Genomic DNA, 72,089 nt, shown 5'->3' with positions numbered 1-72,089 from the left:
TGCCGTGTGACAATGTGATGTCTGTTATTGTGAAATGCATCAACCAAATCAGATCCAGGGGCTTAAAGCACAGGAGGTTCCATGCTTCTTTAGAGGAAATGGAGTCAGAATATGGAGATGTGCTCTATTTCACCGAGGTACGTTAGCTCAGCAGGGGAAATGTCCTGAAAAGATTTTTTGAGTTGAGAGAAGTGAAAGCCATCATGGAGAAGGATAGGAATGCTGTTTCTGAGTTGAGTGATCACAAATGGCTCATGGACTTAGCTTTTCTTGTTGAATCACACATAAACTGAATGTACTAAACAAGATGTTACAAGGCCTGGGGCAGCTTATCAGTGCTGCCTATGACAACATGAGAGCATTCTCCACAAAACTTGTGTGATGGAAATCCCAGCTCTCTCAGACAAACCTTTGCCATTTCCCAGCATGCAAGGAACTTGTGGATGCAGGCATACCATTCAGTGGTGAGAAATATGTTGATGCTATTTTTAAGCTAGAGAAGGAATTTGATCACAGATTTGCAGACTTCAAAAAGCACAGAGCCGGGCCCGGAGAGACAGCAAAGAGGCATTTGCCTTGCAAGCAGCCAATCCAAAACCAAAGGTGGTTGGTTCGAATCCCGGTGTCCCATATGTTCCCCCGTGCCTGCCAGGAGCTATTTCTGAGCAGACAGCAGGAGCCAGGAGACAGCCAGTAACCCCTGAGCATCTGGCCCAAAAACCAAAAAAAAAAAAAAGCACAGAGCCACTTTCCAAATTTTTGTGGACTTCTTTTCCTTTGATGTGCAAGATGCCCCTCCTTGCTTCAAATGGAGCTCATTGACCTGCAATGCAGCTCTGATCTCAAAGCCAAGTTCAGGGAGATTAGTGGAAAAGCAGACATGCATGGGCAATTTTTGAGAGAATTGCCCCCAGCTTCCCTGAGCTTTCCCGAATGTTCAAGTGCACCATGTGACTTTTTGGGAGCACATATTTGTGTGAAAAGTTTTTCTCCGGAAAAATTTTGAGTGCTGCCTGTGTGTGTCTGTCTACTATCCTGTTGCGTGAACCTCTTGGGAGTGGGACAAAAAGAGGCTCCAGAAAACTAGATCTCCCAAAGGCCAATTCTAAGGCTGGAATGCCAAGGAACTGCTCCAAAACGAGAAAACCGGCTATACTTTGCAGAGGCCAGGGCCCCTGTTTGTGACGTCAGGCTAGGGAAATCCACGAAACTACGCCTGTCCAGTGGGGCCCGACTGTGAAAAATTGTGAGTGCTGCCTGTGTGTGTCTGTCTATTATCCTGTTGTGTGAACCTCTTGGGAGTGGGCTGAAAAGAGGTTCCAGCAGAGCACTTTGGCTCTGCTTCGCTATGCGGCCATGTGCTCTTTCTAAGAAAAGAATACCATTGCAACAAGAAGAAAAAAAATCACACTAAGAACTGTGCTGGATCACAGAAGCAAGCATTTCTCTCTGGACTGTCTTCTCTGCTGCGTGCTTGGGCCTAAGATTTGATCCTGTGTGAGGCTTCATCCACGGAGGACTCCCCTCCCTTAGAGGCAAGTCGGCCCATCCAGAAAGGGCGGAGTCAGAGGAGTGTGCTGCCTGCATAATTTAGCCAATGAATACCACCACAACACGTAGAAAAACCCACAATACAAGTGTGACAATGGGGAAAAAACGCAGGCCAGCATCAGACATAGAGAATGAAGATGACAATTCTGAGGACCAGATAATGACCAATCAACTAATCAACCTCTCAGATAAGGACTTTAGACTAGCAATATGGAAGATACTCAACGAACTCAAAGAAACCATGGATCGAGTTGAACAGAACACTAATAAGAACCAAGAAAATATGAAGACAGAAATCACAAAACTCCAAACTGAAATAACATGTCAACTAACAGGCCTGAAAAAGTCAGTAAACGAAGTGAATGACAAAATGGATAAGCTCTGGGACAGGGTATCAGAAGCTGAGAATCGAATTGGTGCTGTGGAAGATGAAATACATAAAAATTCCATACAGCAGGAGAGATTGGAAAAAAAAAACTTAAAGCAAATGAACAGACAATGGAAAAATTAGTCAAAGAATGGGAACAGATGAAAATAGAAGTCTATGATAAGATCAACAGAAACAACTTAAGAATCATTGGAGTCCCAGAGACCCAGGAAGAAAATTTCCAGGAAGAATCAATGGTCAAGAACATCATTAAAGAGAAACTTCCAGAGCTAAAGAATATATATGACCAAATCCTGCATGCTTGAAGAATACCAACCAAAAGAGACCCCAGAAAAACTACCCCAAGACACATCCTAGTCACAATGACGAATCCCACAGACAGAGACAGAATTCTGAAAACAGCAAGATCAAAAGGGGAAATTACATTCAAGGGAGCATCCTTGAAATTTACAGACCTGTCACCAGAAACACTCAAGGCCAGAAAGCAGTGGTGGGATATTGTGACAAGACTGAATGAAAGGAATGCTTCACCTAGAATACTGTACCCAGCAAAACTCACTTTCTGGTTTGATGGAAGAATACATGGTTTCACAGACAAAAAACAGCTCAGAAAGTTTACAGACACAAAACCAGTCTTAAGAGAAAAACTAAAAGACCTAATTTAAGACAAGACTAACCAAAAGACACACCAAATTTCAATATAAAGATGGCATTAACTCCGAGGACAATTCTTTCTCTCAACGTCAATGGACTAAATGCACCAGTTAAAAGACACAGAGTGGCTAAATGGATCAAAAAAACTCAATCCAACCTTCTGCTGCCTACAAGAAACACACCTGAATAGTTAGAACAAATATAGACTCAAAATAAAAGGCAGGAGGAAAATCATCCAAGCAAACAACACCCATAAAAAAGCTGGAGTGGCCATACTAATATCAGATAATGCAAACTTTATACTCAGGAAGGTTGTAAGGGACAAAGATGGACATTTTATATTAATCAAGGGGTACGTAGAGCAGGAAGAATTCACTCTCCTAAACATATATGCACCGAATGAGGGGCCAGCAAAATATTTAATACAACTGTTGACACATCTGAAAAATAATATCAATAACAACACAATAATTGTGGGGGACCTCAACACGGCTTTGTCAACACAGGATAGGTCAACCAGACTGAAACCCAATAAAATATATTAGACCTGAAAAGAGAAATGGAAGAAAGAGGCCTAGTGGATATATATAGGACACTCCATCCCCAGAAACATGGATACACATTTTTCTCCAATGTACATGGGACATTCTCCAGGATAGACTACATGCTGGCACACAAAACATACCTCCATAATATCAAGAGGATAGAAATTTTGCAGACTACCTTCACTCACCACAAGGCTCTGAAATTATTTGTGAATTCCAAAGGGACACAGAAGAAAAACTTTAACACCTGGAAATTAAACAGCCGCATACTCAATAATCAGTGGGTCTGAGATGAAATCAAGGAGGAAATCAAAAGGTTCTTGGAATCAAATGTCAATAAAGACACAAACTATCAGAACTTATGGGACACAGCAAAAGCAGTACTGATAGAAAAATTTATAGCTTTGCAAGCACACATCAGGAAAGAAGAAGGAGCTTACCTGAGTATCTTAATTACACAGCTAATAGAACTAGAAGGTGCTCAACAAAAGGACCCAAAAATAGGAAGACAGAAGGAAATAACAAAGCTGAGAGCAGAAATCAACGAAGTGAACACCCAAAAAACAATTCAAAAGATCAATGAAAGCAGAAGTTGGTTCTTTGAAAAAATAAACAAGATTGATAGACCACTGGCAAAACTAACAAATAAAGAGAAAGAGAAACTTGATAACTCATATTAGGAATGAAAAAGGAGAGATCACTACTGATATGACAGAGATTCAAAGGGTAATCAGAAACTACTTTGAGAAACTCTACGCCACTAAAAATGAGAACCTGGAAGTAATGGATAAATTCTTGGACTCTTATAATCTTCCACGGTTGAAGGAAGAGGATGTAGCATATGTAAACACCCCCATCACTATTGATGAAATTAAAACGGTAATCAAATGTCTGCCCAAAAACAAAAGCCCAGGCCCAGATGGATTCACTAATGAATTCTTTCAAACTTTCCAAGAGGATATACTACCAATCCTGGCAAGACTCTTTCATGAAATTGAACAAACGGGAACACTTTCAAATAGCTTTTATGAAGCCAACATCACCTCGATACCTAAACCAGACAGAGATGCTACGAAAAAAGAAAATTACAGACCAATATCGCTGATGAATACAGATGCAAAGATCCTCAACATAATCCTGGCAAATAGGATTCAATGCCTTATTAAGAAGATCATCCACTACTATCAAGTAGGTTTCATCCCAGGAATGCAAGGCTGGTTTAACATCTGTAAATCTATCAACATAATACACAACATCAAAAACAAGAAAAATAAAAACCACATGATCATATCAATAGATGCAGAGAAAGCATTTGATAAGGTCCAACACCCATTCTTGATCAAAACTCTCAGTAAGATGGGAATGGAAGGAACCTTTCTCAATATATTTAAGGCCATCTACCACAAACCAGTGGCAAATTTATCCTCAATGGAGAAAAACTAAAAGCCTTCCCTCTAAATTCTGGCACAAGGCAAGGGTGTCCTCTCTCACCACTCCTATCAACATAGCACAGGAAGTACTTGCTATAGTGATTAGGCAAGAAAAAGATATCAAGGGAATCCAGATAGGAAAGGAAGAAGTCAAGCTCTCACTGTTTTCAGATGACATGATACTCTGCTTAGAAAACCCTAAAGACTCTACCAAAAAGCTTCTAGAAACAATAAACTCATAAGCAAGGTGGCAGGCTACAAAATTAACCCACAAAAATCAATGGCCTTTCTATACACCAATAGTAATAAGGAAGAAATGGACATTAAGAAAACAACCCCATTCACAATAGTGCCACACAAACTCAAATATCTTGGAATCAACTTGACTAAAAATGTGAAGGACCTATACAAAGAAAACTATAAAACTCTGCTCCAAGAAATAAGAGAGGACACACGGAAATGGAAACACATACCCTGCTCATGGATTGGCAGGATTAACATCATCAAAATGGCCATACTCCCCAAGGCATTATACAGATTTAATGCGATCCCTCTAAAGATACCCATGACATTCTTCAAAGAAGTGGATCAGGCACTTTTGAAATTTGTTTGGAACAATAAACACCCTAGAATAGCTAAAGCAATCATTGGGAAAAAGAATAGGGGAGGAATTACTTTCCCCAACTTTAAACTTTACTACAAAGCAATAGTTATCAAAACAGCATGGTATTGGAATAAGGACAGGACCTCAGATCAGTGGAATAGGCTTGAATACTCAGAAAATGTTCCCCAGACATACAATCACCTAATTTTTGATAAAGGAGCAGGAAATCCTAAATGGAGCAGGGAAAGCCTCTTCAACAAATGGTGTTGGCACAACTGGCTAGCCCTGTGTAAAAATTGAACTTAGACCCCCAGCTAACATCATGTATGAAGGTAAAATCCAAATGGATTTAAGACCTTGATATCAGACCCAAAACCATAAGATATATAGAACAACACGTAGGCAAAGCACTCCAGGACATTGAGACTACAGGCATCTTCAAGGAGGAAACTGCACTCTCCAAGCAAGTGAAAACAGAGACTAACAGATGGGAATTTATTAAGCTGAGAAGCTTCTGCACCTCAAAGGAAATAGTGCCCAGGATACAAGAGCACCCCAGTGAGTGGGAGAAACTATTCACCCAATACCCATCAGATAATGGGCTAATCTCCAAAATATACAAGGCACTGACAGAACTTTACAAGAAAAAAAAATCTAATCCCATCAAAAAATGGGGAGAAGAAATGAACAGACACTTTGACTAAGAAGAAATACAAATGGCCAAAAGACACATGAAAAAGTGCTCCACATCACTAATCATCAGGGAGATGCAAATCAAAACAATGATGAGGTACCACCTCACACCACAGAGAATAGCACACACCACAAAGAATGAGAATAAACAGTGTTGGTGGGGATGTGGAGAGAAAGGAACTCTTATCCACTGCTGATGGGAATGCCTTCTAGTTCAGCCTTTATGGAAAGCGATATGGAGATTCCTCCAAAAACTGGAAACCGAGCTCCCATATGATCCAGCTATACCACTCCTAGGAATATACCCTAGGAACACAAAAATCCAATACAAAAACCCCTTCCTTACACCTATATTCATTGCAGCACTATTTACCATAGCAAGACTCTGGAAACAACCAAGATGCCCTTCAACAGACGAATGGCTAAAGAAACTGTGGTACATATACACAATGGAATATTATGCAGCTGTCAGGAGAGATGAAGTCATGAAATTTTCCTATACATGGATGTACACGGAATCTATTATGCTGAGTGAAATAAGTCAGAGAGAGAGAGAGAAAAACGCAGAATGGTCTCACTCATCTATGGGTTTTAAGAAAAATGAAAGACATTCTTGCAACAATAATTTTCAGACACAAAAGAGAAAAGAGCTGGAAGTTATAGCTCACCTCAGGAAGCTCACCACAAAGAGTGATGTGTTTAGTTAGGGAAATAACTACATTTTGAACTGTCCTAATAATGAGAATATATGAGGGAAATGGAGAGCCTGTTTAGAGTACAGGCGGGGGTCGGGTGGGGAGGAGGGAGACTTGGGACACTGATGATGGGAATGTTGCACTGGTGATGGGTGGTGTTCTTTACATGACTGAAACCCAAACACAATCATGTATGTAATCAATGTGTTTAAATAAAGAAAAAAAAAAAAAGAAGATCATCCACTACGATCAAGTAGGTTTTATCCCAGGAATGCAAGGCTGGTTTAACATCCGTAAATCTATCAACATAATACACAACATCAACAACAAGAGAAATAAAAACCACATGATCATATCAATAGATGCAGAGAGGGCCCGGAGAGATAGCACAGCGGCGTTTGCCTTGCAAGCAGCCGATCCAGGACCAAAGGTGGTTGGTTCGAATCCCGGTGTCCCATATGGTCCCCCGTGCCTGCCAGGAGCTATTTCTGAGCAGACAGCCAGGAGTAACCCCTGAGCACCGCCGGGTGTGGCCCAAAAACCAAAAAAAAAAAAAAATAGATGCAGAGAAAGCATTTGACAAGGTCCAACACCCATTCTTGATCAAAACTCTCAGTAAGATGGGAATGGAAGGAACCTTTCTCAATATAGTTAAGGCCATCTACCACAAGCCAGTGGCAAATATTATCCTCAATGGAGAAAAACTAAAAGCCTTCCCTCTAAATTCTGGCACAAGACAAGGCTGTCCTCTCTCACCACTCCTATTCAACATAGCACAGGAAGTACTTGCTATAGTGATTAGGCAAGAAAAAGATATCAAGGGAATCCAGATAGGAAAGGAAGAAGTCAAACTCTCACTCTTTGCAGATGACATGATACTCTGCTTGGAAAACCCTAAAGATTCTACCATAAAGATTCTAGAAACAATGAACTCATACAGCAAGGTGGCAGGCTACAAAATTAACACACAAAAATCAATGGCCTTTCTATACACCAATAGTAATAAGGAAGAAATGGACATTAAGAAAACAACCCCATTCACAATAGTGCCACACAAACTCAAATATCTTGGAATCAACTTGATTAAAAATGTGAAGGACCTATACAAAGAAAACTATAAAACTCTGCTCCAAGAAATAAGAGACGACACACAGAAATGGAAACACATAACCTGCACATGGATTGGCAGGATTAACATAATCAAAATGGCAATATTCCCCAAGGCGTTATACAGATTTAATGTGATCCCTCTAAAGATACCCATGACATTCTTCAAAGAAGTGGATCAGGCACTTTTGTAATTCGTTTGGAACAATAAACACCCTAGAATAGCTAAAGCAATCATTGGGAAAAAGAATAGGGGAGGAATTACTTTCCCCAACTTTAAACTTTACTACAAAGCAATAGTTATCAAAGCAGCATGGTATTGGAATATGGACAGGACCTCAGATCAGGGAATAGGCTTGAATACTCAGAAAATGTTCCCCAGACATACAATCACCTAATTTTTATAAAGGAGCAGGAAATCCTAAATGGAGCAGGGAAAGCCTCTTCAACAAATGGTGTTGGCACAACTGGCTAGCCCTGTGTAAAAATTGAACTTAGACCCCCAGCTAACATCATGTATGAAGGTAAAATCCAAATGGATTAAAGACCTTGATATCAGACCCAAAACCATAAGATATATAGAACAACACATAGGCAAAGCACTCCAGGACTTTGAGACTACAGGCATCTTCAAGGAGGAAACTGTACTCTCCAAACAAGTGAAAGCAGAGATTAACAGATGGGAATATATTAACCTGAAAAGCTTCTGCACCTCAAAGGAAATAGTGCCCAGGATACAAGAGCCACCCACTGAGTGGGAGAAACTATTCACCCAATACCCATCAGATAAGAGGCTAATCTCCAAAATATACAAGGCACTGACAGAACTTTACAAGAAAAAAACATCTGGGCCCGAAGAGATAGCACAATGGTGTTTGCCTTGCAAGCAGCCGATCCAGGACCTAAGGTGGTTGGTTCGAATCCCGGTGTCCCATATGGTCCCCCGTGCCTGCCAGGAGCTATTTCTGAGCAGACAGCCAGGAGTAACCCCTGAGCACTGCTGGGTGTGGCCCAAAAACCAAAAAAAAAAAAAAAAAAAAAAAAAAGAATAAAACATCTAATCCCATCAAAAAATGGGAAGAAGAAATGAACAGACACTTTGACAAAGAAGAAATACAAATGGCCAAAAGACACATGAAAAAAATGCTCCACATCACTAATTATCAGGGAGATGCAAAACAACGATGAAGTGCCACCTCACACCACAGAGAATGGCACACATCACAAAGAATGAGAATAAACAGTGTTGGCAGGATGTGGAAAGAAAGGATCTCTTATCCACTGCTGGTGGGAATGCCATCTAGTTCAACCTTTATGGAAAGCAATATGGAGATCCCTCCAAAAACTGGAAATCGAGCTCCCATACGATCCAGCTATACCACTCCTAGGAATATACTCTAGGAACACAAAAATCCAATACAAAAACCCCTTCCTTACACCTATATTCATTGCAGCACTATTTACCATAGCAAGACTCTGGAAACAACCAAGATGCCCTTCAACAGACGAATGGCTAAAGAAACTGTGGTACATATACACAATGGAATATTATGCAGCTGTCAGGAGAGATGAAGTCATGAAATTTTCCTATACATGGATGTACACGGAATCTATTATGCTGAGTGAAATAAGTCAGAGAGAGAGAGAAAAACGCAAAATGGTCTCACTCATCTATGGGTTTTAAGAAAAATGAAAGACATTCTTGCAATAATAATTTTCAGACACAAAAGAGAAAGAGCTGGAAGTTATAGCTCACCTCAGGAAGCTCACCACAAAGAGTGATGAGTTTAGTTAGAGAAATAACTACATTTTGAACTGTCCTAATAATGAGAATGTATGAGGGAAATGGAAAGCCTGTTTAGAGTACAGGCGGGGTCGGGTGGGGAGGAGGGAGATTTGGGACACTGATGATGGGAATGTTGCACTGGTGATGGGTGGTGTTCTTTACATGACTGAAACCCAAACACAATCATGTATGTAATCAAGGTGTTTAAATAAAATATAAAAAATACACATTGGTGTCTAAATTGAGAATGACAGTATTTAAAAGATTTGAATTGTCTCACAGCTGCAAATGTGGCCATGTGTTCCAGCAATTCAAAGTACTATTACTGACTGTGTGGCTTTTGTGGGACATGTTTTCAGCTTCTAGTACTTGCAGAAGAAAGAAAAAGCAGGGGAGGGTGGTCACACTCATTCCAAATAAAGTCCTGGTGATGTCAACCCAAATACTGGCATCCTTGGTGTTTTGGTCAAATTGGTGTCTCTGCAGAGTGCCTTAGATGTGTGGTGATGCTATGCAATGTGGTTCCATTGTTGAAGCAGCAATTGCGGGTGGTGAGTGCAGCTGGCATAGAAAAATTGGTCCACTCTGTCCTTCCAAGATTGCCATTTTCAGTTGTGTGGCTGGTACACTCATAATTTTTTTTTACAGCCTAGTATACATCACTTTCAAGGAACAAGTGAGTCTATGGAGCTGGCCGAATGCAAACAAGGGGACTGTTTTTTCTGAAATCTCCTTTTACTATGTAATTATCCTTCAGAAAATGATTTTTGATCATATTAATCCATAGTGAGTCCTGTTAGTCACTTTATCTGTTTTATTTGAATATTCCATTCCTGTTACTCCACCCTGGATTTACGTGTAGCAACCTGAGACCCACCCATTTCTGGGAGGGGTCTTGGGTACCGGATAATAGGTGTGACTTTACCTGCAAAGCCTGGCCCATTCCTGGGAGGGGTCTTGGAATAGGTAGATAAACCCGGAAGCGAGGGGATTAAGGGGCTTTTGCCTTTTGGCCCTGCTGGGCTCTCTGAGGGAGATGGCTGAAGGAGGAGAAGATGCAGGGCAAGCCTAGGATGGCTGTATGCTTGAAAGGTTATAAGATAGGCCACACACCTGTGGTGGTCAGGGTCTAAATAAAGATAATGCTTCCTGAGGTCTGCCTGCTTGTGAGTTTGATTCCGCCGTTCGCCTAACCTGGAACCTGCTGGATCATGGGGGTTGCTGAGCCACGTGGCCTGGGATGGCACAGAGAGAAATCCACCGCCATCCAGCTCCATCGTTAATTAATTAACACTACACATTCCTATTTTTTATTCTTTAGAATATTCTTTTTAGATATTTCTAGAATATTTTGGTGGTATATCAGATTCCATTTCCAAACTGGGATTTTGCGTTTTCTTTTATATAATATAAGAAATATGGTCAAAACCTCTTTTGCCTTTATTTGGTGTTATTATAAATTACATAGGTGTCAAAAAAAAAAAAGAAAAGTTAATTTTCCACATTGAACTTCAATAAGTCAAAGTACAGGTCTAGACTTAATGATGATCATCTTCAAGCCATACTGAGGGTCTCAACTGCTTCCTCTCTAAAGCCAAATGTGGTTCGGATTTGTGAGAAGAAGCGCTGTCAAGTCTCAGGCAGCAAGGAATATGTTCTATTCATGTTCAGAAGAAATAATTAAAACTGTTAATAATGACGTTTGAGGACTGTTTATTTGTTTATTTATTTATTTTTTTTGTGAAATCTCTTATGCGGCCCTGCCTCACCCCGATTTTGCCTCCTGCAGCCCTCAGGTAAATTGAGTTTGAGACCCCTATTGTAAGGTATGCTCCTTAAATCCTGAAACTGTTACTTGGCAACCTAAATTGCGATTTTTTGTGTGTGTGTGTGTGTGGTTTTTGGGTCACACCAGGCAGTGCTCAGGGGAAACTCCTGGCTCCATGCTCAAAAATTGCTCCTGGCAGGCACAGGGGACCATATAGGAAGCCGGATTTGAACTGATGACCTTCTGCATGAAAGGCAAACGCCTAACCTCCATGCTATCTCTCCGGCCCCTGTTTCTGGTGTTGTGATCAAACCCAGAACCTCATACATAAAGCTTTCATTCTACTATTGAGCTATATCCCTGGTTCAACCTCAAACACTGTTTTCAAACCACACCAGGCAGTAGTCAGGGCTTAGTTCTGGCTCTGCACTTAGGGATCACTTCTGGTGGAACTGAAAAGACCAGGTGGTGAGGGTCCCTGGATCAAATCTGGGTTGGCAACATGCAAGAAAAGCACCCTATTCCTATACTGTTTATTGCTCAAGCCCCTAATTTTTCATTGTTCATAATATTTTTTGGGAGGGTTCATGCTCAGGGGGTTTCTCCTGGCTCTGCTTTCAGAAATCGCTTCTGGGACCATATGGGATGTGGGGGATTGAACAACAAAAAGAAAGTAAAGCTAATAGACACAAATTTTATATACATTATGAAAGATAGGGTCTTATCAATCTTTTAAACTTAAAAAGTATAATTTAAAAAATTTGAATTTGGGGGCACATCCAGTGGTACTTATGGTGCCTAGGACCTGCACTCAGGGATCATTACTGGTCCTGCACAGAAGACCTTATAGGGTGCCTTGGATCAGACCCAGGTTGACCATGTGCAAGGCAAATGCCCTTTTGGCCGTGCTATCTCTCCAGTGCCTCTCTTAAACTTTAGTTTCTATATTAAAAACACAACAACTTTATTTTGGGCTACACCTAGCAGCATTCAGGAGTACTGCTGGCTCTGTGATCAGAAATCACTCCTGGCAGAATTGGGGGACCAATGGGATGCCTGGAATTGAACACAGGCTGGCCACATGCAAGGCAAACACTGTACCCGCTGTGATATCCTTTGCACCCCACAAAACAACTTTTTTGGATCACACCTGGCAGTGCTCAGGGGTTACTCCTGGCTCTATGCTCAGAAATTGCTCCTGACAGGCCTTGGGGGACCATATGGGCTGCCAGGATTTGAACCACCGTCCTTCATGCATGAAAGGCAATGCCTTACCTCCGTGCAATCTCTCCAGCCCCCACAAAACAACTTTTTTAAGAGTAGTTTTAGTTTCACAGAAAAACTGAATGGAAAGTGCAAAAGTTTCATATCCTGGGCCCGGAGAGATAGCACAGCGGCCTTTGCCTTGCAAGCAGCCAATCCAGGACCAAAGGTGGTTGGTTCGAATCCCGGTGTCCCATATGGTTCCCTGTGCCTGCCAGGAGCTATTTCTGAGCAGACAGCCAGGAGTAACCCCTGAGCACCGCCGGGTGTGTCCCCCCCCAAAAAAAAAAGTTTCATATCCTCTTATCTGCATGGAAACACAAAACCTTTGGCTATCCTGCCAAGAATGTTTTATTTGTTATCACTGATGAACCCTTATTAACATATCATAATCATCCAAAGTCCATGACTTACCTATTAGGTTCACTAGGTAGTATACACTTGTAGTATACACCAGTGTAGGATAGTAGTTTCAGTCCTGAAAACCCCCTTCTAAGCCTTCATTCCCTCCACACTAAAATTGTGGCTACCATTATTACTGTGCTATATTCTGCTGTTTCTGGAATGTTATAGCATACAACATGTAGGGTATTTTTTTTTTTCAAAGTAGTATTCTGTTTTGTTTTTTAGGCTTTCTAGACTGCTCACTTCACATTTTTAGAAGACTTAAAGATTGAGATACACAATGAAAAAGCTACAAAGAGGAGCTTAGGGAACTCTTACATCTGCATCACACAGGGTAGGTGATAAAGCCCTGAGGTAGGGAGGAAGAGACTGTGGTTAGAGAACTGTTTATTTTATACTTTGTTTTGGGGACACACACAGCTGTGCTCAGGACTTAATGCTGGCTCTGCACTCAATAATTACTTTGGGTTGACTTGGGGGGGACCATTCAGGATGCTGGGGATCAAACCTGGGTGGCAGTGTGCTGGGCAAATACCCTCATCCCCACCAGCACTGCTTGTTCTCATTCTTTGTGATGTGTGCCAATCTCACACAAACATTTTCAACTAATGTTGCTTCAGGAAAGGTAAAGATAGAGATGGGTGCAGGAGACCCACTTAATGGGGTAAAGGAAAAATGAGGTGCTGTATTTGTGAAAATTCTTTCCCTATTCTATTTTTGTTGTTGCTTTGATGTCACACCCAGAGATGCTCAGTGGTTATTTCACTCAATGCTGGGGGCGGGGGTGTCACTTCTGGCAGTGTTGAGGTGAGTGGGTACTTTCACTTGCTGGCTGTAGGATGGAACCAGGCCTCTAGCATGCAAAACATGCACTCTGCTAACTCGGCTGGCACCAAACCCTCTTTCTTGGAAAAAGTCAAAGCAATTTGGTAGGAATGTAAGAGAATGCAACTAACATCTTTTGCTATCTCAATCCATCTATCCGTGCTACCCTCACTCATTCTGTTATGCACTTAAATTTTCAAGTGGAAAAAACCCCCCAGAGAACCCCCCCTCTCCTGCCAACAAATTAATTGCTTTTTTCCTCTGCACCAGTCAGCACACGAAGCATTCGCTTCCCCGTTTCTCTTCTGATATGAAAGCATACCAAGGAGAACTGCACTGATCTTAGGTGGGTATCCACTCAATTTAGACACAGTCACACATCTTTTCACACATCTAAACATTTTCAATGTCAAATGCCTCAGGGACTTGGAGGGGAAGAGAAAATCAATCAGAAGGGCTGGTGGATGGCAGGACCTGGAGCTTCTGGAGAAGAGAAGCCTTGGTTTGTAGAGCGGATTGGGGGTCGGAGAGATAGCATGGAGGTAGGGCATTTGCCTTTCATGCAGAAGGACGGTGCATCCCATTATGGTCCTCTGTGCCTGCCAGGAGCGATTTCTGAACACAGAGCCAGGAGTAACCCCCTGAGGGCCGCCGGGTGTGACCCCCAAATTAACAAAACAAAAACCAGGGACCACCAAAACTCCACTCGGGCCTGTTTCTAGCTCTAAGCTCTGGTAGTTCTGGTAGTTGACAGTGTTGGAATCAGCCCGTGATGTCTGGGTTTGCAGAAGGCCTGACCCAAGTGGGCCGGGTCGAGCAGGTCCTGAAAGTTCGGTGCTAGGTGTGAGAGGGAGGTCCAAAGTCACCAGTGGGCAAGCCAAGCCGCCCGGAGATGTCGGGGGCGAAAGAAACAGCCAGAGGGGTGCGGGCCTGAGGAGGATGGAGGAGGATGGAGAAGGATGCAGAGGGATGCAGGGACGGGGAGAGAGGTGAGTGCAGAAGGGCCCGGCAGAGAGCGGGGAGTCGGTAGGCGTGGCGACGGGCAGGCACGTAGGCGGAGCCACCGCCGCGGCCGGCAGGGAGGGGGCGTGTGCGCGCGGTCACGTGGTGGCGGCCGCCCTCCCTTCCCCGCCCGCCTGCCGCGGTGCGCTGGCTGTGCCGGAAGTCGCCGCGCCGCGCCGCTTTTGTTGTGAGGGAGCCGCCGCCGGAGCTCCGGGTGCGGGTCCCGGACGGGCGACCCCACCCATGTGCGGGGGGGGCGGCGCTGAGGCGCAGCGGAGGCGGCAGCGGCGCGAAGGTCCCCTCGGACGGAAGTGAGCGGCCTCGGCTCCCTACCTCAGGGCACCATGGAGGTGAATGCGGGTAAGGACCGAGACTCTCCCCTCGCCAGGGCCGGGCGGAGGGGGCGCTTCGGAACGAGGCGCCTCCTCCGCCCCGCCACTCCCGACTGACCCTCCCGCGCCCCCGTATTTATACCCCCGGTGCGCGCGCGGGCGCGGACCGGCCCGGCCCGGCTGCAGCCGGCTCGGCACCCCCCTCACATGGCCCGGCCGCGCGAGCCACGTGCGCGCTGTGTTTACGTTCGGCGCCGCTCGCGCGCCGGTTGGCTGGGCGGCCTCGTGACGCGGCCTTACATAATGCGCGCTGTGGCGGGCGGCGGCGGGCGGGGACACGTGAGGGCCCTGGGTCGGCTCCGGTGACCCACATTCCCCGGGGCCGCAGGGACACGTGCCTGGGTAGGGGCGGGGCGGCGCCGCGCCTGGGAGGAGGCCACGCCCCCTCGGAACTCTCACTCCAGTGACGTGGCCCCGCGATTCCCCCCCTTTTCCCCCCTCCCGCGGGGCTGCAGAACGGGAGGCCGCCTGCTGCGCGTGCGCAAAAGCCGCCTGAGCTCTCCCCCCCCCAGAACCTTAGGGGCGGGGCCGGGGGAATAGCACAGCGGGAGGGCGTTTGCCTTGCAAGCTCTAGGATGGTGGTTCGAATCCCCGCAGCATCCCATAGGGTCCCCCCCTTTTCCCCGAGCCTGCCAGGAGCGATTTCTGGAGCGCAGTCAGGCCGGGTGTGACCCCAAAATATTAAAAAAAAACCCAAAACTTCTAGAGCTCTACCAAGCGCCCCCCCTCTTCTGACAAAAGCTCTAGCCCGAATGGGGAAGGGGAGGGGAATGAGAACTAGATCTGTGGGGTTCAAAGTCCCCACAGACATGGCCCACTCACTCAGACCATGGTTTCTTTCCTCTAGGACTCGGCTTATGGGGGTGCTTTGAGCAACGCCTCATGACCCCCCCCATTATTATTATTATTATTTTTGTCTTATAATATTCTCCAAGATAATTGAGGCCTTCCATTGCCCACACGCTCCAATATTTCCAGAACTGACAAACATCAAGGGCAGCAGGGGCCAGAGCTACACAGTCTGCCCAAAATTAACTGCATGGTCTTGGACAAGGCAAATATTTGGTTTCTTTGCCTTAATATTTTTTTTCATCTAGAACGCTAGGAAATTGAATTCTCATATCTTTTAGGCCCCTTCTAGGAAATAGAATTCTGTGATTCCTATTTATTTTTATTATACATATGTATATATATATTGTTTGTTTGTTTGTTTGTTTTGGGATCACATCCAGCAGTACTCAGGCTCTATGCTCAGAAATCGCTCTTGGCAGGGGCTTGGGGGGACCCTATGGGAGGCCAGGATTCGAACCACCATCCTTCTGCAAGCAAGGCAAAGGCCCTACCTCCAGGCTATACCGCCAACCCCTCAGCAGTTGGACTCTTCACTGGGATGACTCAGGTGACCTGAAGTCACCCTGACCTGAGGTGACCCCAGCCAGGCCAGTTCTGCCTGCTCTGCTTGCCAGTGCCTGCCTTCCTGCCTGCCTGACTGACTGACTGAGCCCCCAAATGGTTAAACCCCAAACCCCCCTTTCTTCTGCACTTGGCAGATGACCTTGTGCCCTGAATCTGTGAGGCTTGGAACTGCCTTTTATTTTTTTTTTTAATTTTAAATACAAGTTTTATGTTCAGAAAAACCAGACAGAGTTTGGGGAACGGCCACCCGCAGCGAATATGGCATTTCTGTCTGTCCATGACAAATAGACCTCTGAGCCTTTGAGACTTAAAAAATTTGCGCCCGGAGCTGTGGTGCAAGAGGTAGGGCATCTATCTGCCTTGCATGTGCTAACCTAGGACAGACCACGTACGATTTGATCCCCCGGCCTCCCATATGGTCCCCCAAGCCAGGAGTGATTTTTTTCTTTTTTTTTCTTCTTTTTCTTTTCTTAATTTTTATTGTGGCTGAAGTAAATTCGCAGTAATATTTAAGGTACATAGAGACAGTGAATCAGGGGTATTCCCACCACCAGTGATGTCCTCCCTCTACCCCTGTTCCCAGTATACATCCCATACCTCCTTCCTTTCCCCCCAGAATACTTGTATAACTGGTCCCCACTTGTACAGCTTGCTGTGGATTAGATATAGATTCTGTTGTCGTTGACTTTGGGTTTGATGTTCATGTCTGATCATTTTTTATTGCCACTAAATGTTTGTTCATGCGAGTATCTGGAGCTGGTACCATTCATTTCCCCCCCTCAATTTATGAGGCTGAACAAGATGGTTCATGCAATGTGGTTCTTTTGGAGATAGAGATAAAGAAAAAGGAAAAGAAGAAAGCAAGAAAGGAAAAAAGACAAGAACCAGAAGAAGCCCTCTTGGAGTAACCCCTGAGCATCACAGGGTGTGGCCCAAAAACCCCCCAAAAAAAGACTTTTTCCCCCTGGATTAGCATGGTGAGGTTCAACTGCTTCTAATCCAGCCTTTAGCATGAATGACTTCTCCCGGCTTCCCCTCACCTCTGAGATAAGCCTTCCTGAAGCAGCCCTGGTCAAAAGTTTTTTCCTGTTTGAACCTGTCTGGAACATCAATCACATTTAACTAGCCCTGAATTATGGAACATCACTTGGGTTAGATAACTCTTGGCTTCTCCTTCCCAGTTCTTTTATTTCCTCTCTTTGCTCAGTTGGTTCCTGTTTCTCCACTTTCCCTACCTCCAATTCCTATTGGGATTCTGCACCCAGGTTAGCATTCAGTACAGTTTCTTGGGTAAGTGGTTGGATTCCAGCTTTTGAGATTCTGCTGCAAATGAATTCTCTGGCAGTCTTAACTTTTGTGGGGTATTGCTTTACTGATTCGTGGCACGTGAATACTTTGAAGCTATATTTTATCCATTGTGCAGGTATTTGTGAAGTTTAGGTAACTGTGATTGACCTATGCTCAGAAATAACTCCTTGCAGGCCCGGGGGACCATATGGGATGCCAGGATTTGAACCAACGTCCTTCTGCATGCAAGGCAAACACCCTACCTCCATGCTATTTCTCAGGCCCTCCTTTGTCATTATTCTTTTTTTTTTTTTTTTTTTTTTGGGTTTTTGGTTTTTGGGTCACATCCGGCGGTGCTCAGGGGTTACTCCTGGCTGTCTGCTCAGAAATAGCTCCTGGCAGGGACGGGGGACCATATGGGACACGGGGATTCGAGCCAACCACCTTAGGTTCTGGATCGGCTGCTTGCAAGGCAAACACCGCTGTGCTATCTCTCCGGGCCCCCTTTGTCATTATTCTTAACTACAATCAGGTATCATACATATTTGATTTTTGTTTTGTTTTGTTTTGTTTTGGGGTTATACCTGGCGGCGTTCAGGGTTTACTCCTGACTCTGCTCAGAAATTGCTCCTGACAGGCTTGTAGGACCATATGGGATTCTAGGATTCAAACCACCATCCAGCCTGGGTTGGCTGCGTGCAGGGCACTACCACTGTGCTATCATACACTTTAGCTGTGGTGTACATGCATATTCTAGTTAACATGACTGTTGAGAGTTATACATTTATATATAGTAGTGCTGCTGAGACTGAATCTAGTACATTAAAGGTGGCACTAGGCCTCAAACTCCATGGGCTGGGTAATGTACTTATCTTGCATGTGGCAACCCAGGTTTGATCCTTAAGCCCCCCACTAGAGTGATTCCTGAGCTCAGAACCTGGAGTAAACTTTGATCCACCACAATGGTGGCTCCCAAACAAAATAAAAAATCAACTCAGCCTCTTTAAATACTGGTGTTCCTTTGCCACTAAGCTATCTGCTAGGTTCAGCCTTTTTATTTATTGTTTGTTTAGGGGGCTATTCCTAGAGGTGTTCAGGACTTACTCCTGGCTCTGAACTCAGAAATCATTCTTTTTTTTTTTTTTGGTTTTTGGGCCACACCCGGCGGTGCTCAGGGGTTACTCCTGGCTGTCTGCTCAGAAACAGCTCCTGGCAGGCACGGGGGACCATATGGGACACCGGGATTCGAACCTTTGGTCCTGGATCGGCTGCTTGCAAGGCAAACGCCGCTGTGCTATCTCTCCGGGCCCCAGAAATCATTCTTGACAGGGCTTGGAAGTCCATGTAGGATGCTGGAGATTGGACAAGATCGAGTACCTCCCTGGCAGATTCCCTACCTGCTGTACTTTATCTCGTGTGTCTTCTCACCCCCCCCCCCCCCCATAAGCCTTTTAAAGAAAGTAATCCTGCTGTTTTTATTTTGGAACCATGACTAGGTCACAGTTGGAAATTTAGTACTTCAATTAGCTCTTCTTTACCACCCTGTGAGTGGAAATTATTAATAGCATACTTTTTAAAAGGAGAAAATTAAGGTTTTCTTGATTACAAAAATGTATTATTTTTAAATCACAAGGCAAAAAGTACAGCTGTAACTTGAATTCAACTCTACTTTTGAGGGTAGGGGCAGTTGGAGTGGGAGGTTTTGATGCTAGGGAAGTGTAGAATCCGGGTAAGAAAACCCTAAAAGACTAGAGTGATAGTTTAGCAGACTGAATTCTTTGGATGCATGCATGCATGAGATTAGGGTTCAGTCCCTGCCACTGCATCCTGGCCCTTTGGAGTCCAGAGCTGGGCGTTGGCTCTGAACAATTAAAGGTGTAACTTCCCACTCCAAATATATTCAGAGATTGTAAATTCTTCCTAGCAGGACAAATTGGATAGTGACTATGACTTGTGTGAAGTTGACCACTGGGTAGCTCTTGCCTGGGAATCCGCTCCAGCCCCAAGTTCTTTGAACTAAAAATAGAGAAGACTTTGCTTTAGCTAATTTTAGCTTGCAGCATCTAAGATCTAAGATGTACTTTTCTGCCTGCTTCTGTGTTGGCACTTGCTGGTTCACGAATTTTATCTATGTTATCAAAAGAGTTTGTGAAAAAGTACTTTAATAGTCTCTTTGACCACTGTTTCAGTCTGACTGATATTCCCAGAATATGATATTCCCAGATGATGATTCAGGTGAAGAAAGAGTCAAATAACTTGATCACCTAATTCTCAGTAAGAAATAGTCTATACTCTGGAATTAGAAACTCTTGACTTTCAACCCTAGCCTTGCCACATTAGTAGTTTATTATTAAGTACTCTGTCTCTGAATTCTTCGTTTGTAATAGGATAAAAGATAATAATGCAAAAGGATCTTATGAGAATGAGTGATATAAAATTATCATCATTGACATTAATAGGTACTTGATGACTTATAGTGTTCACTTCCCTTCATTAGGTTGAGGTACTGTTACATGTACTCTTTACCTTTTCAAAAGTTAAAAATTAATTCTTTCGGAGTGCTAACCACCTAGTTAGTAGATTGTTGTTTATAAGAAGAGATAGACAACTAAATCATACCGAAGGCCTTGCTAGAAGAATGTATCTGCTCTTTTTATAGAAGAGCCATCTTTGGTTCCATGGTACCTGACATAAATAATAAGTGATCAGTTTTCTTAGTTAGGAATTGAATCTTAAGAATTGGTTGGGCCCGGAGAGATAGCACAACGCCGTTTGCCTTGCAGCCATCCAGGACCAAAGGTGGTTGGTTCGAATCCCGGTGTCCCATATGGTCCCCTGTGCCTGCCAGGAGCTATTTTTGAGCAGACAGCCAGCCAAGAGTAACCCCTGAGCACTGCCGGGTGTGGCCCAAAAACCAAAAAAAAAAAAAAGAATTGGTAATAAAACCTAGTGATTTATATTTTTTTCTTTCTGAGTGTATGGTTTAGGCTACTCAAGGCTTTACTCAGGGTTTACTCCTGGTTCTGAGCCTAGTGATGCTTGATGTGGTGGTGGTGGTGGTGGTGGTGGTGGGAGGAAGTGGGTATGGTGATGGGTCGAACCTGGGTGTCAACTGCATGCAAAGCCAAGAATATTATACTTATACCTTATACTATCTCTGTCTCTCTGCTACTTCCTTCTCTTTGTTTTTCTTAGGCTTGATTTTTGAAGTTTGACTGATGAAGGGTATTTTGTATGTGTGTGTGTGTGTGTGTGTGTGTGTGTGTGTGTGTGTGTGTGTGTGTGTGTGTGTGTGGCATCATTAATTACTACTGACCAGTCATTGTTTCCAATCATTTCTGTTTTCAGATGTATGGATGTGGGGCTTCCAAGCACTGTTCAGGGATCTAGGAGGGTATTCCCAACAGGACTTGGCTTGCTGTGTGGACATGACAGTTGAGCACTGAGGGTTGTCAGGGACATCCCAGTTCAGCTGGTACATAGAATGGTTGGCATGTGTTGCAGGAGATGAAACTCAGGGACTCATGCATGTGTGGCCACGCGCTCTAGTTCTTTGAGCTATCCCTGACCCCAATTTCAGTTATTTATTAATTTTTTTTCATAGGGATTTTGGATCACTTGTAGTACTTGGAGCTACTTATAGCTCAGCAGTGCTCAGGGGACAATGTGGTGCCAAGGATGGAACCTGGGCCTCCCACAGGCAAAGACTTTTTGTGGCTCTTTCTACCCTTTGTACCATCTCTCTGGTCCTAGCCATTTAAGACCCATAGATTTATTTCTAAAACTATATTTCAGTTGAGGTTGTCAGAAGACCCCAAGTATATAAATGACTGATCTGAAATACTGACCCTAGAAAAGATAGTACGTGTAAGAAAAACTATAATTTTCTCATCCCTCCTGACACTCCAGCAAGTATCTTGAGGAATATTTGACAAAAGACAACTGGGAAACTTTTGGGAGTTTGACAAGAATATTTCTTGGTATTCTATTCTGAGAGAAGGCCAGTATTTAAAATAGCAAGCACTTTGCTGGTATTTGGCATGTTAGCAATCATTGTAACAAGTATTCCAGATTTACAACGTTTTATAAAAACAGCACAAAATTTTTGCTTAGTAACTAAAGTGACATTGACTTTCAGTTTTACATTGTTTTTCTTCGGATTCTCTTTGTATTAATGGTATTTAGGCAGTTAATCCAATTAACCTTTAAAACTATTGGCCAGAAAAGACATATTTGTGAAGAAATGCTATACATTATTAGGGGGATCAAATACCAGGGAAATAAAAATTAAAGCAGTGAGGGGGCTGGAGAGATAGCATGGAGGTAAAGCGTTTGCCTTTCATGCAAGAGGTCATCGGTTCAAATCCCAGCGTCCCATATGGTCCCCCATGCCTGCCAGGAGCAATTTCTGAGCATGGAGCCAGGAGTAACCCCTGAGCACTGCCGGGTGTGACCCAAAAACCACAAAAAAAAAAAAAAAAAAAAAAAATTAAAGCAGTGAGATGTCACATACCGCATACAAGATAGTGCATACTAAATATCAAAAAGAACAAGAGTAATCAGTGCTTGCACAGGGACTCTGATTCACTGTTGGTGGCAATGTTGATTGGTTCACCCATTTTGGAAAACAATGTGAACAATTCTTTAGAAAACTAGAAATTGAACTTCCATACAATCTAGCATTGCCAATCTTGGAAATATATTTTAGGGGCCCAGAAACAATCCAGAAAAGGCATCTAACTTGCTATATACATTGTAGCACTATTCACAATAGCCAGAATCTGGAAACAACCCAAGTGCCTGAGAACAGATGAGTGGATAAAGAAACTATGGTTTACTATGACAATGGAATATAGTATGTAGCCATTAGGAAAAATGGAATGAAATTTTCTTATTTATAATATGTTGAGTGAAATGAGTCAGAGGGAGAGGGACAGATATAGAACATAGAATACATGCAGTCATTTGTGGGATCTAAAACAAATAGACCCATAGTGGAGAATAATATATGAAGATAATAGAAAGGAGGGTCAGGAGGACTGGTCCACGGAAGGAGGCTTGCCACAAAGGAGAAGGGAGAGTGCAATTAGGATAGAGAAAGGATCACTATGACAATGATAGTTGGAAATGATCACCTTGGACAAGAACTGGGTGCTGAATGGAGGTACCCTTTCAGTAAAAATATTGCAATCTACAGTGCCTAAAGGGAAAAAAAAGAGAAAAGTGTTTGCCATAGAAGGCAGGCTTGGGGTGGGAATAGCTGGAGGGAAAATCTGGGATATTGGTGGCAGGGAATGTACATTGGTGAAGGCATAGATGTTGGAACATTGTATGATTGAAACTCAACCATCAACAATTTGTATACTCTTTTTTTTGGGGGGGGGGCACACCCGGCAGTGCTCAGGGGTTACTCTTGGCTGTCTGCTCAGAAATAGCTCCTGGCAGGCACAGGGGACCATATGGGACACCAGGATTCGAACCAACCACCTTTGGTCCTGGATCAGCTGCTTGCAAGGCAAATACCACTGTGCTATCTCTCCGGGCCCCAATTTGTATACTCTTATAGTGATTCAATTAAAAGTGAAAAAAAGAAAAACCCAACAAAGAATCCTAAGGACTGGAGAGATGGTGTGTCAGGTAGGGTGCTTGCCTTGCACAAGGTTGAGCTGGGTTAGATCTCTGGTATTCCATATGATACCCCACCCCCAAGGAGAAAATCCTGAGTGCAGACCAGAAACATCTTTGGGTGTCGCCCAAAATCTGAAACAGACAGAAAGTAAAAAAAAAAAAAAAAAAAAAAAAAAAAAAAAAAAGAACCTATTATGTGGCCAATTTTTGTTTGAATTGACTAATCATAGCCAGTTTTATAATTGTGTAAAGAATATCCATTAAGGGGCCGGAGCGGTGGCGCAAGGCGTAAGGCGTCTGCCTTGCATGTGCTGGCCTAGGACGGACCATTCCCTATGAACACCATGGTTCAATCCCCCAGTGTCCCATATGGTCCCCTAAGCCAGGAGCAATTTCTGAGGGCATAGCCAGGAGTAACCCCTGAGCGCCACTGGGTGTAGCCCCAAAACAAAAACAAAAAACAATAAAAAAAATATCCATGAGAATTTGGCTTAAAAATTATTCTTTCTGGAGGTGTCTTCTTCTTTGATCTGACCTAGGAAACATGTACTTTGAAAAAGAAGTAGATAGGTTTATTTTTTTAATTTATATTTAAAAATTTATTTTTCTATGGGACTGGGGGTTGGAGAGATCAGGAGAATAATGACTATACCAGACAGCATAAGACCATACCTGATGTGCTATCATTCTAACTCCAGCAGTAGTTACTTTTAGCGATACATATTTTATATACTCTCTGGATATGAGAAGTAACTCAAAGATAGGAAACTTTATCTCTGTGTTAGGAGCTTTCAGGTTTTAAAATCAGTGGCATATAAAATTATTTTAATTCCAAAGTTTATCCTCCATTGCATTTTCTTCCATTAAAGTACAGATGAAGCAGCTGGCTCTAGAGTAAGTGATTCTCAAACTTATACCATGAATCCAAATCAACTAAGACAGGGCCAGAGTGATTGCACAGTGGTAGGGCATTTGCCTTGCACATGGCCTAACCGGAATGGACTCAGGACGGACCTGTGTTTAATCCTGGCATCCCGTACAGTCCCCTGAGCCTGCCAGGAATAATTTCTGAGTTCAGAGCCTGGAGTAACCCCTGAGCACTGCAGGTGTGGCCCAAATCCCCCCCCCCAACCCCAAATCAACCATCATGATGATTAAAATTTTAGAATCTGGGGCCAGAGTGGTGGCAAAATCAGAAGGTGTCTTGCCAGAACTAGCCTAGGACGGACTGCCGTTTGATTCCCCAGCGTCCCATATGGTCCCCCAAAGCCAGGAGCGATTTCTGAGCATATAGCCAGGAGTAACCCCTGAGCATCAGGGTGTGGCCCAAAAACCAAGAAAAAAAAATCAGAATCTATAGGTAAGAGGGGTGCCTGAGAATTTGCATTGCTAATAGATTTCCAAGTGAATTCACCAAAACCAGGTTTATAGGCTTTGGCAATATGGAAGCCATTACACTACCCCCAATTCTTTTTTTTTTTTTTTTTTTTTGGCCTCCAATTCTTAAAACTGTTTTTATTCTGGGTAGGTGATACTTACCTGCCAGGAGAATCTTTGGGAAGGCTTTATGCTATATGAAAAATAGAACATAGATACCAGGCATATATTAGTTTAGAAAGGTAGATGAAATGGTTTACCTTCGTGGGGGCACATCTACCTGTGCTTAGGGCTTACTTCTGGTTCTGCACTCAGGGATCACTCCTGGAGGGATTTGGCAAAGCATAAAGGTTTCTGGGGATTGAACCTGGGTCAGCTGTTTGCCAGGCAGGCACTCTATTGGCTGTACTGTCCCTGGTCTGTTTATTAAATTGTATTTAAAACTCAAGTACATTTATTTTTATTTTATGTATATTAAATTTGTATATAGTAAACACTTATTTTTCTTGGTATACTGACACATCTATTTTTTTTTGACACATCTGTTTTTAACTTCTGAGTTATAATCAAATCTTTGAGGTTGAGGTTATACTTTACTCTCGGAGACTTTCCTGGTTGTATACTTAATTTGTTTTGTTTTGTTTTCATTTTTTTGACCACACTCAGCAGCACTTGGGGTACTCCTGGCACAGCACTCAGAAATCACTCTTGAAAGAGCATCCATATGGTCTTGGGGGACCATATGGGATGCTGGGGATTGAATCTGGTTCGGTTGCATGCAAGGCAAACACCCTACTGCTGTGCTATTTATTGCTCCAGCCCCGAGGTTGAATACTTAATTTTAACATGATGTGTGAAAGTGACTTTAGAAGTTCTCTGCAGTGTTTTTTTTCCTCTCTAAAAGGAAATGTCTTTCTTTTCTTTAGTTTGATTTTTTTTGGGCCACACTGTGCTGGAGGTAACTCATGATGCTTGAGGTGTAAGGGCTTGAACCTGGCCTCCTGACTTAGAGCATGTTCTCTAAACTGTTGAACCCTCTGACGCTGCCTTTCTGTTGTTTGGAATTGTTTGGCTGCAGCATTTTGCTACATGTTTTTACTTCTCTTTTTAAAAATAGAAGGTTGTGGCACAATGTAAGGAATTCCAGCAATACAACTCGTAGGGATATACTCTACAGGGGTCTCAAACTCGTGGCCCTCGGGCCTTTTGCGGCCCTCCGTACAACATTTTGTGGCTCTGCCCTAGAGGAATCTTGTTTTGTTTTGTTTTGTTTTAGTTGTTTGGGTCACACCCCCCAATGTTCAAGGCGTACTACTGACTTTGCACTCAAGGATCACCCCGACTTTGCCTCCTGCGACCCCCAGGTAAATTGAGTTTGAGACCCCTGCTCTAGGACCATAAAAATACTGTGCACTCTTATTTCACAGCAACACTATTTACAATAGCTGGAATCTGGAAACAACTCAGACAGATGAGTGGCTAAAGAAACTGTTCTACATATATACATTGGAATACTATGCAGCTGTTAGGAAAAAATGAATTCATGAAATTTGCTTATACATAGATGGATATGGAGATTATTATATTGAGTGAAATAAGTCAGAGGGAAACAGATAAACACAGAATAGTCTCACTCATATGTGGGATTGAAGAAAAAGAAAGACAGTATTATAATAATACCTAGAAGACAATAGAGATGAGGGCTGGAAGGACCAGCCCATGATAAGAGGCTTATCACAAAAAGTGTTAAGTGCAGTTAGAAAAATAACTACTATGACAGCGATAGAGAGAAATACAATGACTCTCAAAGACAGGCAGGGGATGGTTGAAGAGGGAGATGGGGACAGTGTTGGTATGAAAGTTGTGAAGGGTGTGTGTACATTTTATGGCTGAAACTCAGTTGCAAACGTGTTTATAACCATGGTGCTTAAATAAATTATATTAAAAATGCAAGGAATTACTTTTACTATCCCTTAGAGAATAGCAGAGAAAGTTTTTTTTTTTTTTTGTTCTGTTTTTGTTTTGGGGCCACAAAAACAGGTTATTCCTGGCTCTGTGCTCAGAAATTCTCCTGGTGGGTTCAGGGGTCTATATTGGATGCCAGGGATCGAACCCAGGTTGGCCATGTGCAAGACAAATGCCCTAATCATTGTGCTATAGTTCTGGCCCCTAAATTATTTTTATTTGGGTGGGGGGTTGTGCATTACCTAGTGCAGTGTTTTTCAAACTTTTTGTGCAAAGGCACACTTTTTTTTTTTTTTTTTTGGTTTTTGGGCCACACCCGGTGATGCTCAGGGGTTACTCCTGGCTATGTGCTCAGAAGTCGCTCCTGGCTTGGGGGATCATATGGGACACCGGGGGATCGAACCGCGGTCCATCCAAGGCTAGCGCAGGCGAGGCAGGCACCTTACCTCTAGCGCCACCACCCGGCCCCAGGCACACTTTTTTCATGAAAAAAAAAAATCACGAGGCACACCACCATTAGGAAGTGTTAAAAAAATTTAACTCTGTGACTATATTGACTATATATAAAGTAATTCTCTTGAATCAGAATCAAACACAAATTATTTTATAAATACTTTATTATGAGATAATAAAGAATTTTATAATGATTGGTCTATTTGTGAGCCGAAACCGCATGTTACGGATGAAATTGGAATTTTCCCCATGGCACACCAATGTGTGCCGGTACAGTGGTTGAAAAACGCTGATCTAGTAGTGGTGCTCCTGGCTCTTTCTTCAGCAATGACCCCTGGTGGTGCTCAGGGAATCATTTGCTGTGCTGGGGATTTGAATCATGGTTGGCTGGCTATGCACAGGCCATGTGCCTTACCTCTTGCCTTACTCTTGCATGCAGTGACTATAGAGAGAGGGATCACCTGGCAAGCATTTGATCTAGGTTCAATCCTCAGCGTCATTATGTCACTGGAGTCCTGCCAGGAGTGATCGCTGAGCCAGGAATAAGCCCAGAGTTCCATCAAGTGTGACCTCATCCCCACATAAAATGTTCTAGATTTCAACATACATTTAAAATATATGTAGAAATAGGTGCTGAGGTTCTCACTCACTGGCAGACCTTCTTCCTTACAGGAGTGAGGCTCAGGGCCAGAGTGGTGGCACTATAGGTAAGGCATCTGTCTTACAAGTGCTAGCCTAGGATGGACCGTGGTTTGATCCCCTGGTGTCCCATATGGCCCCCCCAAGCCAGGAGCGATTTCTGAGCACATAGCCAGGAGTAACCCCTGAACTTAACCGTGTGTAGCCTCCCCCCCCCCAAATAGAGTGAGGTTCATCAGCACTGTAAAAAATAAGATAAGTAACAACAAAAACCAAAAACCCAGGGGGTAGTATTAAATGCCCTTTGAATTTCATAATACCAGAAAGACTAGTAGGAACCAAGGCAAATAAGTTAAATTTACTTTGGCCTAATCAGATATTTAAGTTGCCTATTCTAAATCCATTTTGCAAAGCACAGTAGAAATATACTCATCTAATTTTCTGATGCTTCCTCTTTTCTAGGAGGTGTGATTGCCTATATCAGTTCTTCCAGTTCAGCCTCTAGCCCTGCCTCTTGTCATAGTGATGGTTCTGAGAACAGTTTCCAGTCTTCCTCTTCAGTTCCGTCTTCTCCAACTAGCTCTAATTCAGAGAATAATGGTAATCTCAAAAATGGTGAGCTGTCCAACATTGAAGGTATCTTGAAGAATGATCGGATAGATTGCTCTTTGAAAACAAGCAAACCGAGTGCACCTGGGATGACAAAGAATCATAGTGGAGTGACGAGTAAGTTTTCTAAAGATTACTGCTATTAATTGTAGATAATGCTTATTTTATTAATCTTTCATGAGGAGATGATATTTTTTGGGATTTAATCTTGATTTTTTTTTTTGGTTTTTCTTTGGGTCACACCCGGCAGCACTCAGGGGTTACTTCTGGCTCCATGCTCAGAAATCACTCCTGGCGGGCTCAGGGGACCATACAGGATGCTGGGATTAGAACCAATGACCTTCTGCATGAAAGGCAAACACTTTACCTCCATGCTATCTCTCCGGCCCTAATCTTCACTTTTTTATGAGTAACCATTATTTGATAGGTAAGAAATCATGGATGATGATAAAAAAAGTTTCAGCCTCAGGACAGCCATTGATTCTTGCCTCAGTTTGATCTGTGCGATTACATACACCGAGTGCATTTTGGGGGGTGGGGGGCCCCCGCACACCCAGTGGCACTCAGGAGTTACTCCTGGCTATATGCTGAGAAATCACTCCTGGCGGCTCTGGGCACCATATTGGATGCTGGGGATTGAACCCAGGTCTGCTGTATACAAAGCAAATATCCTACACACTATGCTATTGCTCTAGCACCACACATCTGGGTTTTTTGTTTTTTTTTTTTGTTTTTCTTAGGAGGGGTCACACCTGGCAGCGCTCAGGGGGGTTACTTCTGGCTCTGCTCTCAGATATCGCTCCTGGCAGTTATAGGGAACCATATGTGATGCAAGGATTCGAACCACCGTCTGTCCTGAATCAGCTGTATGCAAGGCAAATGCCCTACCACTGTGCTATCTCTCTGGTCCATACATTTGTTTTGGACCCACACCCAGTAAGCTCAGGGGATACACCTGGGTCCATACTCAGTTCATTCCTGGAGGTGGTTGGTGAACCATATGGGATGTTGGGAATCAACCCTATTGGACTTACACAAGGCAAATGGCCTACTTGCTGTGCTATCGCTCTAGCCCTTATCCTGTTGGCTTTAAATTAAAGTTTGATTGTTGCATATTCAGAAACCCTTACTATTATCAGATTTTAAAATCTTTGCATCCCCGAATATTTGGGCTTAGAAAATTATAAATAGGGTTGGGATAATCCATTGAGTAGTGGAATAGAGATCCTTGGGTGAGTGGAGATGAGACATCTGCTGTTAGGGAGGATCAAGATGGAATGAGAATTATGTGATTCCTATAGGTGGATTGAATTGATGAGCTGTATATATAGCATCATGTGAAGACATTTGTTTTCATTTTTTATTGATGGACTTCTTTACTTCTTAAGTCTTAACCAAAACAGTTTTCTTTCCCACTTTGTACTTCTGGTTTACTATACTTCTAGATTTACAAAATTTCAGTGTATGTTTAAAGTTACCAGGGGGGGGGGGTTGGAGCGCAGCAGTAGGGCATTTGCTTTGCACGCGGCTGACCCAGGACAGACTGAGGTTTGATCCCCAGCGTCCCATATGGTCCCCCAAGCCAGGAGCGATTTCTGAGCACATAGTAAGGAGTGACCCCTGAGTGTCACCGGGTGTGGCCTCAAAACCAAAAAAAAAAAAAAAAAAAAAGTTACCAGGAAAGAAAATGATAAACTTTCTGAGTTTTTATGGGAATAATTTCAAATTGTTTAAAAGAATATTTTGATTTCTTACTTGCTAATCTGATAAAGATATTTTATTTTTTTTAAAATTTAAATACTCTTATTATAAAGTTGTTTATAATTGACTTTTAGTTTTACAATGTACACCACTCTTCTTCACTCATGAATATTTCTCACCACCAGTGTCCCTGGTTTCCCCACCCATTCTCACCCGGCCGGCCTATGAAGCAGGCATTTTGCTTCTCTCTTTCTCTCCCTTTTTTTCCTTTTTAGATGCTGTAATTTGCATTATATGTTAATGAAGGGATTCTGTGCCTCTCACTTTATCTCCATCCAACACCCAATTATTGACCTGAATGATCAGTCCCAATTATAGTCATAGTGACCCCTTGTCTATACTAACTGCACTGCTCCACTGTTTCTGGCAAGCTTCCTACCATGGACTGGTCCTCCTGGCCTTACTCTCTATTTTCTTTGGATATTAAAACTATACTATTGATAAAGATTTTTCTTTTGCATTATAAATTATTTTTTACTTCTTACTATGCTTACTAGCTGAACTAAGTAAATTGGAAAGAAAATGAACAAGTTGAAGTTTTTCTTCCAGCTTTTCACTTTTTTGTCTGTTTGTACCTTAGAATTTAGTGGCATGGTTCTACTATGTAAAGTCTGTGGGGATGTGGCATCAGGATTCCACTATGGAGTTCATGCTTGTGAAGGCTGTAAGGTAAAGCATGCTTTTATTTCTTTAAGATAACTGGTTTTGGGGGTTGGAGAGAGAGTACAGTAGATAGGCCTCTTGCCTTGCATGCAGTCAATCTGGGTTCCATCCCTGGTAACCCCTGAGCATTGCCAGGAGTATTTCCTAAGTCAGAGTCAAGAGTAACTTCTGAGCATTGTCACGTGTGGCCTCAAAACAAAAAGAAAAAAACAATTTGGGATTAAAGAAAATTAGATTTGCCAGTTTCCATAATCCAGAAGAAAAGCCCAACTATTTTTGTAAAGTTATGGGGCCGGCGAGGTGGCGCTAGAGGTAAGGTGTTTGCCTTGCAAGCGCTAGCCAAGGAAGGACTGCGGTTCTATCCCTCGCGTCCCACATGGTCCCCCCAAGCCAGGGGCAATTTCTGAGCGCTTAGCCAGGAGTAACCCCTGAGCATCAAACAGGTGTGGCCTGAAAAACAAAAACAAAAACAAAAACAAAAAACCCGAAAGTTAAAATAGTTATATAGTATTTTAATGAAACTTTAGTATGTTTTTAATTTAAAATACTCCATGTTTTGCTCAATGCCTACCCCGTTCCCACTGATTTTGGGCCACACCAGCATTTCAGTGGCTTCTCTTAACTTAGTGCTGTGGGGAACTTCTGGTGATTCTTGGATGACCATGTGATGTGCTGGGGATCAAACACAGACCTCCTTCATGCAACCCTACTGAATTTCTTCCCTGATTCTCTTTAATGGTTTCAAGTAAAATACATTTTCTGTCTTATACATAATTATGATACAAAGTTAAGGACACCAATGTTAATGTAGCAGGTGCTTTTTAGATGGTGGTAACCAGAGGCGAGCAAAACAGTGCACTGAGATCTTATTGCAACTTAGTTTAAAACAAACTTTGAATAGATATCAGATACATTGACACTCTGACATGTCAGGAACAGATACCTGGAGTTAAGAATCGTATTCTTAGAAGTAGATCCAAATGAATAGAACAACATTGTATATAAGTTGAGTACCTGGGGAAATTCATTTTAAATTTAATGTGTTGGTCAGATAATTACAAATGAGTTAGTCTATACTTCAAACACACACACGCACATAGGGAAATTCATTTTCAGTAGTATTTCTAGGGTGATTGAATTGAATTTGGTAGATTTAATGTCTGGGTCCAAAGCTATAGTTAGTAGTTTCATAAAAATGTAGAACATTTTTACTATTTAAAAAATTCTGTTTTTACAGAGGCGGGGCTAGAGAGATAGCACAGCAATAGGTTGGTTGCATTGCATGCGGCTGACCCGGGACAGACCCGGGTCAATCCCTGGCATCCCATTTGGTCCCCTGAGTCTGCCAGGAACGATTTCTGAGTGCAGAGCCAGGAGTAACCCCTGAATGCTTCTGGGTATGGCCCAAAAACAAACAAACAAACAAACAAAAAAAGTAAATTTTTATTTAAAAATGCAAAATGTGAAGTAATTTTAAGGCAGGCAGTATTCCCATTTTGTGAAACAAAACTAGAGAAAGCAAAATCACAAGTAAGCCCAATTGTGTGTTAATTAAATATGCATAGCTGTTTTATGTCCTCTTAATGATGTTTCTTAGATTTTGAGTTCAAATCAATTATTATATTTCATATATACCTATTAGCAATATGAGTTAATAGATATGTGAAATATAGTTATGTTATTTAAAGGAAGATATAGTTAAAAGCAAATTTAGTAATTGTGTTGAATTTTTTTCTCTCCATAGGATCATGAAGCTAGGGCTCTTTAATACCTGTCATAGATCACATATTTCAGTTGTGTAGTAAAAGCTGTTACCTGTGTACAGTTAGCTATGAATTGAACCATTAGTTAGTCTGTAGTTATGTAGTGTGATACTTGTTACTGACAAATAGCCAAAAAATGACAAGTAACTTGCATATAAGTAGATCTTTTTGGTTTTAGCAGATAGTAATCTAGGAAGGACCAACTTCTTAAAATATGTAAAGCTCACAAAAATATGAAACATATTTCTTGTTCAATTCTTTAATAGTCCTTTAATATTTTAAAAGTTTTGGGATTTGTAATTGGTTAAAATATGAGCTTGAGGGGCCGGAGAGATGGCATGGAGGCAGGGCGTTTGCCTTTCATGCAGGAGGTCATCGGTTTGAATCACAGCGTCCCATATGGTCCCCCGTGCCTGCCAGGAGCAATTGCTGAGCCTGGAGCCAGGAATAACCTCTGAGCACTGCCGGGTGTGACCCAAAAACCACCAAAAAAAAAAAATGTGAGCTTGAGGGGCTGGAGAGATAACATGGAGGTAGGGTGTTTGTCTTGCATGCAGAAAGACGGTGGTTCAAATTCCAGCAACCCATATGGTCCTCTGAGCCTTCCAGGAGCGTAGAGTGTAGAGCACAGAGCATAGAGCCAGGAGGAATACCTGAGCGCCATCGGGTGTGACCCAAAAAAAACAACAAAAAAAGTGAACTTGAAAAAAAAATGTGAGCTTGAAAATATGGCTTGTATGGAGGGAGGTAGTGGGTAACAATGTAAAGTACATAAGAGGATTATCTAGCAAACACAATCTCCAAAGGACTTTTTTTTGACTTATGAGTTAAAGTATTTCTCGATACATAAGAATCCAGTTAGATTTTGTGTTTCAGTGTTCTATTTTCCTGTTTTAAGTCAAACTTATTTCTCAGGTAGCTAGTAATAAACTGAAAAATTAATTTAGCTAGCCAGTTAGGCATGGGGAGTGCTATCAGGAGTTCATTTGGAGGTCTTACATGAATGAGTTATCTTTTACTGTGTTTAAGGGTTTCTTTCGAAGAAGCATTCAGCAAAACATCCAGTACAAGAAGTGCCTGAAGAACGAAAACTGCTCTATAATGAGAATGAATAGGAACAGATGTCAGCAGTGTCGCTTCAAAAAATGTTTGTCTGTTGGAATGTCAAGAGATGGTATGTTCTTGGTTTAAATTATGTTTTATTAAAGTCTATGGAACTTGACTTTAATATCAGCATAACCTGCTCCTAGCTATGAGCTTAGAAATTACTCCTATCAGGCTTGTGGAAGAATGTGGGTTGCCAGGGATCAAATCCAGGTCTACTGTGTGCAAGGCAAAAACCCTAACCACTGTGTTATTGCTCTGCGCCCCCCCATGGGGCATATTCTTAGACTAGCCTCATAAAGAATGGAGAATGAACAATTTAATTTTTAAAGATTCAATGATTATAATTGAAATCCAGCAAATATTTCTTTCCTGTTGACTGCTCTTTATTTTTTGCTTTCTTTCTTTTTTTCTTTTTTTTTTTTTTTTAAGACAGGTAAAGGAGCATATTATTCAGTAGTTGGGTCAAACTGGGACATGAGAAGGAAGTTGCAGAAATGAATTGATGAATGTTAGATTTTCAGTGGTCATTTTACTGATAAGGTTATTCCATTAGTAGTACTGACTAGGTTCTGTTAATGGAGCGGGTGGGTACCTGTGTCCCATGTCCTGGGGTCCTATTGCCTTGGTACTCCTGGTATTCTTCCTTAGTGATGCTTTTGGGACCAGACTGCAGGGCTTGAACACAAATTCTATAATCCTTTGAGCTATGTACACAGCCATGTGTGTTCTTGAGAACAGCTACTTCAGCTTTGTGCAAGAACACAGGTATGTAGTAGATTTCTTAGATTTTGCTTGCAAAATATAAAGGAGAGGTCTTAGTTTAGTTTTATGAGAAAATGGGAAATTTCTCTTTTCTGTTTCATTTCATTTGATACATCAAAAATAAAACTTGCCAAGTTTAATTAATTTGGTCCAAAGAGAGAGAGAGAGAGAGAGAGACACACACACACACACACACATTTAACTTGTAGGACTAATGACGATAACTATCAGATAATTCTGGATTATTTTGTATAAATAATACTTTATGTAAGAACATGGACATTAACTATCTTTTTCTTTAATAGCTGTTCGTTTTGGTCGTATTCCTAAGCGTGAAAAACAGAGGATGCTAATTGAAATGCAAAGTGCAATGAAGACCATGATGAACAGCCAGTTCAGTGGTCATTTGCAGAATGACACGTTAATAGAACATCACGAACAGACTGCTTTGCCAGCCCAGGAGCCACTGAGACCTAAGCCCCAGCTGGATTCAGAGAGCATCAAAAGTTCTTCTCCTCCTGCTTCTGATTTTGCAAAGGAAGAAGTGATTGGCATGGTGACTAGAGCGCACAAGGATACTTTTATGTATAACCAAGAGCAGCGAGAAAATGCATCAGATACCATGCAGCATCAGAGAGAACGGATTCCCAAGAACTTGGAGCAGTATCATTTAAATCATGACCATTGTAGCAGTGGGCTTAGCCATTATTCCTGTAGTGAGAGCCAACAGCATCTCAATGGACAATATAAAGGAAGAAACATGACGCAGTACCCAAGTGGGCAAGCCATTTGCATTGCAAATGGACATTGTATGAACTTCACAAATGCTTATACTCAAAGAGTATGTGATAGAATTTCGATAGATGGATTTTCTCAGAATGAGAACAAGGATAGTTACCTCTGCAACACTGGAGGGAGAATGCATCTGGTATAGTGAAACTTTTTTTTTTAACTCACCTGTATCAAGGAAAGCTTTGAAAGTTTTATTTTATATGGGGATTTTGTCAAACCCCAATGGTATATGTGTGGTGCATATATCAGGAGACCTGAAAGATTTACAGGATTGATTTTGTATAATATTTTAAGTGAAATAACTTTAACATAATTTGTTCAGTGACCTCATTTCAGAAGTATAAGCCTATGATTTTTCTCTATTTGAATTACAATTTTGTATAAGATGAATCACGAAAAAAAATGGTTCTTTAATTATTAAAAAAATTTTTGGGGAGAGGACTACCTGGCAGTGCTCATAGATTACTACTGGCTCTGTGCTCAGGAATTGTTCGTAGTGGGCTTACAGGATGCCAGGGATTGAGCTCAGGTTGCCCTCATGCAAGGGAAACTATTATTGTTCTGGCCCCAAAAGTCTCTTAGCATTTTGATTAATTGGTAGCTTACCAGATTTGGGATTTTCTAAAAGCTTATTACAAGAACTCTTTGATTTCTGTGGAATTTCCTTCCATTACAAAAATTGTAACTATTATTATTACTATTATTTGCTTTGGGGTCACACTGGCCATGTTCAGGATTTACTCTTGGCTCTGATTTAGGAATTACTCCTGGTGAGGCTTGAGGGGGCCATATGGAATGTTGGGGATCAAATCTAGTGGGCCGCGTGCAAGGCAAGCCCTTTACCTGCAGTATTATTGCTCTGGTCTGATGGAGTTTTCTTTAATCATTATAATGCAAAGAAGTACTTTGACTATAGAACATGGATTATTAAAGCATTTATGAATCCCATATAGTCCCCTGTGCCTGCCAGGAGCGATTTCTGAGCGTAAAGTCAGGAGTAACCCCTGAGCACTGCTGGGTGTGACCCCAAAACCAAAAACCGAAAAAAAAAGTTTAAACCCCAACCAAAAAAAAAAAAAAAAGTTTAAACATATCCTAACAGGCTAGATTTTAATCCTCATGTTAGATTTTCCCCTCATTTGCCAGTAATTGATTACATGGGTCTGAAAGGTAGTTTTTTATTACATATTTAGTGATTTTAGGTTTGGAAAACGTTAGAATTTGTTTCTTATTTTGTGATAGGCTCTGTAATTACAGAATTTTACCATGCTTAGTCTCTCTACGTATTTTGTCAGAAATGAAAGGCTAGTTTTAGGGTATGGACATATAATTTAGCCTTGCACGTATGAGGCTACGAATACCTCCCCCTCACAAAAAATACAATCCCCAAATCAAGTGGTTTTACTAATAGGGTATACAATTTGTAATCTTTGTTACAATCTTTGCTCAGGGCTTATTCAGGCTCTGCGCTCAGGGATCACTCCTGGTAGTGTGGGGTGCCAGAGAATGAACCTGGGTCAGCCATTTGCAGTACAGGTACCCTGTCCCCCTGATTTCCTACCTCAGTAATTATTTCTTATTTGAACAAGTAGAGGTTATTGGTCCTACCACTGTTAAATAAGTAGTCATTGATTTTTTTTTTCTTTTTTTTTTTTTTTTTTTGTTTTTGGGTCACACCAGGCAGTGCTCAGGGGTTATTCCTGGCTCCAGGCTCAGAAATTGCTCCTGGCAGGCACGGGGGACCATATGGGACGCCGGGATTCGAACCGATGACCTCCTGCATGAAAGGCAAACGCTTTACCTCCATGCTATCTCTCCGGCCCCTGATTTTTTTTTTTCTTAAAAAGAGTAAGGCATCTCACTATTTTTAATTTTTTTTTTTTGGTTTTTGGGTCACACCCAGCAGCGCTCAGGGGTTACTACTGGCTCTACGCTCAGAAATCGCTCCTGGCAGGCTTGGAGGACCATATGGGATGCTGGGATTCGAACCACAGACCTTCTGGATGCAAGGCAAACGCCTTACCTCCGTGCTATCTCTCCGGCCCTATTTTTAAAATTTCAATGTTATTCATGTGCCTATTTATAGAAAAGTGAACTAGATTTTGTTTTCCTTTGGGGTCATATCCACCATGTTCAGAGATTACTCCTGGCTCTGCACTCAAGAATTAATCCTGGCAGTGCTCTGGGGACCATATGGAATGCCAGGGATCAAAAGCATTTTGGGTGTGTGCAAGGGAAATGCCTTCCTTACTTGCTACGCTAGCTCTCCAGTCCCTAAAATAAACTTTGAAATAACCGAATTATTAGACTAAGAGCTTAGTCTTCTAGCTGTATTTATTTTGCTCTGGGGCCATACTTGGCAGAGTTCAGGGTTATTCTTGACTTTGCACTCAAGAATCATCCTGTGGTGCTTGGGGACTTTATGGGATTGGCTATATGCAATGCAGAACCATGTACAGTTTCCTTGGCCCCCTTCCAGCTGTACTTAGATAAACTTAACCTCTTAGAATGAATGTTGTTCCCTCATCTAAGAAATAGTGTAGTATCTGCCATTGCTAACAGGTTTGAGAAAATTGTATTGCGTACAGAATTATTTGAGAATAATAAAACTAGCTTTTGTGTCAGCAATGTTATAGAATGTACACTCTGGAGACTGCTGTTGTATCACACCATAGAGGCCTTTGGTCTCCCTGGCACTGCAAAATACCACCACCATGACCGCCACCAATGAAACTCAAGCAAACAAACTCTTAGATCTGTATAACCATTTTTTTTTTTTTTAGTGGAGTTGAGGATTTGGCTATATTGAAACCTGGCTATACTTGGCTCTGCGCTCAGGAATTACTTCTGATGATGTTCAGGGAACCATAATGGGAAACTGGGGATCTAAACCAAATTAGCCCTACCTAGGTTACTCCAGCCCAAGTTTTTAAAATAGCCTCTTATGAGCTATTTTTTGTGTTGTTAATGCCTGTTTTATGAGGTAATTGCTATTTTAAGTAATTTGCCTTGAGGTTTCTTATATAAGCCAGTGATATGAAAAAGTGCTAATGTCTGTAGATAAAATTGGTTTGAGGATGACTTTCATGTTGGGGTTTCTAGTGATTGAGCTGACACTTTAAAATTTCTTACCACTCCTCATAATTTTAAGAGATTCCTGTTCTGTGCATACTAGGTCTGTCCAATGAGCAAGTCTCCATATGTAGACCCTCATAAATCGGGACATGAAATCTGGGAAGAATTTTCAATGAGTTTCACGCCAGCAGTGAAAGAAGTGGTAGAATTTGCAAAGCGTATTCCTGGGTTCAGAGATCTCTCTCAGCACGATCAGGTCAACCTTTTAAAGGCTGGGACTTTTGAGGTAGGTTTTATTTATCTGAATATTGGTGGAGGACAAGAACTCTTTTATTCTCATACACACCTTAATTCATTGCTAAGTAAGTTATTTGTAGTCCAGAGGCAAAACTACCATGAGAGAATGACCGTATCAGCTTCTTGGGACTAGGCAAATAATTGTTACCACTTGAAATATAAGTACTCTTTATTCTCAGATATGAACTCTGGTATTGCTCTTAAGTATGGACCTGGCAGATTCTGAAGAGCATTATCCTTACTAAAAATTAGCCTTACTAGGTGTTTATGTTTAGTATCAAATAGAAAGTGATGATTTTGTCTTTTAGTAGAGCATAGGATATTTTGGCATGCACTAGACATCTACATACTACCACAGATTCTCTGTGTAACCTCACTGCAGAATTCTGTTCAGTTTCAGTTTTCTAGCTGTGAGACATAACTTTGTTTTGGCATCATATCCAAAACCAAAAAGTCAACTCAGTACTCTTGGTTCTGTGCTCAGGAATCAGTTTGGTGTCTCAGAGGAACATATATGGTCTGCCAGGGATCGATTCCTAGTCAGATGCTTATAAGGCAAGCATCTTACCTACTGTACCTCTTTCTTTTTTTTTTTTTTTTTTTTTTTAATGGATTTTCTTTTTTTTTTTTTTTTTTTTTTTGGTTTTTGGGCCACACCCGGTGACGCTCAGGGGTTACTCCTGGCTATGCGCTCAGAAGTCGCTCCTGGCTTGGGGGACCATATGGGACGCCGGGGGATCGAACCGCGGTCCGTCTCCTAGGCTAGTGCAGGTAAGGCAGGCACCTTACCTCCAGCGCCACCGCCCGGCCCCACTGTACCTCTTTCTATGATGTATTTTTTCTGGTATTTCTTATGGGGCAGTTGCTTTTACCAGCATCAGTTGGATACAATCAATGCCTCTTTTATTTTATTTTTTATTATTTATTATTTTATTTTTTTTGGTTTTTGGGTCACACCCAGCAGCGCTCAAGGGTTACTTGGCTCAGAAATCGCTCCTGGCAGGCTCGGGGACCATATGGGATGCCGGGATTTGAACCACCGTCCTTCAGCATGCAAGGCAAATGCCCTATATCCATGCTATCTCTTCAGCCCCCACTGTTCCTTTTTCAGAAGAAAAAAAAAGCACTAAGAGTCCCAAATCTACCTTCTCTATGTGATGAAACAATAAACAAACAAAATACAGCACCCTCCACTATACCACTAATCCCAGTGTTCCAACAGTTTTTATGGGGATCGTTGAAAAATGAAGGTGTTAATGTTTAGTGTTCCTAAAGAAATAATGTGATATAGGTATCCTCATTTAATATTATGGAGGGAGCTGTAGATAAGCAATTGAGGGCTGGTTTGGTTTGTATTTAAATTATAATGGTGTCCTAAACATCTTTCTATGATGCTTTTCTTTATATTGGTTTATGATTTCTTGAAATAATAAGATTCATTTGTTGACTTTGCTTAGGCTATATTCAATGTTTTGATGTTTTCTAGTGATGTTGAATTGAAATACTGCTTATTGAGAAATCGATTAGAAACCCAAGTAATATGTTGATAGTTTAGAAAATTTCTTTAATGTCGGGGCCCGGAGAGATAGCACAGCAGCGTTTGCCTTGCAAGCGGCCGATCCAGGACCAAAGGTGGTTGGTTCGAATCCCGGTGTCCCATATGGTCCCCCGTGCCTGCCAGGAGCTATTTCTGAGCAGACAGCCAGGAGTAACCCCTGAGCACCGCTGGGTGTGGCCCAAAAACCAAAAAATAAATAAATAAATAAATAAATAAATAAAAATTCCTTTAATGTCTTTGATCAAGACTCAGTTTTAAGTTTCTTGTCATTTTATACTTTTTTATTTGTCATTGGCAACTGGACTTTTATTTTTATATCTTGGAATATTTACCATATATACTCAAGTATAAGCCGACCCCCAAATTTTACCTTAAAAACTAAAAAAATTTAGTAACTCGTATAAGCCGAGGTGGACAGTGCAGCAGCCATTGGTAAATTTCAAAAATAAAAATATATACCCAAAACAATTACAATAATTGAGGAGTCAGTACATTAAATGTTTTTTAATTTTTATTGCTAATGAAAAATTGTAAACTAGCAACAATAACTTTAAAACTTTAAATAAAGTGCAGGAAACCGTAGCTTAACAGGTAATCAAGCTAAATCACAAAGGTTAAAATCTTTACTTCAAAACTGGATTCCTCCTCCTCCTCATCTGTATGTCCAAACAAGCTTCAGCTGTATCTGATGTGAGGGTCTCAGCATAGAGATTGCCATCATCACTGAGTTTGCAGATATCATCACTGCTGTCAGTCTCAGAGAAAGCACAGAATATTGTAGTTTAAATAGTTCAGTGGCATATATGACCCGAGTATAAGCCGAATTTGGGATTTTTGGCACAAATTTTGTACTGGAAAAGCTCGGCTTTACTCGAGTATATGTGATATTACTTTGATAGAAAATTTGCCTTAAGGAAATGGTTTTTGGTGAAAAAAATAAAAAGATGTAGAATATTGCTGAGCTGACTTGAATAATGAATTTTTTTTACTATAAACAGTAGAATTTCTCCAAATACATATCAGTTTTTTTCTTTTTCAGGTTTTAATGGTACGGTTTGCATCTTTATTTGATGCAAAAGAACGTACTGTCACCTTTTTAAGTGGAAAGAAGTACAGCGTGGATGATTTGCACTCAATGGGAGCAGGGGATCTGCTAAACTCTATGTTTGAATTTAGTGAGAAGCTTAATGCTCTCCAACTTAGTGATGAAGAAATGAGTTTGTTTACAGCAGTTGTCCTGGTGTCTGCAGGTAAGCAAGCTCGCTCAAAATTATGCCACACCAAAATTATAGTGACCCAGATGAGAAGGTTGTAGTTGACTGTTCCAGTGAACTTTATAGGAGAAAGATGCTAAACCATGCAGATCTATCTTTTATTCTGTGTATTTTGGGACACACATGGTAGCACTCAGAGGTTATTTCTGGCTATGCTCTCAGAAATCGCTCCTGGCAGGCACGGGGACCATATGGGATGCCGGGATTCGAACCACCTTCTGGACCAGCTGCATGCAAGGCAAACACCCTAACGCTGTGCTATCTCTCTGGCCCCTAGAGCCCTTTGCACAGGGGCTGGAGCGATAGCATAGTGAGCAGCAGGGCGTTTGTCTTGAATGTCAACCCGGAATGGACCCAGATTCTATCCCTATTAGCCCATTCTCTCAAGCCTGCCAGGAGCAGTTTCTGAGCTCTGAGCCAGGTTTAACCTCTGCACGACTGGGGGTGGCCCCAAATCCAAAAAACCCAAATAGAAAAAAAAGTGCTTTGTAGAAAGAGAACCATAGATGAACGTCACATTGACTACTTTTAGTTTTGCTTTTTTAGTTTTGTATTTTATTTCTTCTAGTAAGTCCAGATATTTATCAGGTAGTTCTAAAATCAATGTAAGTATTAAAATATTAATGGTTACTTAACTATTAAAAATTGAGTAATGTGATTTGTTATAAAAATCTGTAAATTATGAATTGTTAGCTTTCACCTAGCTTTAACAGTGGATTATCTGTGTGACTTGGGTAAGTAATTTTCTCTTTTTGGATCTCACTTAATCGCATTTTGTTTGAATGGAAGCGGTTGTACTGTGTGAATCTAGCATGGGGTCTGGTAATCTCTTAATGAGTGATGAGGATTTTTTTTGAGTCTCCCCTACATTTTATATTTGTATAAATCACTGATTTTCCTAATTACCCCTACCACCTTGTATTTTTATGGTGGTTATTTTCAACTCAATATCTCAAATCAGGCAGTGTACAGTAAAATAGAGAGCATTTTCAGTAGCAAATTAGAAGTTAAGATATAATGATTTTGGGGGGAACTTGTAAATCAGTGCCAGCTATTTCTTAGTTAGCACTAACTTAAATATTGACAGTATTTGATACACCTTGCTTTGAGTTTGCCATTTGCTTCCTACATTAGACAGTTCTAGGTAGTGGGAGGGTTATAAAGAATAAGTTGATAATATGGATGAAAAATAAATTAGTAACATTTTTGTCTAGGGGAGGACTTTTCAACCTGCTCAGAAATCTGGGCTGACACTTGAAACACTAAGATGATGCATAGTCAGTTGTCTAGGCAGTTCAGTGTGAGGGCATGGTCAAAGCCAGTGTCTAGAAGATCCATATCTGGTAGTTCTAGGGACTGAGGTGTGGGGGCTGCTATACATAGCGCTTGGGATTAAAAACTTGGGTCCTTCTGCATGTAAGGCATGTGTCCCCTGCCCCCTGGTCCTATTTCAGTAATTTTCAAGGGAGAGAATATTTCTTATTTTTTTCTCCTGAGCCACACCCCGTGATGTTTAGGGGTTAATCCTGGCTCTACACTCAGGAATTCTGGAATCAATATTGGTAGGTTTTTGGAACCATGTGAGATGCTGAAGGACCGAACCTTGCTGACTGTGTGCAAAGCAAATACCCTGTTGTCTGTATAGTCACTCCTGACTGGGAGAGCACATTCTTGTATATCCTAAATGCCTGTACATCATGCCATTTGAAAGCATAATTTGCTTGCTTTTCTTTTCTTTTTCTTTTTTTTAATTATCTTTATTTAAACACCGTGGTTACAAGTATAATTGTAGTTGTATGATTACAGTCATGTAAAGAACACCCCCCCCTCACCAGTGCAGGATTCCCACCACCAATTTCCCAGATCCACCTACTCCCCACTCCACTCACCCACAACCTGTACTCGAGACAGGCTTTCTTTTTCCCTCATTCATTCACATTGTTATGATAGTTTTCAGTGTAGTTATTTCTCTAACTGCACTTATCACTCTATGTGGTGAGCTTCATGTCATTAGCTGCACCTACATGGGAGGATGGGGGGAAGTAAGGGTTGGGACTGAGGCAGTAACATATTAGAAATGAGCTTTGTAGGGCAGTATCAAGGTCCCAATACAAGATGGATATTATGGATATATAGAATATATGCACACAATACTATCAATATGAAAACAAGGAGAAAAAATTGCCACTGACTGTCCCAACATAAACCAGTGCTAGAACAGCGTGCCCTCCTCCTAGAGCGCATTCCCATTAGTGTAGGGAGAGATAGGGGGAAAGCCTGTTGACCCCTATAGAGTCCACTTAGACCGGTGCCCAGGAAAAGACTGAAGTCCAGGGGAACAGCAAGAGCTGGTCTCTAGAATCAAGGAGGAAACAGGAAGCCAAATGTCTGCCCGCCCTCCTCCCCATGCATCTTCCCCCCTGGAGTACGGAGGGAGGGGGGAACCTGAGGACCACGAAGAGTCCACCTGAACCCACTTCTGGCCATCTGAGCTGGCACCCAGGGAAGGCCTGGAGTCGGGAAAAAGACAAGGACTGCTGGGGGCCTGCCAAGCCTCCCAGCACTCCCCAGGCTCGGGAGAAAAGGCTCTGGTATGGGGCCTCCCCAAACCCCATACCTGGCAAGAGCTGGTCTCCAGAATCAAAGAGGAAACCGGAAGCCAGATGTCTGACCGCCCTCCTCCCCATGCACCTCCCCCCTGGAGTACGGAGGGAGGGGGGAACCTGAGGACCACGAAGAGTCCACCTGAACCCACTTCTGGCCATCTGAGCTGGCACCCAGGGAAGGCCTGGAGTCGGGAAAAAGACAAGGACTGCTGGGGGCCTGCCAAGCCTCCCAGCACTCCCCAGGCTCGGGAGAAAAGGCTCTGGTATGGGGCCTCCCCAAACCCCATACCTGGCAAGAGCTGGTCTCCAGAATCAAAGAGGAAACTGGAAGCCAGATGTCTGACCGCCCTCCTCCCCATGCACCTCCCCCCTGGAGTACGGAGGGAGGGGGGACTCTGAGGATCACTAAGAGTCCACCTGAACCCACTTCTGGCCATCTGAGCTGGCACCCAGGGAAGGCCTGGAGTCAGGGGAAAAAGACAAGGACGGCTGGGGGCCTGCCAAGCCTCCCAGCACTCCCCAGGCTCGGGAGAAAAGGCTCTGGTATGGGGCCTCCCCAAACCCCGTACCTGGCAAGAGCTGGTCTCCAGAATCAAAGAGGAAACTGGAAGCCAGATGTCTGCCCGCCCTCCTCTCCATGCACCTCCCCCCTGGAGTATGGAGGGAGGGGGGAACTTGATGATCACTAAGAGTCCACCTGAAACTTGCTTTTCTTGATCATCTCTACTTGAGTCACTAAAATTGCACTTAGGATAATGGGGATAGAATGAAAGTAATACACCTATTTTCTTTTGGGGAAGAGGTAGACAAACCAGGAATTGAACCCATAGACTCAAATGTGCAAATCATGTGCTCATGTGCTACATTCTAGACCCTGATATCTCTGTTTTCTTAGTATTTTTTGTAATGCTTGCACTTTACGTCCTTTTCCATGGCCTATTGATAATTCTTAATGGAGTTGATGTCACAGTGATGTATTTTTGAGAAACTAAAGGTAATAATTCCATTTAAAAAATTTCCTCAGGCTGGAGCAATAGCACAGCACGTAGGGTGTTTGCCTTGCACTCAGCCTATCCATGTTCAGTCCCTGGCATCCCAAAGGGTCCCCTGAGCCTGCCAGGAGTGATTTCTGAGTGCAGAGCCAAGAGTAACTCATATGTGGGCCTCCCCCCACCCCAAGTGATAGTACAGCAGGATGCTTGCCTTGCATGCACTTGCCCTGAGTTTGATCCCTAGAACCCAATATGTTCCCCCAGCCTACCAGGATGATTCCTGAGTAGAGAGCCAGGAATAAGCCCTAGGACTCTTGTTGTGGCCCAAGATGTAAAAAAGAAACTGTTCTTCCTCATTCCCTTTGTTGTTGATGATGTGATGACTGGGGGTTATTAGAGTCATTGTCTGAAGATTTACTAGCCTGTTTGTTGCCAGTCGAACCTTCTGTGTTATTATTTTTATTTATTGAGTTTTGTTGGCTTCTATGCTGCTTTCCCACCCAATTTGGTGTTCATTAGGTTGTGGACTTTGGAAGTGTTGGGATTCCAGGATCTGTAGAACTGAGTTTCTGGGTCTTGGCTTGACTTGGTTTACATCTCTCTTCCTAGAATAGTGGTGAAGATATGAAGCTGGAAACTTATTTACATGGCAGTGGCTATGGAATGGGGGATGTGGGTATAGCTGCTTGGGCTGCTGGCAGTGCAGGGTAAGGAGGGAGGCTCCAATTCCTACTCCCAGAAGACCCAAGTTCTCAGCCTGAAAAATATATCTGGAATTTTTTGTTTTTGGCTTTGCATCTCTGCAGAGATTAGTCATGAAGTAGTAAAATTGAGCTGTTTGTATTGCAGTGGCCATGGCTTTGGGTGTGGCTCTTGAGGCGCTTTAGCAGGGCAGGACTCCTGCTGCCCCTCTCAAAGACTCTCCAGAGTTTTTAACCCAAAGACTGGTGTGCCTGTGAGTGTTAGTGGCTTGGCTTACATCTCCTCTGAGATTAGTGGTGAAACTTTGAAGCAGGGCTGTTGTTTACATGGTGGCGGTGGCAGTAGCTGTGGGATGTAAATGTGGCAGGTTGTTGAGATTTTCCTCAATTTGCTTATGATGAAAGTGCCTCATAAACGCAATGCACTGCTCAAGACACTGCTGATCACTTGTGGTGGCAGTGGCAGCTGTGTCAGTGTAGGTCCTGGTATCTGTGGCTCTCCTCCCACAGCAAAGCCTGGGGGGTTCACTTCCTTGGGTGCTCAGTAGTAAATATCTGGGTCAGCGCCCCCTGCACCCAAATTGGGCTCAGGTATGCCCTGCCTCCCTCCCACTTGTTTTTGCCCCAGGATGGGGGGAGGTGAGCATACCTGGTGGCACTCGGGGTTACTTCTGCTCTGTGCTCAGAAATCACTTTTGGTGGCTGGAGAGATAGCACAGCAGTAGGGTGTTTGCCTTGCATTTGGCTAACCTGGGATGGGCCTGGGTTTGATTCCTGGCATCCCATATGGTCCCCCGAACCTGCTAGGAGCAATTTCTGAGAAGAAAGCCAGGAGTAACCCCTGAGCGCTGCCGGGTATGACCCAAAAACAAAAACAAGAAACAAAACAGAAAAAAGAAATCACTTTTGGCAGGCTTGAGAGGGTCATATGGGATAGAACCAGGGTGTGTGTGTGTGTGTGTGTGTGTGTGTGTGTGTGTGTGTGTGTGTGTGTGTGTGTGTGTGTGTGTGTGTGTGTGTGTGTGTATCTCCTGTGTCATATGGGATAGAACCAGGGTGTGTGTGTGTGTGTGTGTGTGTGTGTGTGTGTATCTCCTGCCCATCCCCCCTTACTCTTAAATGTAAGTTCTTCCTCTAAATGTAAGTAAACTTTTTCATATAACTCCTGAATCTCCTTGTGGAATAGGAATAAAAATAAATGTTGCTTATTTGGATATGCCCTTTTTTTTAAAGGCTAAACCTAATGATGCCCAGTGTAGTCTGTACTCAGGAATATTCTCTGGTAGTAGTGCCCCAGTGCAAACAGAAATGATATATTCCATTCTAGTGGTTTGATATTACTTTGAACAGTTATGGGGAAATATATAATGTTGTTAGATTTTTAATAGTCTCACCTCTCCTAGTGAATGTTTCTCAATTGCTGTAGTATTTGATTGTGTATATTATTTAGCAACTTATTCTCAAATTATGCCTGCAAAAATGTTCTAATGTCTTTGTCCACAGAAGTCCATGGAAGAGGAACTTGAATACAATATTCTTATTACAGTGATCATTATAAGAATGTTTTTAGCAAACTTATTTTCAAACTGCATTTTTGCAGAAATGTTATGATTTTGTTTAGAGAATTTTATGGAAAAGTAACCTGGATGCTCTAAACTTGTATTACAGTGCTTGGCATAAGAATGTTTAAGAATTTCGAAATTAAGTATATCTACAGAAAGGTTCTTATGTTTATATTTAGACAAGCCTACAAAAAATTTTGTGATATGTAGAGGACAAGGATATGGACAATCTAACCTATGACGCTTTTACAGCCAAGTCTACCCTCACCAGCATTGATTTAGGAAATAGAAAATTTTCTCACCACCTTACGTATTTTTACTACTAAAGGATTTTTTTCCTTTGTTATTTCTACTGTGTCTGTGCAAATTAACAACTAATGGCAGATGTATTTATGTAGCCTTTCTCAAAAAATTTTTTTTTGAACAGAAAGGGTGTGTCACATTATGTTTTTATCCTAACAAACTTTTTTCCTATCCCTTTGATATGTAAAAATCCATCTGGATCTCACCAGACCCTCCCCTGCACAGTTGCATTTGTACTGGTAGAATAAAGGGAGGTTTTTGATTTTGGCTTGACTGAGTATGCAGAGTTCTCAAACTCAATTTACCTGGGGGCCGCAGGAGGCAAAGTCGAGGTGGTAGTAAGCTTTGAACATTGGGGGGTGTGACCCAAACAACTAAAACAAAACAAAACAAAAAAAGATTCCTCTAGGGCAGGGCCACAAAATGTTGTACGGAGGGCTGCAAATGGCCCTCGGGCCGCGAGTTTGAGACCCCTGGTAGAGAGACCACGAGACAAGAAGGCAACTGGACTTCATGATTCTCTCCTGCTGGCCTTGTTTTATTAATTCTTTGTGACTACCCTGCATCACACCCTTTCACCTGGCGTTGGAAATATGGTGCTTGGGTTGATTTCATAGTGGGTGAGGGTGCTCACTCACTTCATAAAAGTCTTAGTAATATCAGCCCAAATACCAGCATATATGGAATTTGGTCAGATTAGTCTTTACAGAGTTGTAGAGGAGTGATGAAGCAGGGCCATAGGCCAAGTAGCAATTATTGGTGATGGGTGCAGCAGGCATGGCTTTGGCAGGGTGGGGGCTTGGCTGCCCTCTGAGTCATATTTTTATAATAAGTTACTAAAGCTTTTTGTTTATTATGTTTTTTTTGTTTGTTTTTGTTTTTGTTTTTGGGCCACACCCGGCGGTGCTCAGGGCTTACTCCTGGCTGTCTGCTCAGAAATAGCTCCTGGCAGGCACGGGGGACTATATGGGACACCGGGATTCGAACCAACCACCTTTGGTCCTGGGTCGGCTACTTGCAAGGCAAATGCCGCTGTGCTATTTCTCCGGGCCCTGTTTATTATGTTTTGCCACTGACTATAGAAAACCTTATTTTTGTTAGAACAATTTATCAGCAAAACTTACATTTAATGCTAATGCATTTTCTCCTTCACGTCTCTCCGTTAGATCGTTCTGGAATAGAAAATGTCAACTCTGTGGAGACTTTGCAAGAAACCCTCATCCGTGCACTAAGGACCTTAATAATGAAAAACCATCCAAATGAGGCCTCAATTTTTACAAAACTACTTCTAAAGTTGCCAGATCTTCGATCTCTCAATAACATGCACTCTGAGGAGCTCTTGGCCTTTAAAGTTCACCCCTAAGGTCTTTTGTTTGTTTAGACGTGAACTGACTCATGCTAACTGTACATTTTGTGCTAAGTGCTTATTTATATGTGTATACCATATGTGGAGATAGAAAAGACCTTTAAGACCATACAAGATCGTAGACTCTGTAATAACCATGCAATAGTGTTTGCATTGAGATCTCTTCAGCCATGATTAGATACTGACTGCATTTCCCTGATAGACCAACCAGCTGTGTCTCACTTAAACTGGAGAAGTTACACTGAATTATAATCATACTGAATGTCAAACTTTCACCTGCCAAAACCAAAAACTATTTTTGATCTCCCTATGGTATAAATAAAATGCACAATCACAAGTAGTTGAGATTTAAAAATTAATATTTTGTGGTAGAAGTTCTATTGTCTGATGGAAATTTTGATTTTATTAGACTATTCAGATTAGGTAATATAGAATTCATGGTTAGAAAGTGTCCACATCTATAATTTACTCTGCCACTGTTGAAGTGTATAATTCTGGGCAGGTTGTCTGTGGAAACAAGAATGGGTAGTTTTCCCAATGCCCCGCCTCACAGAGATGCTGAAAAAATGTCTTTAAAGCATATTTACCTCTTGGGAGATAGGCACTATGTAAATAAGACAAATTTTTGGTCATAATTATTCCTAGTATTATTTTCTTAAGCATTCTGAGAAATCATTTCACAGTTCACATCACTCTTATTTGTTCAGGGTTCCTGCATATGTGTGGGATATTCTGCTGGAACACATATTCAAAAGTTTATGGGTACATTAAATGCATAGTATGTATACATAGTCTGTATGTGAATATAGTTATATACATAAATATATTTCTTCACAATATTTTAAACTGTGAAGAACTTTATCCTACTATAAAATTAAAACAAGAGGTGTCAGAGACCCAATTAGGTGCGTTTTACCTGTTAATGACAACCATTGGTCTAAATGCTTAGACCGTAAAATTATGAATTTATGCTCTATTTTTGTTTACTTAAAACCTAATGTAAAAGTACAACAAGCAGCCAAGTCCAAATTTCAAAATACATGTATTTTAGAGTTTATTTTTGGTAAAATCTTGGTTTCAAGGTACTAGTTATTTAAAAGTCTATTCATACTCATTCTGTGTGCTAACGTTATATTATTTGCTCTTTATACACATGCTGCAGTTTGATTATAGAAATATCGGATTATTTTGGGGGAGAACCAGTGTTTAAGAAAATTAATATGTTGGGGGGTGTTTTTATGAGAGTGTTCTATGTCCACTTTTTCCCCCTCAATAACTCTATTGGGATATTTTCAAATTAGATTTAAATCAACTTGAAAAAATTATTTTGTATGTGACCTACAGACTTAGAAATGGTAGTCAAAGATGTTTCACATTTCTGATATTGGACTTGATTAGATAAAAATAATATGTTTATGGCAGTAGTAGAAATTTAGCCTAAGTTGAGGCTTTTATGTATGTTTATCAAATTGCCTGGAAAATAGCAATTAATTGGACTTTGGGGTAAAAATTGCCTTCTATATAATTTTTTTGATTATGTAAAATTACAAAAATGAAAAGAACCCGCATTGCTATAATCAGCCTGTTATTTAAACGACATGTGAATAGAATGCCTTATTTTGTAATCTTGTTTAACTTTGCTACTGGACTTAAGTTTCTGTGGCACTAGTTAAATAAGTTAAGCCCTCTCATTATTAAAGAGGAAAGGTGATGGTGATGTCTGTAAAACAATATAAACCATAATTGTGGTTTACCTTACATAGGTATGACTTATGGGATATACAGAATAGTTTTTGTGAAATCTTTACATGATAGCATTATCTTTTTATAATTTTTTTTCTAAGATAAATGCATAGTTTTCTTCTATGGGGGGGTAGGAACAGCTTTTCGAAGTAATACTAAAAACCTCAGAGATCATGTTGATTCTTAATTTTTGCCTTTTCCATAAGCCTCTTTATAACACGTATCTTTAAAACTGTTACTAAGTCCTTAGGAATGTGTAACCAGAACTGTTAGTATTGCTTATAAAACTTTAGTTAGGTTCAGTATATACATGTATACATCAATATATAGGTATATAGACATGTATTTTATCTTGTAAAATTTTGTTTTGAACAGATTCTTCCTGTAGGTAATGGGAAACAAAATTATAGTTGATATATCACTCATAGCATTTCTAGATTTGAAAATAGCCCAATTTTGAGATGTCTAATTACAAAGGTAAACCAGCAGGCTATTATAAGCTCATTCTTTGATCGAGTCATTGGTTATAAACTTGATTTATGCAGAGAAGACAGTCAGTTTAAGAAACTTCTAAGTTGGTGGGACACTGTTGATTACTAATGTACTGTATGAATGATGTGATGCTTTAACTCTGATTTTACATTTTAAAGTTAAAATATGGGCATTATGTCAGCAAACTTAAGGGCATTATGTCAGCAAGCTAAAACATTTTTTCTGTGCTTTTAATGTATCTCTACATGATCTGAGAAAGGATTCAAGCTTTAGCTGAGGAAAGGAAAAACCTTGGAATGACCTTTTCCATATGGTAGCGATAGTTTAAATACAGACTTAAAAATTAGAAGGAAATTTAAGTGGCTCACTTGTATACCATAGCTTTCATATCTACATTTCAAGAAATTACCATTGTAACTTGATAAGGTATGGTTTATTTTATGTAAACATCATTGCAAAGCAAGGCGTAGCTCAGCTAGATTTATTACTGTGCACGAAAGTAAGTACCTATCTCAATCCTTTTCTTTTCAATATAAAGTTTGCTGAATGTACAAGAAGAGTTTATCACTTAGGATATAGAATTTTTTTTAGGGGTGGGGGGGAGGGGGATCTGCCAGAAAAATTTTATCTGTCAACAAAGAGTCTTGATTTGGTCCAAAATATAAAACTTAAAGCTATTCTTGAACTTAAACTTACATGGAAAGATTAAATGGGTATTGTTTAAAGAAATGATAGAAATATATTGCTGACATGATACGATTAAGCTTATTTTCTCCAAACTAACTCATGAGGATATGGATAATATCTTCATGTTTCTGAAAAAGTAATCTGTATCCGGGGCTGGGAGGCAGGGGTAATAAATATTATTTCTAACCAATGTGGTTTTGGTATCTGGTTTTTGTAGACTATTTGTAATTTGACTAATTGCTTTCCTCTGGGTAATAGGAACATCTCTGGTAAATCTTTGATAATTAATGGGGCAAGGAGGAGTAGATGGAAGACTGCAGGACTTAAACAAAAAGGTCTTGAAGTATTTTTTTTTTTTTTAGAGATTTCATTTCAGCAAAATGTTCATTTTCTGTAATGCCAGCTGAAAATTTTTTTTTAGTATTTGGTAAAGTAATCTGAGAAGATGATGTGAGAGGAAGGGAATAAATTCTTTTTTTTTTGCAGGGGAGGGTTGGGTTTTTTGGTTACACCGGCTTATCCTGGTTCTACGCTCAGAAATCGCTCCTGGCAGGCTTGGAGGACCATATGGGATGCCGGAATTCGAACCACCGACCTTCTGCATGCAAGGCAAATGCCTTACCTCCAGTTATCTCTTTGGCCCCGGGGAACAGATTCTTGATCCAACTAAGAATCAAGTTTTGTCATGACTGGGATAATAACCTCAGTAAGACCACTTCCCCTTTCTCAGTAGTTGTAACCTGGCTGGCAAAGTTGAGGCAGTTTAAAACAGTATTCTAGCACTTGTTTCTCATACCAGTGGAATTTACTGTTGTGGCTATTAGGAGGTGGGATAAGTGGGCCGATTGATTTATAATCTGCATTGATTTATAACCTGAATATTGACCTCTGAGCACAAAGCCAGGAATAAACCCCAAATGTCACTGGGTGTGGCCCAAAGGCTGAAATTTTGAAAAAAAAATTAATTTCAAATGTAGATACTGATTGGCTGTAGTTTTAATTTTGCAAGTATGTTTACTTTGCCAGACAAGCCTCAGATTCTAAACAGATTTTAGGTATCCTCTAAGGTTGCTCTTTGGCTCTTATACCCATTAGATTTTTAAGTATTGTACTAAGTGGATGCTATCTAACAAGAAACTTTCATATTATAAAGAGTAAAATTATAATTTTTTGGTTTTGGTGTCACACCCAGTGATATTTAGGAGTTATTCCTGGCTCTGCACTCAGGAATCACTCCTGGAGGTGCTCAGAATAGGATGCTGTGGTGCTTAAGGGACCATATAAGATGCCAGGGATCAAACCCAGGTCGGCCACATACAAAGCAAAAGCCTTAACTGCTGTGCTCTCTCTCAGGCCCCCAAAGAGTAAAATTCTTGATATTGCTAATTTTACTAGTCATAGGCATTCATAAATCTACACAAAAAATTAAGAAAAGCAAACATAACCATTTTTAATAGGTTCAGCTAAGCATACAAACTAAACTCAGTTGTGTGAGTTTAGCTGGGTGTATGGGCCACACACCCACCAGTGCTGTACTCCAGGGTTACTCCTGGCTCTGCACTCAGGGGGCCATATAATATGATATGCCAGTGATCGAATTTGGGTTGGCAGTGTGCAAGGCAAACACTACTCGGTGTGCTACCTCTCTAGCTCCATATTTACTCATTTATTCATCAAAGAAAGCATTTCAAAAATTCAGAAAACTTAAAAATACTGTTGTCTGGGTTTTGGATATGAGGCTTCCTCTACAGGTTGGGTGCTTGTCTTTAACATGGCCGACCCAGATTCCATCTCTGATATCCCATATGGTCTTCCAAGCACTGTCAGGAGTAATTCCTGAGTGCAGAGCTAGGGGTATTCTTTGAAAATTGCTGGGTGTGGCCCCAAAACCAACCAACCAAGCAACAACAACAACAAAAAAAAACCCACAACAAGAAACTACTCTATGAACAGTGATACTCATAGACATTAGGTAACCATAAAGAAAAGTGGGTCAGAGGATAGCACAGCTGGTGGGGTGTTTGCCTTGCATGTGGCCGACCCGGATTTTATTCCTGGTATCCCATATGGTATACTGAGCTTGCCATGAGTAATTTCTAGGCACAGAGCCAGGAGTAACCTGAGTACCACTGGGTGTGGCCCAAACACTCTCCTCTCTCTCTCTCTCTCTCTCTCTCTCTCTCTCTCTCTCTCTCTCTCTCTCTCTCTCTCTCTGTCTCTCCCTCTCTCTCTCTCTCTCTCTCTCTGTCTCTCCCTCTCTCTCTCCTCTCCTTTCTCTCCTCTCTCTCCTCTCTGCTCTCTCTCTCTCTCTCTCTCTCTCTCTCTCTCTCTCTCTCTCTCTCTTTCTCTCAGTAGAGTAAGAGTTTTTAGGAGGAAGCATGATGCATGATGAGAGTGAACAAAGCCATGAAGGAGGGTTTCTTAGGGGAGATTTGCCTTTCAAAGAGACCAGGATTTTAGAGAAGAAAGGAGGAGGTGGTAGTGGTGGTGGTCCCAATTTAGGTCTTTTTCAGCTAGGATAGTACTGACAAGACTGATCTCAGCCTCAGATAGTGCTTATTTCCTGTAATTTTCTTGGGAACTTCTAAACAAGGGACAAAGTTGACCATTTATATCTTATTACAACCACTCAGGTTAAGGTCTGTGGTGGTCTGGATAGTGCAGTCATTGTCCAAGGAATGCATACATTACCAATGACAAGTGTTCAAGTTAATGCTGCTTCATAGTTAATAAGGTAAAGTCTTCTGAATGGAAGAATTTTATGTGATTGTGTTTTGAATATTCCCCTTCTTGAGAAATAAAAATGAGAGGATAGAACTGTGTGCCTTCGGGGCCGGGTAGGTGGCGCTGGAGGTAAGGTGTCTGCCTTGCAAGCGCTAGCCAAGGAAGGACCGCGGTTCGATCCCCCGGCGTCCCATATGGTCCCCCCAAGCCAGGGGCGATTTCTGAGCACATAGCCAGGAGTAACCCCTGAGCGTCAAACAGGTGTGGCCCAAAAACCAAAAAAAAAAAAAAAAAAAAAGAACTGTGTGCCTTCAGCATTGCTTCTAGGCTAGTATTTGTAACATGACAATATGTAAACATACTGGTAAAAAAAAAACAAACCAGGGAATGGAGAAATTACTGTGATTGGACCATAAACATGGTTCACACCATTTATATTTGCTAACTTTAGCTTGATCTGTGTGACATTGCACCCTGCTGGCAGTTTGTCTAAGATTGAAGAGATAGTAAAGCAGGGAAGGTATCGCATGTGGCTGACCTGGGGGTTCAGTCACCAGCATCTCACATTGGGGATTGAATTGGAGTTGCCTGAGCTGTCCAGGAGCGATAACCCCTGAGTGCAGAGCTAGGAATAAGTCCTGAGCACAGCCAGGTGTGACTCAAAAACCAAATAAACCAGAAAGCTTGGCTGACCCCTTTGAGCCATCTCTGACTTCAAAGTCTCAGTCATTTTTTGTTTTTGTTTTTACTTTTTGGCCACATCTGATAGTGCTTAAAGGCTGCTTTCAGCTCTCTGCTTAGTAGTTTTCCTTTGGCAATAGCCAGGACCTTCAAAGTGGAATCTGCCACTTGCAAGGCCTTAACCTCTGTATATCTGTGTGTGTGTGTGTGTGTGTGTGTGTGTGTGTGTGTGTGTGTGTTCATATTTATTTGTTTTGGGGTCACATTTAATAATGCTCAGGGCTACTGGTTCTGCCCTTAGGGATCACTCCTGCTGGAACTCTCAACTGGGATCTGGGAACTGGGATTGACTGGAATCATGCTTAAGGCAAGTGCTCAGTACTACCTATAGTACTATCTCTCCAGCCCTGCTTGAGCCATTTTTATGTGACCACCCCCAGGTATATGGTATAGAAAATAGGTATAACAAATCAAACATCTACTGATGATAAATCATAGTTTAAGACATAATTTTCAATTCCCTCAATCTGCAATTTAACACTCAGGGCTTTTTATTATTTATTTATTTATTTATTTATTTATTTATTTATTTATTTTTTTATTTATTTTTTTTTTTTTTGGTTTTTGGGCCACACCCGGTGACGCTCAGGGGTTACTCCTGGCTATGCGCTCAGAAGTCGCTCCTGGCTTGGGGGACCATATGGGACGCCGGGGGATCGAACCGCGGTCCGTCTCCTAGGCTAGCGCAGGTAAGGCAGGCACCTTACCTCGAGCGCCACCGCCCGGCCCCTATTTATTTATTTATTTATTTATTTATTTATTTATTTATTTATTTTTGCTACACTTGGCAGTGCTTAGGAGTTAATCTTGGCTCTGTATTCAGAAATCACTCCTGGACCACTCCGAGGGATATACCCATGGAAACCAAAAATGCAATACAAAAATGCCTTCATTATACCTATATTCATTGCAGCGCTATTTACAATAGCCAAACTGGAAACAACCAAGATGACCTTCAACAGATGAGTGGCTAAAAAAAACTGGTACATATACACAATGGAAAACTATGCAGCCCATCAGGAGAGATGAAGTCATGAAATTTTCCTATACATGGGTGGTCATGGAAACTATTATGCTGAGTGAAATAAATCAGGGAGAGAGATAGACACAGAATAGTCCCATCTATGGGTTTTAAGAAAAATAAAAGGGGCCAGAAAGCACAGCGGAGTTTGCCTTGCAAGCAGCCAGTCCAGGACCTAAGGTGGTTGATTCGAATCCTGGCGTTCATATGGTCCCCCGTGCCTGCCAGGAGCTATCTGGGCAGATAGCCAGGAGTAACTCCTGAGCACCACTGGGTGTGGCCTAAAAACCAAAAAAAAAAAAAAAAAAGACATTATTGTGATAATACCCAGATACAAAAGATATGAGGGCTGGAAGGTCTGGCCCACGATATGAAGCTTACCACAAATAGTGGTGAGTGCAAGTTAGAGAAATAACTATACTAACTACCATGAAAATGTTGATGAGTGAAAGAAGTAGAATGCCTGTCTCATACAGGCAGAGGTGAGGGAGGAGGGAGATAGGGGGCACTGGTGTTGGGAATGTTGCACTGGTGAAAGGGGGTGTTCTTTTTATGACTGAAATGCAACTACAATCATTTTTGTAATCATGGTGCTTAAATAAAGATGTTATAAAAATAAAAATAGTAAAACATCTGGGGAAAAAACCAAGAAATCACTCCTGGAGAGCTTGGAGGACAATATGGGATTCTGGGGATATAACTCAGGTCAGTTGACTGCAAGGCAAGCACTTTACTATCCCTCTCGCCCTTGGAATGTAACATTCATTTTTGTGACCTCTATGGGATCCTGACCCACAATTTAAGGAACCAAACTCTAGTAGCATAGGATTTGGTGTATCAATTTTCTCAGTCTGTTGTGACAAAGCACCACTGGCTGGAGTGTATGCAGAAACCAGTTCCTCCTGGATCTGGAGCTAATATAGCAATAGCACAGCAGGTAGGGTGCTTGTCTTGCATGTTGTTGCCTACCCAGACTGGTCCCCCTGAACCCGCCAGGAGTGATTCCTGAGTGCAGTTAGGAGTAACCCCTGAGCACTGATGGGTGTAGTCCAAAAATAAAACTAAATTGTTCCTTCTGAGGGCATGATGAAACTTCTGTTCCATGCTGCACTTAGCTACCACTAGCTGTTTCTCCCTGTGTTTTTATACTGTATTCCCTTTGTAGATGCCTGCATTCAAATTTCCTTTTGTTATTTTTGAGTTGTTTGGTGGTGCTTTGGGCAGGTTACTTCTGGTTATGCTTGAGGATTACTCTCTGCTGTGCTTGGGACACTCTGTGACTGAACTTTGGGCCTTCCTCTCCAAGCAAAGCATCTGTCCCAACTTTTGGCTACTTTCCCAGCTCCCAAAATTACTCATTTTATCAGGAAACCAATCATTTTGCATGAAAGCCCACTTTAATGACCTTGTTTTAATTTTGTGACCCCTGTAAAGACTTTCACTTCAAAGTTTTTTTTTTCTTTTTTTGGCCCTCACCCAGTGGTGCTCTGGCCCTTTACTACAAATTTTTATTGTTAACTCAAAAGTGAATTTTTCTTTTAGCTGGTGTATTCTTAGCAATGTATGAAAGATTTTTTTATATAAAACTAGGAAGGTTGGGGCCAGAGTGATAACACAGCAGGTAGGGTGTTTGTTTTGCACATGGCTGACCCAGGTTTGATCCCTGAGCACAGCCAAAAATGACCCAAGCACAGAGCCAGAAGTAAACAACCCCTGAACAATGGTGCTGGATGTGGCCCAAAACCGAAAACCAAAAACAAAAACTTGGAAGGTTACGAAGTTTAAGTGTATAGTTCAAATGTCCAAGTTTCTCTTTTACCCATATATGACATCACTCATTTTGCCTCATGATACCCAGTGCAGTGTTTGACTTCCGACACCTTCCCATCTACTTGCCTCCAGCGTCCAATGGCCTGATCTTATCTCTACCATTCTCTTTCCAGCTTACACTTTCCTAACCTGAAAATTTGTCACTGGGCCTCTCTTGGACTATACCTGAGTGGTTCCCTGGTGTCTCAGCTTTCCTTAGTTTCCACTCTGGGATCACTCCTGGTGGGGGTTGGGGAACATTATAGGATGTCAGGATTGAATTGGGTGGGTCATGTGCAAGGCCAGTACCCCATCCCCTGTATTAACGTTCTGCCCCTAAGCTTTCTTTTATCTGCTGTTATCTATTATCACAACCACCACATTATCTATTTTGATTGGATACATTTCCTTTTTTTTTTGGCTTTGGACCATCCCTGGTAGTGCTCAAGGGGTTACTCCTGGCTGGTTTAGGGGGGCCATAATGTGATGCTGCTGATCAGGCCATCTGCATTGCATGATATGCTAATTTTCGAGCCCCTTGAAGGGTGATATTTAAACTGACCAACTAAACTCACCTGGCACTCTATCCTCCCACTCCACTAGATTACTGTTATTCTAGCCAATTCACATTGCTCTAGATGGGAATTGCTATCCTCACTGGATTCTATTGTGCTGAAGGAGATTCTTCTGGACCCATTGCAATCTCAAGACTGCAACTTAAACTCCTTCAGAAACTTGTTTGTTTTCCTTTCTGTCAGAAAGTTTTGGACAAGAAAAGGAAAAAACAGACTAGTTTCATTCAAACATAGTGCCGGAGCCTAGGTGTTTGTATTTTTGAGCATCGAAACAGAGTAATAAACAGAACTTTGTCATTAAGAAGTATCACCCTTTATTTGCAGAGATTTTCTATTGTTGCTTTTCTATTTAGTAGACAGAATTACATGTCGCCATGGCAACCTAGCCATTGCTTTAGTTGCTTGGGCCTTAAGACAGAAACTACATTGGGTTTTATTCCATAGAGCAGACATTGTTAGAAAACAGAGCAGAGCAATGTGAACACGGAGTTTCAGCAGACAGCCTCTTCCATGGTGGTTTCTGTGTTTACTAGGCCCTTGAATAGGCTAGTGTCAGAAAGTGTATAATTTGGACTCTTGAGTTTTTTCAGGTTAATAACCATGTTGTCTTTCAGTACTCTTGTTACTTATGGCGGTGGCAGACTGGAGTGAAAAGGTTTGGAAAATGGTCAGCTCATATTCAGTTAAACTCATGACAACCTAAAATATGATATAGTTATATTTTCTTTTTTTATAGTTATATTTTCTATTTAAAATTTTTTTATTTTGGTTTTGGGGTCACAGTCAGTGATGCTCAAGGGTTTCTCATGGCTCTACACTTGGGTTACTCCTGGTGGGTTCAGGGGACCATATAAGATGCCAGGGATTGAACTCCTGTTGGCCATATGCAGGGGCAAGTGCTCCTCTACCTGCTGTACTATTGCTCTGGCCCCACATAATACTTTCTTGGATCTCTTCTTCCATTCAGGTGAGGCATCAAAAGCCATGAAACAACTTTTGATGAAACAGGCTTACTCTGGAAATATTTCTACTTCAGGGAAGCCTGCAAGTTCTGGTAGATCTGAGTGCTTGATCTTAATTATGCTAAGAAATCCATTGACAACCTTTTAACTCTTGTATCTCACAGTGATTTAATTAAAAATATTGCATTAGATCACTATGCCTGGGAATACACTGGAAGTTCTGGCAACTGCTCTAAATAGATTTTCTTACTTTGAGTTTTGCCTACAGACATAGAATTAATTACCTTATAAAGCTCATTAAAAAAGATCTGGAGAGCTGCAGGGAGGTTGATTTATCTGATAAACTTAATTTCAGAGCATACCTTGAGCCTGTATTGCTGTAGACTTCCGGGAAGGTTAAAGAACAAAGCACAACCCATCTATAAAATAAAACCTGTCAAGATGGCATGCTGGAGATGAGGGAATAGGGGAGGGAACCTGGGAACATTGGTGGTGGGATATCTACTCAACTTTGAATAACTGTAAATCATGGTGCTTTAATAACATCAAATTAAAAAAATAAAAAGATATACAACCTAAAAAAAAAGAAGTGATGTTTGTCAAGAAGGAGCATGGAAGGCACTGGAGAGTGAGAAGAGAGGGAAGAGGGAAGCTGATGGGTTGGCTCCCCATAGACTAACTAGGGCTCAGTCTCATTGAGGACCACCAGTATATGTCTTTGATTGTCCTGCCATGGGGCAAGGAAGTTGAATATTTATCCATGAACCCTTTTGCTTACTGATTGAGAATTGTTTCTTAGAGTTGAGCTCTTGCCTCCCAAGTAGAGAAAACCCTAAAAGAGGAGGTAAAGGGGCTTGGAAACAGAATTTTGGCCCTGAAGAAAACTGTGCGAGACTTGTAGGGCCTGTCTGCATCAGTTGTAGATGTACTCTTAGCTGGTCTAGGGTAATAACAATGTTGCTTCAAGGTTAACTTCCCATCACATCATCTATTTTTTACAGGTATTTGTACAGGTGTACAGGTATACCTGGAAATATCAGTCTGGGGATTGCAGAACCTCTACCAGGTCCCCAGGCTCAAATAGCAGTTCAAGGACTGTACTTGATATATGTAGGGTCACATCAAACCTGAAGCCTCATGCTTACAAGGCAGGTATTTTAGACACTGAGCCATCTGGGAACTGTGGGTTGTTTAATGGGACGGGGTGGGTTTTGACTCACACTAGTGTTCAGGATTTATTCCTGACTTGCACTCGGGATTGTTTCTGGCAGGATCAGAGATTATATATAGTTCTGGTGTTTGAATTTGGCCCAGCTACATGCAAGGTAAATGCCTTCCCTCTGAACTATTTCTGAGGCCCTGCGGGGCTCCACATACTGTAATCCAACCTGGGAAAAACGGGCTTGGAGTACAGCCACTGCGGGAAATAAATCAGGCCAAACTTCCAAGAGAAAAGAGAGGGGTCCAGGAGCTTTCACCCTGTGGTTGAATCTGTCTGCCAAAAACCAAGGATCTTTAAGTATCTCAATCTACAACTGGGCTGGAGCAGAGTAGAGTGTAAAAGACAATAGACTTTTCTTTAAAAAAAATTTTTTTTTAAATTGAAAACCTTTGTGTTGCGAAGTTTTTCATAGTTGCGTTTCAGACATACAATGATTCAGGGCCAATCCCACCATTAGTGTCAACCTCTCTTTACCAGGTTCCCAGAATGTATCCCAACACCACACTTTGCCCCCCAGCCTTCCAGTATAACAGGCCCATTTAAAGTTTAGATTGAGGGGCCGGAGCAGTAGCACAGTGATAGGGCATTTGCCTTGCATGCGGCTGACCCAGGTTTGATCCACAGCATCCCGTATGGTTTCCTGAGCCTGCCAGGAGCAATTTTTGAGTGCAGAGCCAGGAGTAACCCCTGAGCACCACTGGGTGTGATTCCAAAAAAACAAATAAAATTTAGCTAGAGTTTGGGTCTCTTAATTCCATTGTTGTTGACTTTGGCTTGGATATTTATTTTCTTTATTTTTTTTAATTCCCACAATGCACATGTGACCACTTGGCCCCTGACCCCCATCCTTTCATATTTGTGTTTCTCTTCCACTCAGTTTTTTTTTTCTCCTTGTTATACTCTGGGCCAAGGGTATTCAAGACAACTTCCATTTAGACCATTGCATCTCTCTCTCTCTCTCTCTCTCTCTCTCTCTCTCTCTCTCTCTCTCTCTCTTTCCCTCCCTCCCTTCCGTTTTTTGAGCCATACCCAGTGATGCTCAAGGTTATTCCTGGCTCTGCACTCAGAAATCACTCCTGGCTCGGGGGACCATATGGGAATCCAGAGATAGAATGGAGGTCCATCCTGGGTCATTTGTGTCTAAGGCAAATGCCCTACTGCTATGCTATTTCTCTAGCCCACCATTGTATTTCTTTTGCAGTTATTCTAAATACTACATATAAGTGATATCATTCTGTATCCTTCTTCTGGTTTAGTTCATTTAACAATATCCAGTTCCATCTGTGTTGCAGCAAATTGCATGATTGCATCATTCTTTACAGCTATGTAGTATTCCATTGTATATATGTAGCACATCTTCATGATCCATTCATCTGTTATTGGGCTGATTCTATTGCAGCACTTAGAACAATAGCTAAGACTTGGAAAAGACTTACCTTGAAGAGCTGGAGTGACAGCACAGTGGGTAGGACATTTGCCTTGCATGTGACTGACAGGGGTTCTATCTCCTGTATCCCAAATGGTCCCTGGAGTCTTCCAGGAGTGACCTCTGAATGCTGCTGGGTGTGGCTCAAACCCCCCCCCCCACACACACACACACAAAAGCTTTACACACAGTTAGGTTTGCTCCCTAACATGCCATATTGTTCCTTGAGACTGCCAGGAGTAATTTCTTTTTTTTCTTATTTTATTTTTATTTCATATTTTTTAAGTATTTTTTTAATTAAATATATTTTTTATTTTATTTATAGTGGCTTGCATATCATGACAATAATATTTTAGGTACATATTAACATAAAATCAGGGGAATTCCCATCACCAAATTGTCCTCCCTCCACCTTCGTTCCAGTCCTTCTTCCCATAACCTTTTCCCTTACCCCCAAGACTGCCAGGAGTAATTTCTAAGAGTCATAGCCAGGAGTAACCCTATGTGGCACCAGATGTGGCCCAAAAAATATAAAAGGACTTATCGAGCTATTCCCTCCAGGTATGTCTTTTACATGTAAAAAGTGGGTAAAAGAGGAGGAGCAGGAAGTCAGGGAATTTCTTTGTTTTGGATAAAACAAGTTGTAATTGTTTTTATTACAAGGCAGGCCAGACCCCCCCCCAAAAAAAAAACACTAAAAAACAGACCATTTCTGACAAAAGATGAAACCAAATTCTTACCTGTGTCTCAGAAGCTTGATTGATGTTTCTTTTTCTTTTCTTTTTTTTTTTCTTTTTTTCTTTTTGTTTTTGGGTCATACCTGGCAGTGCTCAGGGGTTACTCCTGGCTCTATGCTCAGAAATTGCTCCTGGCAGGCTCAGGGGACCATGTGGGATGCCGGGATTCAAACCACTGACCTTCTGCATGAAAGGCAAATGCCTTACCTCCATGCTGTCTCTCCGGCCCCTGATGTTTTCTTATGTTAAGGAGAATAACACATTTCAGAAGAAAAATAGTATAATCTGTTTCCAGACTGAACGAGTCATAGGCACTGAGCTGGCTGAACTTCAGACGCTGTTAAGATGGTTCTAAAAAAAGATTAAACTGAGAAGTGATCAATTCGGAGACTGCATGAACTAAATCCTCATCACAGACTAAAACAGTGAAGCTTCAGAAATATATATCACATCTGCTGTTTGCAGAACACTGTCCATAGTGCTGGGGCACGAGGTTATTATTTTTTTTCTAAGTCATTTAGGTTTTAGGCACAGGTAAACAGAACTGTTGGGGAAATGACTACCAACCGTTTTCAGGTCTTTTACTAATTTAAAGTACTAAAGTAGAGTGTGAATTGATGTGAGCGACATGTGCATATGTGTTTAAGTTTGTATATCTACCTCACGCTAAAATGAAAGTTAGTTTATTCTTCTAGTCTGTGTATATACTGTAAACTGGAAATTAGATCTAAGCAGCTGATTAGGGCCTAGTAAGATTGTTTAGGTATTAAGGTGCTTGTGTTGCATGTGACTGACCCCATAGTGATCCCCAATATTTCAAGGCTCTCTGAGTATAGTTAAAAGTAGTCTCCCAAAAAAAAAAAGTAGTCTCCCAGCACTGTCAGGTATGTTACCTCTCCCCCCAAAAGATTTGATTATATTTAATCTAGTTATTTGTGGCTACTATACATTATAAATAATGCTCTAATTTTAGATAAAATCACAGTTGTTTTTTTTTAATTAACTCATAACACCGAAAGTCACTCTTTTTGTATGTGTGGGTGTTTGGGCTAATCTGTAAACCCCTGCTGGTGCTTGGGGGTTACTCCTGGCTCTGTACTTAGGAATCACTCCTAGTGGGCTCTGGGACCATAGGGGATATGAGATGCCAGGGACTGAACCTCGGACATCCTCATTTAAGGCAAGTATCCTACCTATTGTACTACCTCTCTGGCCCTGAAAATCACTCTTTTATTTGCTCATGCCCAGCTGAGCAGTTCTAGCCTGGACTGTGGTTGGTTGATGTCTAGGCTCACTCACATGTTTCATTGGGCATTTTGGCTGGGTTTACTGACTGAAAATAGGTTCAAAGTAAGTGTCTTTGATGATTGGGACTTTTCTCTTCAGCACTGTTTGGATTCAGGGTTAAAAGAACAAGGGAGTAAAAGGTATAGACAACACTCTTGAGGTCTAGCTTCTTTTTTTTATTTTGTGGTTTTTGGGTCACACCCGGCAATGCTCAGGGGTTATTCCTGGCTCCAGGTACAGAAATTGCTCCTGGCAGGCACGGGGGACCATATGGGACGCCGGGATTCGAACCAATGATCTCCTGCATGAAAGGCAAACGCCTTACCTCCATGCTATCTCTCCGGCCCCGAGGTCTAGCTTCTGAACTTTATACAGAGACAACCTTAAAGCTCATTCAGAAATAATGAAGAGCTTCTCTTTCACAGAAGAGGCTACACTTTAACACTGCTAGGGTGTGGGTGCAAGGAGCAAAATAAATTATGCCTCATCCCCAATATACCAGGCTGGCCTTATAATTGCTATTAGAACCTGCTTTTCTCATCTTCTATCTTGTATTTTTCTCCTCTTGTGTAGTAAGAAAATGTCCAAGTTCACTATTGAGAGTTTTCTCAGGAGCCAAGTCTCAAAATATATCAGAGGAAGAGAAAAATGAGGTTTTTGAGTTAAATTGAGAAGGAATATTTGTGAGGAAGTTCTTGCAATAATGATGGGAAAAAACTTGCACTGGCATTTGCCTTTTGGCATTTAAGACTCCTCCTCTCTTTCCACCTTCCCCCCATTTTATTGCTATCAGGAAATAGAACCTATGAATTATAGTATATTCTTTGGACTCTGACAAAACAAACAGAACTATGTAGATCAGAATCACATTTTTTGATTTTGTTTTATTTTGGGGCCACACCTAGCAGTGCTCAGGGATCATTCCTGGTGGGCTCCAGGAACTGGGATACCAGGGATTGAACCCTGGATGGCCATGTGCAAGGCAAATGCCCTATTGGTTGTACAACTCTTTGCCCCCCTCAGGATCACTTGTTGTTGTTGTTGTTGTTGTTTTTGGGTCACACCCTGCAGCGCTCAGGCTGTGCTCTGTGCTCAGAAATGGCTCCTGGGAGGCATGAGAGACCATATGAGATGCCAGGATTCGAACCACTGTCTGTCCTGGATTAGCTGCTTGCAAGGCAAATGCCCTACCTCTGTGCTATCTCTCTCGCCCCTCAGGATCACTTTTTAAGAAAACATCATAATGGGTTATAGACAGTAGAAATTTATTCACCTGATTCTGAAATTAGGGTAAAATTCTGATGAGGTGCCTCTTCCTAATTTTCAGATGTGGCCATTTTGCAATGTTCTCACATGGTGGGTTAAGGGTGGGGAAGGGTGGAAGAAGATGAGGGAGAAGTTGCTAGGATTTCTTATAAGGCACTTTATGAACTCAGAGTATGAACACACCACCCATATGCTTTCATCTAAACCGATTACTTCACAAGAACCACCTTTCCCAATACTATCACTTCAATATAAGAATTTGGCAGATGGGGAGGGTCAGTCTACAAGTTGCACACAAATTTAGATTTTCTGGTTTAGATTTATTGTGAAGTGAGCGAGCAGTAGTTTGAATGTTTAATGCAGCACATTTCAAATATTTAAAGGATTTACAAATGTATATGTAAATTCAATATTACAGTACCTCAGAAGAGGAACTGGGGATCGCATAGGTGAAAGGAAGCTACCTGTTTTTAATAAAAGCTTTTTCAATCATGTGACTGAATTGGGGATAACCAAGTGAGTTTAGTTTCTTCCATGACTAGCTGGTTTTGAGAACGTCCCTATTTTGAAGACTGGCATTTTTGTGCTTGTACCCATGAGCATGAATGGGTCATATATTATTCATTAGGAGAAAAGATAAATGTATGTGTGGAATGTGGTGTGAGGGGATTTGAAAGCTGTTCTAAGAATCCTCAAAGGGAATTATTTTGTGATTTTAGTGAATGCTTTGTGTTTAGTGAAACAATGGGTAGAGTGGAAAGGTTAGTTGCTTGTATTATTCTTTTTCTTTTTTCTTTTTTGTGCCACACCCAGCGATGCTCTGGGCTTATGCCTAGATCTGTACTCAGGAGAGCATATAGGGTGCCAGAGATTGAACTCAGGTCAGCCACAGGCAAGGCAAAAAAACCTTACCCACTGTGTTATCTTTCTGGCTCCCTTGTCTGTAATGTTGGGCAAAAAAGATAACCTCTTTAGGCTTGTTTCTTTATCACAAGTAAAAAAGATGGTATAATGGGTAAGGTCCTTGAGGTTCGATCCTCCAATGAATAAGCCTAGAGTACAGTCATGTGTAGCCTTCCAAATAAATCAAAACAAAAATTGTTTCCACTTTTGTAAACTGTTTATTTCTTAAGTACATCCAATGTGGAGAGAATGTGTAGCAGGAAAAGAGGAACACTTTCCTGAAATTTTCCCAAGGTTAATATTGTTTGTGGCAGGGCTGGCGCGGTGGTGCTAGAGGTAAGGTGCCTGTCTTGCCTGCGCTAGCCTAGGACGGACCGCGGTTTGATACCCCGGCGTCCCATATGGTCCCCCAAGCCAGGAGCGATTTCCGAGCGCATAGCCAGGAGTAACTCCTGAGTGTCACCAGGTGTGACCCCAAAACAAAACAAAACAAAAAGAATATCACATGAGGGGGCCGAAGTGATAGCACAGTGGTAGAGTGTTTGCCTTGCATGCAGCCAACCCAGGATGGACCTGAGTTCGGTTCCTAGCATCCCATATGGTTCCCCAAGTCTGCTAGGAGCCGTTTCTGGCTAGAGCCAGAAGTAACCTGAATGCCATTGGTGTATTTATGTATTTAAATACATAAATAAAAAAGTTAAAAGAATATTACAACAGTCATCTTTAAGAATATTTTCTATAATAAAGAACTATAATAATATAATATATTATATATGATAACTATAATAAACCATAATAAAGAGCACTTGCCTTGCTCACAGCCAACTGAGGTTGGGTCCTAGGCATCCCATAGGGTCCCCTGAGTCTGCCAGGAATGATCTTGGAGAAGAGAGCCAGCAGTAATCTCTGTGTACAGCCAGGTGTAGCCCCAAACAAAATCAAACAAATTGTATCTAATGTGAAAAAATGCCCTCCAAACCAGTTTTGAGTCTTTTTTTAAAAAAACAAATACCTATGGCAGTATGACCTGCTAATTTTCTCATCTTCAGCAGGGGGCGCTCTAGCATCAGGGATTTCACAGAGGGTATCAACTTGGTGGAAATGAACTTTTTTGGTGAATGTTTGTTTTTCAGATAAAAAAAAAAAGGAAAGCTGTTAAGAAAAATAAACAGTTTATCAGCCATCTCAACAAAGACACTTGAGGAGTAAGACAAGCTGTCACTTCAAGGACAGAAAAAAAATCCTGCATTTATGGAAGAAGCATCAGATACTAGAAGTGTCTTGTAAGAAAAAAGAATCATGGAATGGGGACAGAGAGAAAACAGTGGCGGTAAAAGGGGAGATTAAGAGCATAGTAAACAATTTGAATAATCTGCAAACAAAGATGACAAAGATGGAGGAGGAGCCCAGCCTTGGAAGAGGGGTGTGGAGGAGTATTGTAACAATTGGAAAAATTAAAACTCTCTGAAATACAATTGAGAATCATTCAAAGGATTCAGATGTACCATTTTCTTTAGATGCCAAATTTCCTGTGTAATTTGTTTCAGCTGCCCAGCCCACAGTCGGTTCTTGTTTTCTCTATTTTGAGATTTTATTTTTTATTTTTTTGTGCACAAACTCATTGTTATTATTACTTTTTTGTCACTCCAAGAAGTGCTGGGGCCCGAGGGTTTTTCTCATGCAATGATCAGTCATTTGATGATGCTGGGGCTCAGGAGGGGACGGAAGAGAGAAAAACCCTTACAGTGTTTGTGCTCCACCATTTGAGTCACAGCCTTGGTTTTCTAGCATATAAATGTTGGCAACTAATAATGCATGAGTCTCCTTCTTCCTTCCTTCCTTCCTTCCTTCCTTCCTTCCTTCCTTCCTTCCTTCCTTCCTTCCTTCCTTCCTTCCTTCCTTCCTTCCTTCCTTCCTTCCTTCCCTCCTTCCTTTCCTTCCTTCCTTCCCTTCCTTCCTTCCTTCCTTCCTTCCTTCCCTCCTTCCTTTCCTTCCTTCCTTCCCTTCCTTCCTTCCTTCCTTCCTTCCTTCCTTCCTTCCTTCCTTCCTTCCTTCCTTCCTTCCTTCCTTCCTTCCTTCCTTCCTTCCTTCCTTCCTTCCTCCTTCCTTCCCTCCTTCCCTCCTTCCCTTTCCTTCCATTCCTTTCTTCCTTCCCCTTCCTTCCTTCCTTCCCCTTCCCTTCTTCCCTTCCCTTCCTTCCCTTCCCTTCCTTCCCTTCCTTCCTTTCCTTCCTTTCCTATCTTCCTTTCCTTCCCTCCCTTTCTCCCTCCCTTCTTTCCTTCCTTTTCTTCCCTTCCCCTTCCTTCCTCCCTTCCTACCCTTCCTTCCCTTCCTTTCCTCCCTTCCTTCCTCCCCTTTCTTCCTCCCTTCCTTCCCTTCCTTTCCTTCCTTCCTTCCCTTCCTTTCCTCCCTTCCTTCCCTTCCTTTCCTTCCTTCCTTCCCTTCCTTTCCTCCCTTCCTTCCCTTCCTTCCTTCCCTTCCTTCCTTTCTTTCCTTCCTTCCTTCCTTCCTTCCTTCCTTCCTTCCTTCCTTCCTTCCTTCCTTCCTTCCTTCCTTCCTTCCTTCCTTCCTTCCTTCCTTCCTTTCCTTCCCTTCCTCCCTCCCTTCTTTCTTTCCTTCCTCCCTTCTTCCCCCCTCCCTCCCTCTCTTCCTTCCTCTCTTCCCTTCCTTTTTCTTTCCTTCCTTCCTTTTTCTTCCTCCCTCCCTCCCTACTTCCCTCCCTTCCTCTCTCCCTCCCTCCCTCCCTCCCTTCCCTCCCTCCCTTTCTTTCTTGAATCAGTGTGAGATACAGAGTTTAAAAGTTTTATGGTTGAGTTCCAGTTACACAATGTTCCAACACCCATCCCATTACCAATCTTCATTTTCCTCCACCACAGTCCCCTTTTCCCCCACTTCTCAGCCTCACAAGCCTGCCTCTCTGGCAGACTTTTTCTCTCCTTTTCTTTCTCACCTTTTTTCTCTCTCTCTCCCCTCCCCTTTTTTCCATTTACCATTTTCATCTACCATGGGCTAGTCATCCTGGTCCTCCATTCTATTGGCTTTATGTATTATTCTTAAGCTATTTTTTTGTTTTTTGTTTTTGTTTTTGGGCCACACCCAGCGGTGCTCAGGCAGTCTGCTCAGAAATAGCTCCTGGCAGGCACAGGGGACCATATGGGACACCGGGATTCAAACCAACCACCTTAGGTCCTGGATCGGCTGCTTGCAAGGCAAACACCACTGTGTTATCTCTCAGGGCCCTATCCATGAGTTTTTGCAGCTAGCTTTGCCTCTCTTTCAAGACTTAGCTGAGTCTATGGTGCCGGCCTGATGGGCAGACATGGTGTTAGGTTCTGGATGGTTGTTGTGGCTGCCAGAACTTCTAGAAGAACAGAGATACTTGGGAGGCATTTTACTCTGACTACTCATTTTTTTTTTAAGGTTCAGAAGCTTCTTGGTTTATTTCACTTGCTTAGTCAGTGGGTTTCTTCCTTGAAGATGCTTCAGTGCCACGAAGAATTTTGTTTTGCCTTTTTTTTTTTTTTTTTTTTGTGGTTTTTGGGTCACACCTGGCAGTGCTCAGGGGAAACCCCTGGCTCAATGCTCAGAAATTGCTCCGAGCAGGCACGGGGGACCATATGGGAAGCCGGATTTGAACTGATGACCTTCTGCATGAAAGGCAAATGCCTTACCTCCATGTTATCTCTGAACCCCACCATGAAGAATTTTACCTGTTATTTTCCTCTGTGTGTCTTATGAATTCAGGTCTGTGACTTTTGTGCACTCTGTTAAAAAGAGATCTGAGTTTAATTTTGGAATGTAGCTGACCAGTTTTCCTGCACTATTTGTTGAAGCTTTCCTTGTTTCACTTCATAGTTTTTGCCCTTTTAATCAAATAATTTGATACTATGCCTGAGTATCTACCACAGGATTCAATCCTATTCCATTGATCAGAGGGCCTGTCTTTATTCTAGTACCATGCTTTTTGTTTGTTTTGAGGCCACACATGGTGACACTCAGGGATTACTCCTGGCTCTGCACTTAGAAATTATGCCTGGCAGGCTAGGGGGGGGGGCATATGGAATGCCAAGATTGAACCTGGGTTGGCCACATGCAAGGCAAATGTCCTATCTATTTTCCTATTGCTTCAGTCCCTGGGGAGGAGGAAGATATGGGACATTGGTGATGGGAATGTTGCACTGGTGATGCGGGGTGTTCTTTACATGACAGAAACCCAACCACAATCATGTTTGTAATTAAGGTATTTAAATGAAATTTTATAAAATAAAACTTTATTTAAGCACCATGTTTTTTTTTTTTTTTTGGTTTTTGGGCCACACCCTGTGACGCTCAGGGGTTACTCCTGGCTATGAGCTCAGAAGTTGCTCCTGGCTTCTTGGGGGACCATATGGGACGCCGGGGGATCAAACCGCGGTCCGTCCTAGGCTAGCGCAGGCAAGGCAGGCACCTTACCTCCAGCGCCACCGCCCGGCCCCTTAAGCACCATGTTACAAACATGTTTGTAGTTGGGTTTCAGTTATAAAAAGAGAACACCCCCCTTCACCAGTGCAACCTTTCCACCACCAATGCCCTCCATCTTCCTTCTCCCTGACCCTGTCTATATTCGCGACAGGTATTCTATTTCTCTTACTCACTACCATTGTCATAATAGTTGTCAGTGTAATTATTTCTCTAACTGAACTCACCACTCTTTGTGGTAAGGTCCATATCATGGGCTGGTTCTTCTAGCCTTCATCTCTATTGTCTGTCTCTAGGTATTATTACAATAATGCCTTTTCTTTTTCTTTTTTTTTTCTTTTTTTTTTGGTTTTTGGGCCACACCCTGTGGTGCTCAGGGGTTACTCCTGGCTGTCTGCTCAGAAATAGCTCCTGGCAGGCACGGGGGACCATATGGGACACCGGGATTCAAATCAACCACCTTTGGTCCTGGATTGGCTGCTTGCAAGGCAAACGCCGCTGTGCTATCTCTCCAGGCCCGCCTTTTATTTTTCTTAAAGCCCAAAGATGAGTGAGACTATTCTGTGTTTCTCTCTCCATCTAACTTATTAATTTAGCATAATAGTTTCCATGTCTATCCACATATAGGACAATTTCATGACTTCATCTCTCCTGATGGTTGCATAGTATTCTATGTGTATATGTACCACAATTTCTTTTTGTTTTGTTTCGGTTTTTGGTTTTTGGGCCACACCTGGTGGTGCTGAGGGGTTACTCCTGGCTATCTGCTCAGAAATAGCTCCTGGCAGGCACTGGGGGCCATATGGGACGCTGGGATTTGAACCAACCACCTTAGGTCCTGAATCGGCTGCTTGCAAGGCAAATGCCACTTTGCTATCTGTCCGGCCCCATACCACAATTTCTTTGTCCATCTGTTGAAGGGCATCTGGGTTGTTTCCAGATCTGGCTATTGTGAATATAACTGTAATGAAT

At 41.8% G+C, this 72,089-nt stretch overlaps 1 protein-coding gene across 1 annotated transcript; it reads left to right on the top strand.

Moving 5' to 3' along the window:
• The first annotated feature begins 15,027 nt into the window (after window positions 1–15,027).
• Window positions 15,028–52,176, top strand: NR1D2 (nuclear receptor subfamily 1 group D member 2). Its single transcript, XM_049766058.1, has 8 exons — window positions 15,028–15,076; window positions 28,336–28,599; window positions 30,824–30,912; window positions 33,699–33,843; window positions 34,844–35,466; window positions 38,506–38,691; window positions 41,300–41,510; window positions 48,865–52,176. Exons 1-8 carry the CDS (start codon window positions 15,061–15,063, stop codon window positions 49,059–49,061), a joined length of 1,731 nt encoding a protein of 576 aa, XP_049622015.1. The 5' UTR covers window positions 15,028–15,060; the 3' UTR covers window positions 49,062–52,176.
• The last annotated feature ends 19,913 nt before the right edge of the window (window positions 52,177–72,089 follow it).

Source organism: Suncus etruscus, chromosome 20 (genome assembly GCF_024139225.1).
Source record: "Suncus etruscus isolate mSunEtr1 chromosome 20, mSunEtr1.pri.cur, whole genome shotgun sequence".
Lineage (NCBI taxonomy): Eukaryota > Metazoa > Chordata > Mammalia > Eulipotyphla > Soricidae > Suncus > Suncus etruscus.
The sequence above is the reverse complement of the archived record's forward strand: the minus strand, read 5'-3'. Positions and strand labels throughout refer to the sequence as shown.

Coding starts and splice junctions, on each gene's coding strand:
- NR1D2 (XM_049766058.1), top strand. Junction 33,844..34,843: donor TGTTGGAATGTCAAGAGATG/GTATGTTCTTGG, acceptor TTTCTTTAATAG/CTGTTCGTTTTGGTCGTATT. Junction 41,511..48,864: donor AGTTGTCCTGGTGTCTGCAG/GTAAGCAAGCTC, acceptor TCTCTCCGTTAG/ATCGTTCTGGAATAGAAAAT.